The 72,089-nt window shown below is 30.2% G+C and overlaps 1 protein-coding gene across 1 annotated transcript; it reads right to left on the reverse strand.

The window, feature by feature from the left end:
* Positions 1–2,946: 2,946 nt before the first annotated feature.
* On the reverse strand, positions 2,947–41,755 carry LOC129918432 (leucine-rich repeat-containing protein 4C). The gene is made up of 3 exons (XM_055998953.1): positions 40,437–41,755; positions 17,347–17,507; positions 2,947–4,315 (listed from the first exon to the last, which is right to left on the reverse strand). Exons 1-3 carry the CDS (start codon positions 41,211–41,213, stop codon positions 3,508–3,510), a joined length of 1,746 nt encoding a protein of 581 aa, XP_055854928.1. The 5' UTR covers positions 41,214–41,755; the 3' UTR covers positions 2,947–3,507.
* Positions 41,756–72,089: the final 30,334 nt, after the last annotated feature.

Genomic DNA, 72,089 nt, shown 5'->3' on the forward strand with positions numbered 1-72,089 from the left:
TAAATTAAAAATTTTCTTATAGTATTTTTGTTTTTGTTGAATATTTTGGTTAAAAAAAAATATTTGTATGTTTATTTATATTGCTGGTATTACTCATGGTTGCTTAAGCATTTACCTCATTAAAATATGTTTTGTTTGGATTTTGTGTGTTTATAATGTGAATTTATTATAATTTTTTTTTGTTGTTTTTGTTAATATGGCACCAGCAATCGGCATTTAATTTTTATTTGTATTTTTTTCTTAAAAACATTATTTATCTACAAGAATTATTTTTGTTTTGTATTTTTTTTGTATTTGTTTTTGTTTATAAAGAGTTAAAATAATTTTTTTTTATATATATTTTTAATAGTAAATGAAAACAAAATAAAAATTATAATTATTATATATATTTCTTTTAGTAATTTTATTTTGTTTTTTTTTTTTTTTTTTGTTGAATATACTTAAAGTATTAAATTAATTCTATTTAAGTGGTCTTTATTTATTTTTCTTTTTGTTTTTTTTTTGATTTAGGAAATATATAATATATATGCAATATAAAATTATTTAAATTTACATGAGTTAAAAAATAAATTCGAAACAAGGTTTTTTTTTTTTTGTATTAATAAAAAATATTAGCCTATTTTTAGGATCTGAAAGTATTTCTACATATTTTTTTTTTGCTTATGTTTGTTTTTTTTTTAAGTATTTTCAAGAATTTCTAACTAATTTATTTACAGGATTTTATTTAGCATTTAAAATATTTACAAGTTTTTGTTCAAGTTTTTTTTATTTATTTTTATATTGTCATTTCTTTTTTTAAATTTAAATTAAATTAATACAGAAAAAAAAGGAAAGTAAAATTGAAAGTAAAAAAAAAAAATGTTTTTACCAAAAATAAATGCCATATTAAAAATTAAGCAAAAAATTTAGTTTTTTTTTTAACACTAACGCTATTTTACTTTCCATTGAAAAATATGGCTAGTGAATTAGCATTTCCAAATAGTTCAACGACCAAAACCAATTAACTGAAATATTTTTTTTTTCTCATTCTGAAGGTTTCTAGTATTGAATATATTTCACGAGTTTGTAGGTCTTATAAAAAACAAAGCGTTTTATCAAGAAAAATGTAACATTTTTGATTAAGTTAAAAAATTAAGAAAACACCACAAAAAAATCTCAATTCTAATTTAAAAGGATTCTCTGGTAGAAAAAACATGTATAGCAATTGGGTAGCAATTGATCTTGCACTGAAAAAAGCTTTTCGCACTACCTTCAATTTAATACTCTGTACTGACAAACGTGCTTTTTTTTCTAGTTTAAACAATGGGGTAGATAAACCCCATTACAGTAAATTACAATACAATAAGTACACTTCTTGCAGTATTTGCAGCAATTGGAGTCCTAAAATGTCTAAATTCTGAAGACTTTTGAGTTAAAATTAAAATTTAAGCATGTATTGAAAAACCAGTATTCAGAGCAAAATTTCACTTTTTTCTTTACTTTTACTTTTTGTATAATTCTCAGGATATTAAAAGTTTCAGTTATGAAAGGAAACGATAGTAATAATTTTAATGTGTAAATGATTATAATTTTTTGATAGTGATATACCTAGTTGTTTTTGTCATATTTTAGAGTTTTCTTTTAAAAGGTCACTATGGCGTATGCGTAACTTTTTTTTCTTGTAAACAAAAATTAAAAGAAGGCAATTCGAATTAACATATGGATTTGGTAATCTGGCTGACAGTTCTGGGTCTTGAATCTTAACGAACTATTTCAAAAGGAAAATTGGTAAAACACGTGAAAGAAATTTAATCATTTTGCAAGCTTATCAAAGTGATCAAACCAAAAAAAAAAAAATATGAGGAAATAATTTTGATCAATACTCAGTACTTATTTACTATTACTTCCAAAACAGAAACCAAAGAAATGTGTACTGATGAGTATAGTTTTGTGTTTTTCTATTTGTGTTGTTTATTTCTTTTTTTTTGGAATTGTTTAAGTAAAAAAGCATTAACTGAGTATTGAGGAAAAATTTATTTATAAGAGTAAATGAAATTTTAAAAAACTCTTCACGAAAAATTGATTAAAAAAAACAAATATATTTGTTTTAAAAATACAAAAGTTCAGCGTTTGAGAAACTTCTTTTTGATTTAAAATAAAGTTATTGAAAGCTTTTCTATAAAAAGTTTGTTGGATTGTTTTGGACTTTTTCTCGGATCGTTATTCGACTTCAATCAGTTTTTTTTCTCTTTATCGTTTGATCCTATCGTCAAAGCTCTGTCATACCTCCTTACTAAAGTAATAAATTAGTAGAAATGGTTAATGAAAAAACAAATTTAAAATTGTGTGGTACCACGAGCTTAAGTTGACTCTTTTGTTCTTTTTATTTGGTTTTCTGGTCTTCCTTATTTTTCATGACAGTATCAGCTATTCGGTGAAGCTACATTTTTTCCTAGTTGGTATTTTTGACATGTACGCATTTACGAGCTTAATTTTGGCATCCAAATGCCGATAGTATATTAGTGAGTTTTGTACATTTGCCTGTTTTCCTTCCTATTTTTAAGTCAAATATAATGAATCTTGAAATCACAAAAAGTTATCCCACCCCAGAAATTAAATATCAATGAAAAAAATTAAAGAGTTTTTTAGTGCTTTCAAGAAAAATAAAACAGAGATATTTTGACACTCAGCCTTTTCAATGGAAAAAAATAGATTTTGAAAATTTGTAATAAATTAAAAAAAAAATTAATATCTTATTAGCGTTGATAGTTCAAAGCAAGCATTTCATAAAAATTATATTAATTTTTTTTTGTTTAATTTTATTTTGATTTTTTTTTATATTTATATTTGCACTTTTTGAAAATGAGAAAAAAAATTAAATTTTAAGTTTTGAAATTTTTATCATTTAATTTTCATATTTTTGTTTTTAATTTAATTCTAACGAATATTGAATTCGTATCCCTTGTTTCAATTTACTTTGTTTAATTCTACAGGTTAATTTTTTTGTTTTTATTTTTAAGTTTTATATTTTTTTTAATTTATATATTGGCAAAAAAATAATTATATATATTATATATATGTTGTTTATTATATAATTAAGTTTACATATATGTTGTTTTGTTTTGTTTTTTTTTTTTTAAATTAAAAATATTAATCTACAGCTAGTTAACACCTGTAGTTGTTGTAGTTGTTTTTTATATATGTTTTTGTTTTAATATTATTTAGCAGTACAAAAAATTAACAATAGTACATTCACTCATACTTCTCCTCACCTTTTCCTCATTTATACACAAAACACCTTCTCTTTTTTTTTATTAAAATTATATTTATGAATGTTAAATTGGTGTTATTTTTTATTTTATATTTTCATCGCATTAGTAAAATCCTTAAAATTTTTGTGTCATTTTTTTGTTTGTGTATTTTTTGTTTTTTTAATTTTTTGCTTGATTTTTTCATTTGAACTTGTATTTATCCTAAGTGTTTATAATTTTGATTAAAGCAATAACGAGTTTTTTTATCCTTTAAAAGTCATACATAAACAACATGAGGTTTTGTCATCGTATGTGTATCTGGATATTCATAATGATCGAATTTCTCATACAAATGCTCAGGCTCATCAAGGGCCTCTTTCACGGGCAATTCCCATGGCTTTAAGGCACGATATTCATTGGCAATTGCTTGTGCAGCCAAATATCGTTCGAGCTCAAGTTTGTCCACTTGTGGATGTGATTGGAAATGATGATGAGAAGGATGTTGTTGCATTATCCTGTCATGTACATTTACCACTGCTTTGACAGCCCGTCGATCTTGAAGGAGTTTTCTTCGGCGTTTAACGAATCTCAGGTAGAAGACTACACTCGCTCCGGTCATAACGACCACCAGACACGTGAGAATTGCACAAACAATTGTGACAATGTGCGCCGGACATGTTATCTCACTTTCAGACATTGAATGTAGGAGGCGTCGCGTTCGTATATTATCCTGCCAAATGTCACAACTGATTCGATCATTGTCCAATTTGAGATAGCTTGAGGATGAGTCAGGGTGTGTGCTATTGCTAGCTGGTTTTTGTGATGTTGGTTCGTCAAAATTACCGGTTACTAATCTCCAAAGCCATAGAAGTGAACAATTGCATTGGAGAGGGTTGTCACCCAAATAGAGCCTCTGTATCCTGTCAACAGGGAATTGGGCTGCATCTAAAGTTTGTAGGTTATTGCCTTGCATCGAGATGTCCATGATGTTTGGATTTCCTTGAAAAAGTCGCATTGGTAGATCGGAAAATAATGGATTGTAGTTGAGATCAAATGACTGCAAATGAGTATTGTCCACAAATGCCCTTAAAATAAAAAAAATTAAGAAAATTTTTTAACTTTGTTGGTGTGTAACTTTTAAATAAATAAATATTTTATTTTCAAAAAAGTTCCTCAGAATTTTTTGATAAATGCTCTACACAATAAACTGAGAAACATATCCTTACAAGGACTTTAAGACTTAAAAAACAGCTTAACCAAGAGATCCTTTGTTATATTTCATACTTTTGATATTTATAAATATCTAAGAGCTGCATGTTACACACATTTCCTCTGACTTTTCACTTCTTTACACATTACTCCTTAATCCTTCCGATTTTTTTTTTCATTTTCCATATACAAAAAAATGTTTAATATAAAATTGTTCTCTTATTTTCTATTTTACAGTTTTAGAGAAAAACCACTTCGTTAGATTGTTGTGCACATCCATGCATATCCTTTTGCCTTGTTATGTGTGTGTGTGTTTGTTTCAAGAACGCAGCAATACCTGATAGCAACTAAAGAAAAAGACTTTTGATATGGTAAATCCTTTTTCTGATGTTGCGGAAGCTTATACACCCGAAATCCTTGTAACCCATCGGAGAGAGAGAATTTTATCTCTCTGGTGTGTGTGTAGTCATAGTGATTGAAGATATATATACCTTTTCTACCAAGTTGAAATCCTTGACGACTTGACTGTCGAAAAACTCAAGAATGCAAAAGAAAGAGACAGAGAGACAACATTCATGAAATACAAACGGAAAATGTGAATTAAGAAACTCTCACGTGTGTTAACGTATCTATCTCTATTTCTAACCTTTATAGAAAGTCTCCCCTTATATTCCACATCCTTCTATTCGGAAGTGGCGACTCCGAACTGAAAAAAGGATACACACAAGAACTTTAAAAGCATAGCTTTGTATATTTTATATTTGTAGGAAGAGAAGTATAACCGTGGGTAGTATAACGAATATAACATTGCATTCATATTTGCATAACCTTGTCACGTATGTATGTGGAATTAATTAATTGAAAGGGTTTTGTGTAGATTGAAGTTTTATACTGGGGAGGAGGGAAGATATAGTTTTAAAAGTCGGTTTATATGGTATCCAAGGGGATCTTTTATTATATCATTTTAAATTGAAACAATGTTTTGTTTAGTGTTAGAGTAGAAATCGGATATAATTGTGTGTACATTTCATAAAGTTTATACTGATTTTTTGGGATTATACATTTTTTTTTTATGGTGTGATTCTTTTCTTGTGAGAGATTTTTTAAAGGATTTTTTACTGATTTTTATTTTTATTTTTTTTTTTTTATATATTATTATATATTAAACTGATGTACTTTTTTTTGATAAGAGTTTATGTTACAGCAATACCTGGATTGAATTTTGATTAAAAATCAGGCAAAACTACGTCGGTTAAACTACATTATTTATTCAGAGCCGTAAAAGTGTTCTCAGAAATAAGATTATCTCACAATTATAAAAGAAATAGAGCTAGAGTTTTATAACCCAATTGGTTTTCACCAAAAAAAAGCAAAAAGATCAATCTTTTTTCTCTTCTAACAGCATTAAATCCATTTTTTTATATCACAACCTATAATTAATTATATATTTTCTGAAAGCTTATTATTTTGCCTTTTATATGACGCTTCAATCATATTTCTACGATGTCTACAAAAAAAAGTAAGAATTTTGTAAGACCAGCCATGTTGAAATTTCAAACTGAGATTATGGTAATTCCTACACTGTTGGCTGGTCAAGTTTTTTCAATTTCAGATTGTGCAACTTGTATATAGGGCATGTACCGTTATGTGAATAATGAAAAGTAATATTATCAGCATGTATTTTAAATTTAATTTTCATAGGCTCTAGATAAAAAGATATAACGTGTTTAGAAAAACAAAATTTTTTCACCGCTGTCTCATTATTTTTAATATCAAATTAATTGAAATTTTGTACAATTATAGTTTATTCTATTACCTATCTACAGCATAAATTTCATTCATCTATCTATTATAACAAAAAAGTTATAAAATCAATTGATTTTTCTTGTCGCTTTTTCGTTTCATCGTGTTTCAAATCACTACTATACTAAAAAAGTTTTCTTTTCAAAAATAAAACTTTACTCTAAATAATATACAACAAATCAAGCGTTCCCCGAATGACGGTTAGTTAATTTTTGCTACTTATAAAAATGATACTTAAACTCACTTACAATATACATTTAATAGATATATTTATCTCTAAAAATAGGTGTGCAATAGTGAATCAATGGTGTATCAAATTTAAAAACAGCTTACAGCCATATTTTTAAAAGTGTTACCAATGCTCCAAGAAAAGTTATTGCCAATTTAACACAATGATGCTTGATTTTTGACTACAACAAATAATGATAAACTGATGAAATTCAGGATGAAGGTTTAAGATGTAACAAAAAAAAAAAGGATTCATAAAGTTCTTTGAAATATTTTTGGTGAAAGGGTATTTTTTTTTTTTTTAGGAACTATAAAATTCAGAATTAGTACGATAAAAAATTATACCGAAAAGAAAATTGGTAAAGATGTTTAATTTACAACAGAAACCAAAAATCTAGGATTTAAGAAACTAATATCTTCGGTGAAGGGGTGTTTTTTTTTTTTGGGAAATTAGGAAAATTCTCTATAAATCTGATAAAATCAATGGTATAATTGGCACCCTTACGAATTGCAGACACAAAAAGACAAACAAAATAAGTCTATCCATTTTTACATGTGACAGGGTGTTTTTTTTTTGTTGACAAAATGTGGTTTTATTTGCAAAAACTAAGGAATTATGTGAGTTTATTGCAAAAACAAGAAATAATTACCTATGGTAACCTGTTAAAATTCCGAAATTGTTATGCATTTGTGATCGGAAGCAAAAATCTTAAGTGTCTATGAGAATATGGTTTAAAAGGTGTTTTTTTTTTTTACTGAAAATAAATGGATTGCACTAATGAAGTTTGATAATAAAGCTGCATTTGGGATAGAAATCAAGAATAAAGAGACTTCATCAAATAACTTTGGATGAAAGGGTGTTTTTTTTTCAAAGATAGTTCTGTATGTAAGTCCCAAAAAGCCAATGATGTCCTTAGATTAAGCATACAAAAAAAATAGATAAAAACCATGACATTTTTTTTCACTCTTCACCTTCACCCCCTCGTTTCTCCCTCAAAAAAAAAAAAAAAAAAACAGTTCTACCCAGTTTTTATTTTTTAGACTGTTTTCATCTTTAGTTCTTATATTATTCCAAATAAAATTTGTATCATGTTTCATAAATTTAAGAAAAAAATCAATTTTTGTTTTTTTTGTCAATTAATATTTTCTTTTTATAGCAAACCAATTGTTTTTCGAAAATTTTGAAAATTTGTATTTTAATAAATCTATTTTTTTATAAACTTAATCATTTTTTCAAATTCTTTCTTCACAGACTAAAATCATTTAAAAAGTTAAAATTAAAAGTTTGTTTATTAGGTATACATATTTTTTTATTATATATATTTAATTTTAATTTAATGTATTTTTTTTATAAATTTTTTAAATAAAAAGCTTAAATATTTTAAGCTGCTTTTACCCCAAGAACGTATGTGTCATGGATTTTATTTTTATTTGAGACCTTTTTTACCTGCGTTCCAATTTTTTTTAACAACAATCAACTTAGGTCTCACAAGATATTAAAATCAATGCCACAAAGTATTTCTAAATGTGATATTTTCTTCAAGACTGGTATATGACATAGTTTTTGTTTAGGTTTCTATTAATCATAAATTGACATAATTTAATTACTCCCTTTAAAAAAAAAAACTCCACGACAAATAAATAAATTGGTCCCTTTTTCCCATTTAAAATACAACGACCCCTTCATCTAATGAACAAAGTAAAAAAAAAAACATTCAAATCAAAACTACCTGGCAAAACACTTTTAGAAAAGCGTTTTCCTACTTTCACACTTAAATTTTAATTAAAGGAACTCTTTACCTAAATCCCAAAAATATATAGGACTTCCTGGATAGTTTGAAAAATTTTTAATTCCCCACCTCTACAAAATATCTTTAAGCACAAAATGAGTTCTCTTTTACTTTAATGCATACATACACACACACATCCTTACTCATCATACAACGAAGTAGAAGAACATAATGCGGAAAAATCAAAAGCCTACTTTAAAATAATTACAAAATCTAACGCGCGCATTAGGAAAACCCTCATCATCCCAAACACACAGCCAAGCCTCTCCTTCCTTCCATTAGCAACTTCGAAATGCTATATAATATGCCTTGCGAGATTGAGACAACCGGAAACTCCCTTTTTTAGCTTCCACAAGTTCCAAGAGAGAGAGGATATATAATGACAGTCGTAAAATAAATTTATGCTTTTATCCTGAAAGAGGACAATGTACCCATGCAAATGGAAGGAATATCCTCTTTTTGTTCTTCGCCAGAAAAAGTCCTTTTCTCGGTTTGGAGCAATTAGCATGGCCAGCCCTATATCTACTCTCATATAAAATACACATCGGGTTTTATAGGTTAGGTGGGTAAAATTTCAGCCTCTGGGGTTTTTGGTCTGCGTATAATTATTCAACAACCGGCATCTCGTCGGAATGATTCAATTTAATTTTTGGGAAAATTTTACCCAAAAGTGAAAAGCAAATAAGTTTTGAATTGTTTCTAGAATAACATCACACATGACCCACCACCACCAAACCCCATTATATTCAACCCATCAACTCCCCCCAATCAGTGTGGTTGAAGTGTTGAAAACTTAATGGCATATTGACTCGAGTCATCTCATCATTTCAGAGGGACTATAGAATTCTAGGACAACGCATCGGCATAATTTTGGCATTTTGGGCATTTCGGGAACGGTCGACAGAGAATGTTTGCGAAATATCATCACGTCACGTATCCAAGTAATTAAGTGTCCATCTGACACAAAACATGAGACCCCATTAATTAGACATATGAATACACTAAACGGGTACAATCTAATGTGGCCATCATAGGGAAATATTTCATAAGTTTTGTTGTGTTTTTTTGTTTTGTTTTTAGCCGAAAAACGCCTCCACTAAAACAAACATTTTAATTTGACAGACGAACATGTGAAAAGTGTATGGAGGAGGAGAAACTTTGTGTGTGAATAGGTTTTTTTCAGAGAAGGGATAGGAAAAGCTTTTAATAACCCATCCAAAAATTATTAATAACTCTGAAGTGGAGAACAAACTATTTGATTAAAAGAGGAGGCACACTGTCATAATTTTATGACATTGTTAATGGGTCCGGTCGTCAGTCGTCAGTCAGTCATGTGTGAGACTGAGGACACTGTTGGTTGGTTTGTTAAATAACAGATTGCACAAATATGCATGTTTCATTACCATTTTTTATTTAGGAATTTATGTAACACGATTTACGATTCTGTTTTACGCTTTTTTGTATTTAAAATTCCTCTCTGTTTTTTTTTTTGAAACTGCAATAAAATTAAATATTTTATTAGTTTAGTCAATTAAAATGATTTAGAAGAGATTCGAATTAGAGCAAACATAATTGATCATCTACCATGAAATTATAATGCTGGTTTATGTGAGTTGTTTTTTTTTGTTAGTTTTTTTATTTGAAATTGAAAACCATTTTTTTTTTTTTGAATTATTACATCAAAGGAAATTAAATTGTGTTTGCATACAAGCTCTTTTTTTTTTTGTTTTTGGTTTGTATTTTATTTAGAATTCAAGTAAAAAAAAGGACGAGGACGGAGGACGCTATGGACGAAGGTTTAATTAGAATTCTCTAGTGAAATATAATTTTGCTTTTTTTAGCGTTGGATTTATAAAATGTCAAAGTGTGTTTGTATGCAGTTTTTTTTTTATTAAAATAAAAATGAATGGTCCCTTTGGATAATAATTTTAAATTTATTCTATTTTGTTGGGATGGGATTTGGTAATTTTAGTAAACTTTCAAAAACAATATTTACTGTGTTTTTCTCAAAGAATAAATTTTATTAATTTATTTTCAAAATTCTCTTTAATTTGGTTTTTGATTATTTGCTTGCGGGTATCTATTTCAAGCATTTAATGAGGGTTATATAAGTTCCTGACCAGGGAGTGCACTATTTTTTTAATTATTGTAAATTTATTTATCAAACTAATTACACTGGTCGGCAAAAAACTAAAATAAGTCGGGAGCAAGAACTTTATAAGGTGATTTTGATTGACTTTAGTGTGCTGAATTCAAAACTGTTTATAGATTTTTTCTATCACGTCTAGTTTTTGAGCTATACTCATCACTATTTTCGCTATAAAGCTTCAAAAACTAATTTTTAATTGAGTTTTTTTTTATGTTTAGTCAAAAATATATATTTTCCGTAATATGTTGCTCTTTATAAGTCCAAATCAGAAGACGCAAGATGGAATTTGATTCAAAAAACCATTCATTACTTTGAAAAAAATAATCAAGATTTTGAGATATCTATCATGAATTTCTTTTTTTAATATCTTTGAGAAAAAAAATAATTTTGAAAAAATATAAATACCTTTAGGACGTGTTAATATGGCGTTTTGAGATTGAATAAGTAGTTTTACAAAAAAAAAAATTATCGGTGATGTAATTCGATGTCAAATGTACCCAAAAAACGCGTTTTTGACCTATTAATATTCAATTATTTCAGAAACGTGAAGTGCCAGTGAAATTTTGACTTCATATTCGGACTCAGCACACAAAATTCCTCTCGAAAAGTAGGGTTTGGTTCTTGCTCTATATCCGTTGCCGACCAGTGTTTTTGTCGAAAAAAATTGAAGTAACAAAAAAAATGTGTTTTCTTAGTGATTTTCGATAGGCTGTGGAAAATGATCGTATTATCATGAAAATGTGAAAGCTTCATTGTTTTGATCTTACAATTTTAGTACAAAATATTTTTTTTTTTTTCAAAGGCTATACATATAAACAAAGTAAACTTTTTTCTTACATTTCAGAATAGTTTAGAAAATCTTTATGTTTTTTTTTTTTAGAAAATTTACCGCTTTTTCAGAAATATGGACGATGAAATTTAAATAAGGCTAAACTATATAAGCATTCAGAGATGATACCAGACATTTTTTTAGATAGAAAAAGTGTCAGCTAACTAACTAAGCTTTTTATTGTTTGAAAAATCATATTTTTCTGGTAAAAAAAAATTTTTGCTATGTTTTTTTTTTTTTTCATTTGAATAGAGTTGCCATTAGTGTGATCCACTTAAAAAGGAAAAAAATAAATATTACTTTGCTAGACAAACCTATTCCAATATATGCTAAAAGTTTTATTCCTCTTAAATAATTTGAAGAGGGCGATCATCAGCTTTGAAATACATATCACATTTTCTTACACTAATGATCTAGCGCACAGTTACACTTCGGTTAAAAATTTTACGTGTTTAGTACAAAATACATATGCAACAAATTTTTAAGTTGGGAACACCGGAAATTTAAAAACAAAAAAAAATTGGACCACCCTAATCACCATATTTGTAAGTCAATATTACTTAAATTATTTTATTAATTTTTGTCACGTCTTTGTTTGGCATTTCAAACAATTACTTATCTGACCAAAATACTAAGAAATGAAAAAATTAAGTAGGATGTGACAATTTTTCCTTTAAAAATAGGGTTTCCACATTCCTAGAACGTAAGGAATTTTAAAAAAGGCAACCCTATTGTCTTTTTATAGTAAAATCAAAAATTCTTTAATACTACTCGTTCCTTGCTTTTATACTTAATCCCAAAAAATTTCTGTACTTGACGAATTTTCTTGAACTACAGCAATATCTTAGTTAAATGACAAACGATGCCATGAAAGCGATACTTAAATAACAACAAATTAAACATTTCAAAACTATGGATTAGCAATGAATCATGTATCAGCTGACAATACAAACAAAAATTTTGCTTACAAAAAAGTTACACATACGCCCCAGTGACCTGTTAAATTATTGGATAATCTGTAAATAAATACAAAACTTGTTATCGATGAAAACAAATATTGCTTTTAAGAGTGTTTTGACTGGAGTTTAGACTGGAAATACTAAAAATACATTACAAAATTTATGTTTCTGAAAAGACTCGTATTACATAGAAAGCCCAATGAGCAGTTTTTCCAACCGAATGTAGGCTAACCAAGTGCATGTCAAGGATAAGAACCACCCTAATGTACATAGTTCCTTTTTTTCTTCAGTAAAATAATGTCTCAAAAACTGTAGGTATGTTAAACAAAAAAAAAAACCTAATTTATTATTTCTTAAACTTATAACATCCCTGCTTTCGTCTAATTTCGATTATGTGATTACCAATACTTTTCGTAAATAACGAATAAAATCCAATACCTCCCATTCCTTCAACCGAATCATCAAAATTAACTTATGAAATCCATCTAATATCCAACAAAGTCTTCAAGTCAACGTCATAAGCATTTTTTTTTCGTTTTTTTCTCATTTTTTCTACTTGAACGTCAAAATTCAATTATTTGTTCAAATATTCGAAATAACTCTCTTCAACAAGCAATATGGCGACGGGTACTAGTTACCACAAAATGAACGATATTACATCAGTCTTCTTCATCGTCTTCCATAAAATAAAACATTCCTCCATCATCTGTCCCTCCTCTTTTGTAGATATAACAAAGTCTGGAATCTACTTATCGATTAGATTAGGTTGTAGGTACTTATAAAACGTATAGGGGGCGCTTTACAACAAAAAAGAGTATGGATATGAAAATTCTTCGACTATATGTGAGTTAAGAACGCGAAATAACAAAAGAATAACTTATACAATAGAAGACGTGCTAATCCAAATTCAAATTTGCCAAGCCTCTTTCTTTTCTTCATCCAACTTCATCCAAACCCTGTCGATATAGAGCAAACATGGAACCAAACTAACTTGGCTGATTGACTTGAAGAGCAAAGTGAAGGAATGACGACGCGACGTCGACAACGAGGCTCTTCCGCGACTGCAGCCTCAACTAAATTCATCGTGTTTTTCTTTCTTCGTCGACATAACTGTTCTATGTCGATGGTAGTAACCTACCATAACCAACCTCTCTGGCTTGCTATATATAGTTGTCAGAGTCCTTGTTATATTCATCGGCATCCTTTTTTGCTGAGTATTTCGTTGTTTAAGTGCTTCCGGCGTGTAAGTACACTGTTGGCTTAACATTAAGGAACATACTTTGGCGTTGCCACTGAACCGAATACACCGTTTTCACAAGTCTGGATGTTGGTTTAGCCCCAAAAGTCTCCCTCCTTTGCTATAAATCTGTCTCTTTCTTTCGTCTTTGTTAAAAGGATATATGCATGAACGAAGGAGCGCCAACATCCTGTTGGAGTATTTTCGAGGTTGACTTGAGTAAACATGAACTTCCGTATTTTGATTTTATTGGCAGTTCTAGGGTCCGTTATAGGAGGGGGAAGGGGGAGGGGTAAACTTGTCAAATATTTTATTAAGGATAGAACGAAGATGATGACGAGACTCAGACTATGGTAAAAACCAGCACTCGTCGTTGCTGTTGTCTGATCCTTGACATTTTCGAATACTTGTATTCGTATAGTCCACCAAGTCGTGTGGTTTTAAAACCGCAAAATCCTTCAGCAGCTTTGTGCTATTTAAACGTTACCCCATTCACATAGGGGTACCCCTAGATTGATTGATTTCATTGGAATTGAAAGGAAAATCAGATCTTTCACTCGAATGAGTACCCGCTATCGTCGTCATCATCATCATCAACCTCAAAAAGAGGGGGGGTAAAAACAAGACGAACCCGATTGCTATGTTCCGAAATGCACCATTTCATTATAACAAGCTGGCAATCGAGGATTGTGAAAGGATGATGATTTTTCTATGCCAATATTGGTTTGATGGTATATGCGGTGGTGATGGAGGCTCAAGTTATGGGTTTTTGAAATCAAGCAATTGCATATGTCTCTATGAAATTGGGTTTGTGGTATCGAGAGGAAACCACAAACTAAACTCACTCTTCTCACACATCATCCACAGACATTTTCAAGACAAGAAATCGAGTTGACGTTCCTTCGATGAAGTATGGGAGAGAGTATAAATCAATACGACGACGGATGTGCGGGTTTTGATTTGATAAATAGAATCATTCAGTAGGTATTATAGGGGCAAATACACTTGGAGAAAAATAAGAATAAAAATGAAGATTAAAATAAACATATCAACGAAGACGAAACAGACGAGATATGAAAGTAGGGCAATCAACGAGTTTTTGGTTAATTTGTGTTATGTACCTTTTCCTTCTCGGTACCAACTTCTTATTTGATGACATGGTTTCAATTTACTACTCGATTGATGTGGTTTAAGTTTTAATCAAACAATTTTAGTATGTCAAAGTTAGAGATGTGCAAAAGGTAACTTTGGAGAACTACTTTTTTTTGGAAAATAAAGTTTATCTAGGGAATGTAGGTTAAACTATCATGGTTGTACTAAATAACATCCAATCTTAAAGTTTGGAATTTATTTCATTCGCTAGGTCAAAAAACTTGTTTTTGAATTCAAAATAGTATCGACTTTAGTTGGTTTCTTTTTTGGAAAAACTTGTTGGTAGAAATGCAAGATTTAAGGTTTTCGAAAGATTTTTTAAGTTAAAGAAGAAGAATTCATAACTTTCGCAAAGAAAGGAAGAAATCTTAACATCAACTTTGTCAATGAAACAGAGATCACTGTATCACTGCTATACTTCACAGAATCTCTTTTTTTTCGAATTTCGAATCTTTTCGATGTATGTATAAAAAAGCTCAAATCGCATCGGAAATAATTAAGTACCTACCCATGGAAATATTAACACATGATGATTATAATCAAGCAAGTGAACCAAGTGATAGCTCATTTCTATGCAATCTGAGGGAAGAAATACAATTGGTCAGCCGAGTGTTCGGAGTGTCCGGAGCCCCCATCGGGGGGTGCCAGGGATCCTCGAGAAATTATTTATTAAAGGAACCTGCCTCGGAGGATAAGAAAACAAAAAATGTTTGGTTTGAAATATCTCAGGAACTATACCTTCAAGAATATTTAAGTTTTCAGTTATGAATAGAGTTTTAAGAGACCTTTCTTTTGATGTCTCACTCGAGAGATTTGGCTGAATTTTTTGAAAATCTATTTTTTTCGGCAAGGATTTAACCTTGATTTTTTCACGAAAATCAAAAAAATATACATATACGAATTTTTTTTACATAAATGCATAAGCCTGATTACTGTGAACTCATAACTGTAAACCAAAACTTATAGCGAATGTAAGAAAAATATGTTTGGTGCAAATAAATCAGCAACCAAACCTTGTAGAAACTTTAGGTTTTCGGTTATGAATAGAGCTTGAAGATACTTTTCTTTTGATGTCACTGTTGATTAATAAAAAAAAAAAAAGTTTTTTCCCGGCGCCCTGGAAGCTTAACTAACTTCTTTGGCCTAGTTACCCCATAGATTTAATTCAAATAAAGCATTTTGCAAGGCATCTTTCGATCTGACTTCATAACGTCACACTTTTCGTTTTTCTGTTGCACATGAACAACATGGTAACAGATATCAAAAATTGTCTAAACTACAATATCTTTTAGATACAGGTTAAAAAAACACAAGTGTAGAAATAATCTGCAATGGATTCCCTCAAGGTTCGAATTTGGGACCAATGCTCTTTAACAATAAAATACTACCAGAGATGAAGCTTTTTGGTGGTGATACAAAATATGTATGTATGTTTGTATGCAGTATCACTTTGATCGGATTTCATTGAAATTGAAGAAGAAGAAAAATTAAGGAACTTATGGCACTAAATGAGTTTTAAATATATAAGAAGCAACAAAAAAGAGTTAATTTTCTTTCAAACATCTACAACAACAACAATAATAAGCAGAAGGTTTGTATTAGGATGTTCAACAATTTATGTGCATCCTAGACGCCAAAACAGATGACCGGTTTGAGCTAAATACAACTTACCCAAAAAATTCGGGAGCAAGAACTTTGTTGTGTGATTTAAGTTGACTTTATTTTGCTGAATTGAAAAGTGTCTTCATATTTATTTTATTATACGTCTAGTTTTTGAGCTATGCTTATTGTTATTACTATTTTCAATATACGAGTAATATCTTGAAAACTAGTTTTGAATGAAATTATTTTATGTTTGATAGAAAATATATACTTTTCCGAAATACATACATTACATATGTTGTTTTTTTTAATCCAAATAAAAAGTTTCAAATTTTAAAGTGCTTCAAAAACCATAAGTTATGTTGACGACTAAAATTTTGAATTTAATTTTTATTTCTAATATTTTTGAGAAACAAAAACCAAGTAAGTATATTATTTTAGAAATAAAAATATGGCTTTCTGAGATTGCATAAGTTAAGTAGTTTTGAAAAAAAAAAAAAAAAATACTGTGAAGGAATTCAACATCAAAAGTACCACGTTTTTTGACCTGTTAATATTCAAATATTTCAGAAACGTGACGTGTTAGTGAAATTTTGACTTTAGATTCAGACTCAGCACCCAAAAATCCCTAAGAAAAGTATGGTTTGATGTAAATTCGAATATCGTTGAAGACAAGTAAAATTATATAGGTACAATACGAATAAAATCCGAGCTCTGCGGTGTAGATCCACTAAGGTACGTAAAAGTTGCTGATGTTTTTAAGTATCACAAGTAACACCTTTAATTTGTATATCCTCAAGGCTAGTAAGTGCCAGAATAATTATTCAAAGGCAATTCTTTAAGATTGTTACAAGATTTCTCCAAGTTAAATAAAAGGAGGATAGAACTTTTATATAAAAGATTATACACATAGAAAGGTCCTTTCTGCATAAACAAAATAAATAAATCCAGAAAATAATCTAAATGTAAATTTGTTTTTTTTTCTCAGTGTATCCTAATCAGCAAAGCTTTAAAACCGTCGTCACATTCAAATATTCCACAAGAAACTTTATTTTTATTTTGAGAACCAACTATAATTTTGGTAGTCTGGGATTTTACATGTATAATAAAATCAAGACTTCAGTATGCAAAAAAAAAAAACAAAAAAAAAATACTTACCTTGAATCAATCTTTACAAGTCGATCCAATCGATTTAAGTGCAATTCCCTTAGATGAAATAAATTAAGCAAGGCCACAGCTGGAATGTGTGTAAATCGATTTCCACTTAATGATAGATGTGTTAGATTTGACAATTTCGATAGTTGCTGTGTTGGCACAATCTGCAAAAAAGAAGAAAAAAAAAAAAAAACACGAAAAATTAGTGGAAAATTTAAATGGAAATGAAAGGATAACAGAGAAAAAAGGAAGTTTTTTTTTGCATTCACACAATGACGGAATAACGACGATGAAGGATAATGGTAATGAATATAATTAAACGAGACAGCATCCGTGACACAGGGAGGAAAGAATGGAAGAAGAATTTTGACGATTTATTGAGAAAGAGTTGGTTGTCGATGTGTCGGTTGCTGGTGTCAAACTCATCAAAACCACATAAGAGAGGTAGTTTCATGCAAATTGAATTTCAAAGGAAATCATGTGTGTTGTATTATGTGCGGGCTTGTTTTTAATTCCGTTGTTTTTTCCTTTCTAATTATTTCAGGAATGTGTTTTTGGGGTGATATCTACTCGAAAAGCACTGTGGAACATCTGGGAACTGCACCAGATGTTGGAGGTTTCTCTCAGACTTTGATAGAATGTGGTTAAGGTCCTTATAATGTCTCCTAGGAAAAGGATAATGGTGGTGTATAAATGAGATTTGAAGTTTTCTCAAACAATAGATCGCATGACACAAAAGACATAGATACGATATATCTATAAGAAGGTATAGAGTAGTTTAATATATAGCCAGGTGATGTTGTTTCAGTTTTTAGTCCTTTGAAAAATAGTAGACAATGAAGTTGTCGATGAATGAGATGACAGCGATAAAGGAATGGATTTCTGATGATGATGATGATTGTGTCTGATGCTATATACAGAAGAAAGGAATGCTGGTTGCATGATATTGGCATTCAAAGTTTAATTTCAAAAACCTGACATTACATAGCTATCTTCTATCAACTTCTAAAGGTATAGAGATAAATTGGTATTGGTTGTGATGATGATACCTCTTCTAAACCTAACTATTCGATCTCTCTCTCTCTGTTAATTGGTATTTCTGTTTCATTGAATTTTGTAAAAGAGGAGCCTTTGATATATGTATAGGAGGAGGAAACTAACTTTGAGATTGAAAAATTGTTTTTAATGGAAGTGAAAGTATACAATAATTGAGCTATATAGAAAATGCGCTTTGCTGTGTGTGTGCAATGAAAACTCAATGAACAATTGAAATATTTTTCTTCAATTAAAAGCTTAGTTGATGTCAAAAAAACAAAAAAAAACTTTTACTATATTGTTAAAATAGTTTGAGAGGAAAGAGAATTTTTGTCAAAGGTTTTTTGGTATTTTTCATATCACAAAATAGAGATCATGTATTTGAACTTTGTATTGTAGGTTACGGAATTTTTTTTTTTTTTCAAAGCAATATTCTAGTCTCTGTAAATAACAGACTAAACTAATATGTAACTATAATATTGGAATAATATTTCAAAATTCGTAATTTTATAAAAGAACGGATTAAAACCTCTTGGTCTTTCAAAATATATTTTAAAAATTTTATTTTTTGTCGGTTTTTAAGATGAAAATTCACATTAAATTGAAATGAAGTTCAACTTAAATTGAACAGAGTTTATGTGGAATGCACTTATTTTAAACACACTTCGTATTGTTTCGAGGTGACGAGATTTAAGGTTAACATCATCTTATTTTAAGGTGTCCTTTTTTCTCTGTGCTGAAAGTGGACTAGCAGATTCAATAAAAAGCTATACGGATTTTATAGAACATCTGGTCAGAAAGCTAAAACTACAGATGCTAAGATTGTTTGAGACACTAGAAAGTATGAACAAAGATGAATAAGACCGTCAAATTTTCAAAACCACCTATACGATGGCAAAGAAAACTATGTAACTGGGAACCAAAAGTTTCTTGGAGTTCTGGTTGCTGAGTTACTTGCATCCAAACATTTTTTCTTACATTTGGAAAAAAAATATTTGCGGACCAAGGTCACGCAACCAGTTTTAGTTCACTGATATGAGTTCACAGTGAACAGACGTATAAGTTTATGTAAAAAAAGAATATATTTTATTTTTGTATATTTTTGTGAAAAAAAATCAAGGTTAACCATTTTCCGAAAAAAAAAAATACATTTTCAAAAACATTGTTTTTTCATTCTTTTTTTAATGTATATTCCGAAGCCAAAACCTTTTGACCAAAGTCCCAAATTTGTTTGAATTATAGATATGTATGAGTACATAACCAACATTCAGATAAAAAAATTACAAGTATATCGTTTTTTCAGGTTTTCGAAAAAAAAAAAAAAAAATACTTAGTGCTAAAATAGGGCACATTTGTGAAAGTCAAATTAATTGAACGAATCTTGGAAGCACCTTAGTCTTTTAAAAAGAAAAGGTCTAAAATAGGGGCGTCTTTCTAGAACTTCCCAAATAAAATTGAAAGAAAATTCGGGAGCTTTTTTTATTCAAATAGGGACTCAAATAAAAGTGTTATAAAGGGTTTAAATAAGAGAAGTTAGTCCCCCTATTTTGGAAGTTTTAATTTTTGAAAAATTTTTCACGTTGTTCCCGATTTGCTCCGCAATGTTTTATTTTTATGTATTTTCAAAAATGGGTTTTAGAGCAAAAAACCGGTTTTTCGAAATAGCCCACCTTTTTTCGAAAATAAAAATTTTAAAAGTTGTTCCAGGTTTTTAAAGTTGTTCCTAACAATTTCCTAAATTTTTGCACCTCTAAATTCAATAATTCGAAAGTTATAGGGCTCGAAAACAAAAACAAAAAAGAACTAGAACACCTTTTTTTTTATTTTTAATTTTTTTAGGTATTGTTTTCAACTTTTAAAAAGTGTTCTACCTATTGTTCCAAAAAATTGATCTCATAAATTTTTTATTTTTAAGCTTTCCTTACTCAAAAAACTTTAAAAAAATTTTCTTATTTTGTTTTGAAAAAAGTTTCGAAAGTTTCAATATTTTGGAACGGTAAGGTAGGTAGGAAGTGGTTAGAACACTAGGAGACTACTTAGATATTTTTTTTGTTTTCCCGGAACAACTTTTAAAATCTCAATTTTCGAAAAAAAGATGTACTTGGTCAAAAACTGACCCCATTTTTGAAATAAAAAAAAAATACTTGATACATAAACTAGAAAACTAGAAAAATGTTCAAAAATTAAAAATTTGAAAATTAAAGGGGTTAACTTTAACACACTCTTAAAGTGGCTTTTATGATAGGTAAGTAGGTATTAATGAAACTGCGATATTATTTCGAATTTTCAGCTAATATAAATATATCGTCGATGAATTAGAAGATGGTTTTAGAAAAAAAGGCCTATAAAATCGGTAGTCTTCTTGAATGGACATAATAATCATTTAAAAGGTTATTTACTTAAACCGCAGTTGTTAAATGTTGAGTCAACCAATTTTGATGAAAAATTCATGTACCTTATCACTTTTTTAACGTATGTGAACTTGAACTTCTTGTTACTTTAGTTTCTCATCAGAAATACCTTTTTTCAATGCCCAAGGTTAAATTTCAAGGCCAAATATTTCAAATCAACTTTCGTTTTTCAAACCATATTCGTTTAGTGAAAAAAAAACCTCAATACTAAATGTCACTAAATCCTAAGGGATATAATTATTTCAAGGCAACCCAACTTGCATGAGTTCAAATATGTTCTTTCAACATTCTTCATTCTTATTTATTATAGATACCTTCACATATTCATGGTCTTTTTTTTTTTATAAAGACTTGATAATAACTTCTTCACACTCATCCTTTTTTTTCTTTGTGTCAAATCCCACTTCAGGGATATCAAAGAGCTCACATTGTAAAAGGTGCAACTTTCAAAATATGTGTTCATTTGATATGGAAACGGAACTAAAATCCTATAAGGATCCCATTTTTTTCTTTTGGTTGGTATGTTGAATAAGAAAAAAAAACCTCGTCTGTGTCAGAAAAAAAAGTACAGAATTTCACAGTACCTACTATATGCATGGGCCTTTAATAAACCTAACTTCTGAGTGAAACTTTTGTATAAAATCAACTCTTTGATGAGACAGCTTTTCAGTTTTTATTTGCTTCACCTTCAGCCAGAGTTCTCATTACACAAGCACAGCCTGGGGTTTGAGTTTCCTATTTTTTTTTTCATTTTTTTATTTTTACAAAAAAAAAAAAAAAAAACTTTGTGTGCAAATCCGCTGCCGCCGCCACTATACTATACTTCTTTAGCATAAACTTTTTTTGCCAGGAGTTCTTTTTGAGAACTCGCGCGGCATAGGTTCACATGATTTTCAGCTCGCAGGACTAAAAACAATATAGAAAGGGAAAATCTTCAAAGTGACCTAGTTTTTTTTTGTGCTGCTTTTCCCGACATAAAAAAAGAAAATAGTAACGTGCGGGGTTGAGAACGATGACGGTTGGATAGAAAAAAAAAAAAAAAACTTGTATGACCAACAACCCGCCAAACTGTTGGACCGAATAATATAAGAACTCGCTGCGAGTTCGCGGGTGTACCCTTTATGTGTGCTCTAAAAAAGTAAAGTTCCATGATCCTTGCGCTCTATACACAGCCATCAGTTCCAGAGCTTACAGAGGACTCGCATTCATTTGATTGCGGGCAGGGGGTAAACTACTACTCTTTGCTGGTTATAAAGGAAAACCTACTGCACTATGCACACAGCCACCTGTTTGTCGTTTCGTTTCGTCCTTCCTGCCTATTTCACATACATTCAACTATACACTACTCCTCTACATTCTACTAAATGGAGCAAAGGATACTACTTCCCGGGAGTAGTGAAATCAAAGTAAATATTTCCTTTGATAATTATGTTTGGCATATTTTAATTAGATTTTAATTCTGAGTGCACCGCAAATAGCAGGGGCTAATGTAGAGGGTATAGCCTCTGAGGTTCATGCTCGCTGTGTGTATGTTTTTTTTTATTCTTCCTGTTTTTATATGCAGTTGGCAGGACTTTGGAATATTCTGTGAGAAACTTCAATGCAAAGTATTAACTATGCGATGGTTGTAAAAAGCAGATGCAAATGCAAATATTTGTCCATCATCTCGTCGAGGAGGAGGACTTCTTTTTGTTGCAAATACTCTCTCTGGACTCATCATCATCATCAACATAAACTATTAAAACGCCGGCCAATTAGATGAAAGTGTATACGAAAAATAGCTCGAAGAAAAGGATTTCTTTTTTATTTTGTTGTTGTTTATTTTCTTAATAAATAAGAAGAAGTGTGCCATCTTTTCTGTTTATTCAGAATGGTAGCAAAATGTTGAATGCTTTTGTGGTTTTTTGTATAAGGAATTAATTTATAGGAACCTAAATGAATGGCACTTTGATGTTGTATTTTAAAAGGAGTGTGCTTAGGTTTCATTTCTGACTTCTCAGCTAGAAAATTTAAACATAAAAGAATAGAAATACTTTGTAAACTTACATAATTCAAAAGCAATGAGAAGGAATTCAAAATCTTTTAGAAATTATTTTAGGGGATTCTAGTTTTTTTTAGAAGAGGGATCGCTTTGTTTGATATTCCTGAAAACTATTAAAAAAAGCAAACAATTTGACATAGAATTTTATTTAGGTAAGATACATATCAAAATCATTACATTTTTGTATGAGAAAAAAAATAAATTGCACGACTGGGGTCGCACGTACTTGCTCTTATGCTTAAAGTAACTATAATGTTAAAGCTTTTTATTCAAGAAATTTAAAATTCGATATTGTGAAGAAATTTCATAAGTAGTATAAAAAAATTAAATCTGTTTTTATAATTAATAAAACTCCGATTTAAAATATCTTAAAAAAAAAAACAAATATGCCATTTTATTTCTCGTATAAAAAGGTATTTTTAGAAAAAAAATTTTGAAAATTGTAGGAGCCGTTTTTTAAAAAAATAATTTTTTATATATAAAATTTTTTTAACATTTTTCAAAAAAAAAGTTGGTATGCCATTTTGAAGAAATAATTAATTTACACATAAAAACTAAATTTCAAAATTTTTCATTGATCCGTTTTCAAAAAATTGATTTTTCAAAAAAAAATTTTGAAATATTTTTTAAAAAACCAAAAATGCGTTTTTTGAAAATTTTCTAAAATTTTAATATTATCTTTACTTACACACTTTTGTATAAAAATTTTCATTTAAATCGGGTTAATTTTGTACGAGATATTCAGAAACGAAAAAAACCGTTCTATGACAGGTACCGTTAATAACGGTACAAAAAATATTTTTTTTATTTAAAAAGTTGGCCCTTATGTGTAGTATTACACACAAAATTTTTAATCAAAATCGTTAGAGCCGTTTTTGAAAAAAATTAACTTTTCTATTTCCGTTATATGACAGGTACCGTTAGTTTTGGTCATAAAAAAAAAATTTCAATTTCCCCTCTAGGGAATCGCCAAAAACTGCTAACTACCAAGTTTGAAGAAATTCATTTCACTCGTTTAGGCTGCAGCTCCAGATAGAGACAGACGGACAGACAGACAGACAGACAGACAGACAGACAGACAGACAGAATTGCCGGACCCACTTTTTTGGCATTCTCCATCATCGTAATGTCATGTAAAATTGTTATCTCGAGTTCGATTTTTTTTACGAATCCTAAACTTGCCCTATAGTACCTATATCGCAAGTACCAATTTTTTTTTATGAAAACTCTTTATTCTTGCTTTCTATCCAAAAATCAATGTTTTTACCAAATTTCATTAGAGTAACAAATCTTTTTTGTTTTCACTCAAAAAAACACCCTTTTAACCATGATATTTTTATAGACAATTAAGATTCTTGTTTCTTATCTTTAAAGTAACATACCTAATTGCTAAATTTCAATAGGGTACCACTAATATTACTCTAGTATCACACACTTTTTCAAATATACCTACCTATATTTTCTTTACTACAAAAAAAACACCCTTTCACATAAAAAAAATTTATAGACTTACATTATTCGTAATTCCCATGGGAAAGAGAACATATTTAATGAATTTCGTAAGGGTAACATTTATACCATTGATTTTATCGGACTTATCGCGGATTTTTCCCTATTTCCCAAAAAAAAAAAAAAAACACCCTTTAACCTAAAATTTTTGTATAGACTGTTCGAGTTCTTGGTTTCTGTTATTATAAATGAAACATTTTTACCAATTTTCATTGGTGTAACAATTTTTTCCTAGTTTTTGTGGTACTTATTCCGAATTTAATCATTTCTTAAAAAAAAAAAACACCCTTTCACTCAATATAATTTTGTACACTTTATAGATTCTTAACTCTTATACCAACCAAAACATTTACACCAAGTTTTAAAAATTATAAAATTTGAGTCAGCTGTTATGATACCTTCCCCACACACAACTTAACCCATCAAAAAAACACCCTTTAACCAAAAATAATTTTAAGAACTTTATGAATCCTTCGTCCCTGCTTTATCTTAAACCTTTATTCCGAATTTTATCAGTGTAGCATGTTTTTCACATGTGTTTCGGTTATATTTTACTTGTTGAAGTCAAAAAACAATCACCCTTGTTTTTAATCGGCAATAACTTTTCTTAGAGCAATCGTATTGACTTTATTTTTATGTCATTAGATTCAGCATTAAAAAATATCTTGAAAACATGTGTCATATGATTATATTCGACAAACAATTTTTTTTAGTAGGTATATTTTTGACCTTCACCCCCTCCCTCTTGTCCGCGAAAAAACACCCTTCCACCCAACTTTTTTTTATAGACTTTTTATGTACTTGGTTCTTATCCCAAAAGCGAACTTTTTGCCAAGTTTCATGAGTGTAACAATTTTTTTTTTTTTTTTTTTTAATGCGTATTTTACCTGTACTAGGTATTTAGAAATGTGTCAATTTTTTATGATTAACTTAAGTTCCAGTTTTACAAACAAAATTATATACCTACATTTCTTAGTAACGCTTCTTTAAACCAACCAAATATTTATTTGCTATACAACCTGAAAATTTCCAATACCGATAAAATAATCTCATTCTTGCACCAATTATTTCATATATTTCTATAGGTACTATATATACATTTGATTTTCAGAACTAAGAAATATTGGTTTCCTTATTGATGACAAATAAATTTTCTAAAATTCACGGTAATTATCACAATTTCACTTCAGCAATTCCATACAAAGTTAAATTTCTTTTATAAAATCTTATACATTTTGTCACAAAATACAACTCAAAAATATCTCATCTGAAAACACCTGAAGATGCATAAGTAATTGACAATTTAAAGAAATAGTATACACTTGATATCCATGAGTAGGTTATTCTTCTTCCAAATCAATTCTTCTCAATTTCCGATAACAATTTTAAGGACAAAACTTGAAAATTGAAATTTGCATTGGAATTTCTCAAGAAACTCACAAGAGTTATTCATTGTTGCAACTATTTTGAAAGAGTGTCTCATACTTGCAAAGTAAATTTCAAAACAATTTCTTAATAGACTCTCAAGAAATATTTCCCAGAAACTATACGTAAGGACACAATAAATTAATATAAATGTGTGTTAAATTGATTTTCCTTTAACACTCTTCTTGCCTTTTTGAAGTAGGCAAAAGGTATGCTCGGGTTATTTTTCAAGGGAGAAAATTTTCAAATCTTGTGCAAGCTAGTTAAAATATCTTTGTGTTTTCTCACAAACTCAATTATTGTCACAGAGAAAAACCACTTGTTTCCAATGTTACCTTGCCCATATTTGTGAGCTATGGTAGATAGGTACCTAGAGAAGAGAGCATTCATGCAATAAATTTCTTAACTCCGTCGCATGCAGAAAAACCTCAGCTTTCACACACAAGGATATATCAGTTTCTCATTTGAATCAAAGAAGAAAATCAAATCCCTTAACAGCAGTGTCCTGAAGCTTCAAACCGTCAAAAATATATACAAAGAAGACGAAGTACAGAAGAAGAAGAAGAAGAAAGGTATGATACTGATGCATGCTGACGTAGGTACCATAGGTATACCTTAGAGACTGTGAAGCAAATTCCTCCAACGATGATGGATTTCTTGGCATTTATCCAAGATGTGAAGACAAAGATGCATTGAAGTAGCTGGAGAGTAGAAGGTATTTATGCTACATGCAGCATACCTTGGACATACTCACACACACACACACACACAAACACACATTTTTAGATACTTTGTATTTTCTTTTTTTTTTATACTTTTTACTTCTTCTACCGAGACAAGCAAATATTTCAAAATTTCACTCAACCAGAAGCAGTTATTTACCATAAATCTTACCAAAAAGTTTTGCAAATATGAAGAAGTTGTTACATTCCGCACTCTGACTGCTGTTTAAAACTTGCAACAAGACTAAAAAAAAAAAAAATAAATAAAGGATTTTGTATCCCAGGACTTGTACCAGCAGAGAAATTGTTATAAGAAAAGAAAATTCAACGAACAAGAAATGAAGATGAAGATAAACCAAAATGAAAAGAAAAGAACAAAAAAAAAAATCAAATTACGCTTCAGGATGAAAGGGAAAAATCCATCACTTGCGGACGTTTAAATGTAAATTTCTGTGCATAACCACAGGAGTATCTGGGTTTTATCCTGACATGGCTCCTTCATCAACATTGTTCGAGGGGTTGGGAAGGGATATAGAATTGAAATAAAATTGCAAGGACATTTCTCAACGGACGACACGATGCATGTAAACGTGTTCACTTGTTTTGAGCGAGCTCGAAACCCGGTCAGGCGGCTGTAGCGGCAGCGACTGACTTTGTCATGGTGCAGTGGCAATGGCGTGCGCTGCAGAGATTGCACTTTTCGATGTTTTTTTGAGTTTTAAAGTTTTTTTTTTTTTATTTGTTATATCCTGTGCCAATCCCTGTTGGACATTGGCGTTAATTTGAGAACATTCATTAAAAGTGGATGAACAATTTTTTTTTTCGTCCTGGTTTTTTGGTTGTATTTTGTTATATTGATTCACTTTTTTCACTGATTTTTCTTACTTTTTTTTGCCGAAAATCGACATTTTTCTGACGAGCAATGCAAGTTTCAAACTTCATTGTGATGTTATAGTGTGTTTGGTTGATGGGAATACTGACTTTTCAATATAAAATTTGATCGAATGTGGATAGAGGGACAAATGGAGGATAGACACAGACAGACAGATAGAGAACGCGAGAGAACTTAATTTGTATTCGTTGAAGATTGAACTAAATTTTTTTTTTTTTTGGACATTTTCTGACATTGCAATTAGTTTTGGGCGATTTTAATTGTCGAATGTTTGTATGCACGTTTTTTGGAAATTATATGGTGGAAAAAATTTTATTGCATGTGTGAAGGAGAGGTATTTTTTCTGATTTTGAACCAGAAAGTCAGCGAATATATTTTTTTCTCTATTTTTTGATAAATGATGTTCCTATAATAATTGCATTTATTTTTACATGCAAATGAAACTAATAATGCAAGACAAATTGATGTGTGTGAATAAAACAAAAGGTATTTTTCATGGGCATGAATCGTTATTTGATGGTCATATTGTGGATGTCCTATATGCACTTTGATGTGTCATTTTAAATCAAATGGATTTTCAATTGAGATTGAAAAGTTAAACATAAAATATGTTTTGGTTTTTGAATTATTATTATTATTTTTTTAATTTTTTTTGAAAAGAAGCAAAAATCGAAATAAATTTTAATAGCTTTATCTACCTACTATGATTTAAAGTTTTAGAGGTTATTCCTTCTAGTAAACGTTAAGCTGTGCCTGAGGCTATATTTCTTTTCAGATTGATTTGTAAATTTCGTGTTGTTTTTTAAGCTATAGCAATTACACTGGACATCATACAAATATCTTCGAGATATATATATATATCATTTATAATTAATTTTTATTATAAAACTTTAAAAAACTGTAATAAGAAAAACAAAAACATAATACATAGTATGAAATTACCTCAGAAATGTGAAAAATTAAAATACATACAGTGGACTTTCGCTAACTTGAACATACCATAACTTGAACAATCCAATAACTTGAACATCCTATTTTGCTGAACTTTTTTATTGCTGACTCTATAAGTTGAATATTTTAAATATTCGAAGCTCTTTAAGTTGAACAAATAAATTGTATTTCAACAGAAGTTTGAATTTCCTCAATATAGGATACTACTTTTGTAATCGTGTTGTGTGTCATTTACATTAATTTATAATAACAAATTGAATTCATACAAAACGAAGACTTTTTTATATGTTCCAGTAACTTGAACAATCCAATAACTTGAACAGGCCTGGTTTCGTATGTGTTCAAGTTAGCGAGATTCCACTGTACTTACATAAATAAAAAGAGCTCCTAGAAAGTAACGTATTTTTGGGCTTACTGAGTTCAAATAAATTGAGTTTAATATAATTTTTTTTTTCTGAAAATTTTTAACTAACCCTTAAAATAAGGGACACTTAAAACTTACTATATACAAAAATTGAATAGATAAAAACAAAAAACTTCTGGAAAGAAACCAATATAATTTTTGGTCAAGTGTTCCCAAATCTATAAAATTTAATATAAATCTTTTTAAAAAGTTAGCATTCTTGGTGGGTTTCTGAATTTCTTCCAAAATAGTTGAGTAATAATTCTTGCCAAAATTTGAATCCTAAAATTATTTGTTTGACAAAAGTTGTTTTTGGTACAATTTATGTTTGCACTTCAAATTTAAATTTTGCCATGTGAAGCCAAGTGTATTTTTGGTAACTCTTGTTTTAGTCAATAAAATGGCTGTGGTTTGCACAGTTTTTAAAATCAAAAAAAGTGGTTGTCTGTAAAGCCGGTTTATGGACGGTTATTTTACGTGATAATGTCGTAAGAAAACTTGTTGTGTGCGTTTGTTTAAAATGAGTTTTTTTTTTAACCCTCTACTGCATGAATTATGAACGAAATGAAATATAAATTTGTTTAACATTTTTTTAGTTTTATTAGGGGTTGAAAAAAGGTATTACATAGAAATTTTTATTTTTTTACATATATATGTATACATTTTTAGAAACATAAACCATATATGGGTTAGTATGCAGCAAGGCGATTTCCAGCAAAAAATTAATAACCCATATATGGTTTAGTATGCATTCAAGGTATGTTTTGTAAAGTATGTTTTTATTACAATGGACTTTTCATATTCATGGAATTTATTCAAACTCTTTCTTTTATCATTGTAGCAGAAGAACATATTCCATTTTCTACACATTGTGTACGCCTTCAGTCCGCAAATTTGACATATTGGCGTTTTTCTTTTGCCATTCAGGGATATGGTCGATGTTTCCAGTTCGCACTGAATTCAACGACTTTTGCCTTTGGTTGTTGTGAGTAAATTGAAGTTTCGGGATAAGATGGGGATGGACTTCCGTGACTTGTATAACTCTCTCACCTTTGTTTTGTTCCATCTCTGCTTTGATCACCTGCAAAAGTTGAAGGTCGTCCTCTTTTTCGTGACATTGTAGGCTTCAAAGATTTGCATATAGGTGCTCTGAGATGGCTTGTTTGATGTTAAAAAGAGCCAGAATCTGAAGCTAGATCATCATCACTTCGAAAGTCATCACCAGTTGTAGCATTTACACACTTATTTTTTCTATAGAAAGTCTTAGAATTCATTTTACAAAAAAAATAAATAATCATATTTATCAAAAAACAAAACCGACTTCCAGGGATCAAAACTGGGTTTTATGGTTTTTCTCAGAGTTTCCTATTTGGAAATCGGTAAAAAATAAAATGCCTTTTGTGTCTATAGTTTTTTAAAAAATAAAAATAAATTAAAAGCGATAGTTTTTCTGAGTAAGCGATATAAGCTTTATTTAAACAAAAGAGCTGAGCAAAGAACTTTATAAATCTTTTTATTTTAATTTTATTTTTAACAACTGAACAGAGAAAGTCATATATTTTTAAAAGTGAAAGTCCTAAAAAAAATTGAGAATGGAGTTCCATTTAGTAATAGCTATAAATTGGTCTCCATATTGGACTATTACACTAATTTATTAAATGTAGAAGAAAACTCATTTTTTCCAAATTTTACATAAATTTCCACATTATTAAGACAATGATAGCGCAAGCTTTTGTAAGTTATTTAGTGTAAGGGCACATTGCTTACATCATTTTAACAAAAATTCAAAATTTTTTTTAAACGAATCTTGATAGCTTACTAAAAATGTTCAATTGAATTATCGTGCCTTTATTACTTCTGCATTATGTATGAAATATTGTTGATGCATTAACAACTTTTCCATTTTTTTTAATCAATAGTAATTTTTCTCCATGCTTTCCATGATAAAAAAGAAAGAAAAACTAAATATTCGATCGATGCAATCATGCTCAATGCTCATTAGTCATAAGAAAATACACGATTCTGTATATCATTTTTAATCTTCAATTTATTGTTTTCTTATTGGAAAACAGTGAACACAGAACTGTTTTTTTATTTTGCAAGTCACGTTTAATAACTTTCATAAAGCCATTTTTTGTGTTGTCTCCAAGTTGTTTTATGTATGAAAATAAAAGAAAAAACATAAAAATTTTTTTATTAATATTAAATTTAAATGTTTTTTATTTAATAAAATATTTAATTTTTAACAACTTATTTAGTTTTTATGATTTTAATTATTGTTTATGCGACGCGTTTCGGAAACAATGTTCCATCTTCGGGCGAATAATTACTTTGAAAGCTTTAAAGAAAGTCAAATCAGCTGGCTGAGTCATTGTTGCACATTTACTAGGTGTTAATTGAGACGACTATTGTTTATTTGGTTTTGTCTATTTTCCTTTTTTAACGCGGTGTCATATAGTCCATTCGTTGTAAATATCAATTTGTCATTTAATAATTTGTGTTGTTCGGTTTTGTTAGCTTTATATATTTCATACTCTTCCAGACTTTAATAACAATTTAACCCCATTAGTCCAGTAATTTTAGGTTTTATCTGCGGAAAAATTCCTACTGGGCTGAATTTTGGTATACAGCTTAATGACGGCTTTGTTATGAAGATGTGAAAAATCGACATTGATATCGTGTCCGCGTTAAGAGTTATAGGGGTCAAAAGGTCACAAAAACTGGTTTTTCACGATTTTCAGCAAAACGGTAAGTCTTATCAAAAAATTTTCAATGCAAGAATTGTAGACCAGATTATTATATATAAAAAGTGTCATGACACTTTTTTTCCTAAGACCCACCGTTTCTTAGGCATAACGATTCAAAAAGTTGAAGTTTAGTTGTAATCGTCATAATCCTATTCCTGAAAAAAAAACTCCTAACTGAAAAGTTCCTGAAATTTCATTATTTTTTTAGCTTGAATTTCGTTCCTCAACTGTTAAGAATATGGGGAAACAAAAAAAAAATGGAAATTTTCGCCATTTTTCCGATTGGGGCCCTTCTCCCGAAACCATTTCCCTGGGAATTTTTGTTTAGAATATATCTGAAAATATACAGGGTGTGCAATAGAGAATGGACAACCCTAAAACGGCTTATAGCTACACTTATGATTGTTCTAAAAACAGATAGAAAAAAGTTCTATCGCAACCAGTTCATAAAATATGGACTTTTTTTCGTTCAGTGTATTTTAAATTTTATCTTCTTATGTTTTCGTTCACTACAACCACGAATGAATGAATTTTATTTATTTCTTTTTTTTATAATTTTCTACAATAATTGGATGAGTACATAAACACTTTAAAAATTTCATAGCTATTGCACATTTTCGTAAAAAAATTTTGAAATCTGTTTTTTGATGCAAAATGTAAAAAAAGTATTTTATGAAAAATTTTAAACACCTGTGGTATAAAATAAATCTATAGAAACCTTTCTTAAAAATATTCTCCTTATACCAGAATATTTTTAAGAAAGTTGGCCACCTAGGTTTCTATAGATTTATTTTATACCACAGGTGTTTAAAATTTTTCATAAAATACTTTTTTTACATTTTGCATCAAAAAACAGATTTCAAAATTTTTTTACGAAAATGTGCAATAGCTATGAAATTTTTAAAGTGTTTATGTACTCATCCAATTATTGTAGAAAATTATAAAAAAAAGAAATAAATAAAATTCATTCATTCGTGGTTGTAGTGAACGAAAACATAAGAAGATAAAATTTAAAATACACTGAACGAAAAAAAGTCCATATTTTATGAACTGGTTGCGATAGAACTTTTTTCTATCTGTTTTTAGAACAATCATAAGTGTAGCTATAAGCCGTTTTAGGGTTGTCCATTCTCTATTGCACACCCTGTATATTTTCAGATATATTCTAAACAAAAATTCCCAGGGAAATGGTTTCGGGAGAAGGGCCCCAATCGGAAAAATGGCGAAAATTTCCATTTTTTTTTTTGTTTCCCCATATTCTTAACAGTTGAGGAACGAAATTCAAGCTAAAAAAATAATGAAATTTCAGGAACTTTTCAGTTAGGAGTTTTTTTTTCAGGAATAGGATTATGACGATTACAACTAAACTTCAACTTTTTGAATCGTTATGCCTAAGAAACGGTGGGTCTTAGGAAAAAAAGTGTCATGACACTTTTTATATATAATAATCTGGTCTACAATTCTTGCATTGAAAATTTTTTGATAAGACTTACCGTTTTGCTGAAAATCGTGAAAAACCAGTTTTTGTGACCTTTTGACCCCTATAACTCTTAACGCGGACACGATATCAATGTCGATTTTTCACATCTTCATAACAAAGCCATCATTTAGATGTATACCAAAATTCAGCCCAGTAGGAATTTTTCCGCAGATTGGGCTTAAAAATGACTAAAATGACTGGGCTACATTGCACATATGCAAAAAAGGGAGACTACTCGATGCGTTGGAAGAGTATGAAATATATAAAGCTAACAAAACCGAACAACACAAATTATTAAATGACAAATTGATATTTACAACGAATGGACTATATGACACCGCGTTAAAAAAGGAAAATAGACAAAACCAAATAAACAATAGTCGTCTCAATTAACACCTAGTAAATGTGCAACAATGACTCAGCCAGCTGATTTGACTTTCTTTAAAGCTTTCAAAGTAATTATTCGCCCGAAGATGGAACATTGTTTCCGAAACGCGTCGCATAAACAATAATTAAAATCATAAAAACTAAATAAGTTGTTAAAAATTAAATATTTTATTAAATAAAAAACATTTAAATTTAATATTAATAAAAAAATTTTTATGTTTTTTCTTTTATTTTCTTTCATAAAGCGCAATTTGACATTTTCTAGCCATACCTTTTCCCTCTAAATCTTATTTTGTACACAGTCAATTATTTTGCAAAATTCTTCTTGACATTAAATTAAAAGCTGGTTCATTTTATTTTGTTCAAAAATTATGACAAAAAAAATTGCAAAAAATAACAAATGCGATGAGCTTTATCATTGAATATGAGTTTGCATTTATTTTCCTCTAAAAAACCTTCACACACCACCGCACCGTCTTCCTCCAATGTTTATTTTTATTTTCTCACTTCATGATGTGGGTATCTTAATGCCACAAAGATGTGAATTTCCGCCAACCCCTGTCTAACTTTAATCCACAGAGAAATGAAAATACAAGCAAAAGTCTCATTCACCTGTCTTAGTCTAATCCATTTCTCAGACACATTTTATTTTTTTTTTTGTTTCTTACCAACTAACCGTGTGTGAGTATGTGCAAACACGTTGTCCGCTAAAATATCATTTTATATATAGAAAAACACCTCGCACACACAAGATTCTTGTCTCGTTCATACATAACTTAACTCGCTAGCTTAAGCCTCCTTTCGCTGTATAAACAATATCCAAGCAGCTTCCGCCTTCTAGTTCGCCATATTTAAACTTCCCATCATGATGATGCTACCGACCCTTTTTCTCGTCGTCGTCAACGCACGAAGAAGTGAAGCTGGGAGCTGTTATATGTATGTGTACCCCTTGTCAAAGTTATGATTATTAATTTTTCGAGTCATAGCAACAGGATAAGTCGATTATCATTTTTCGCATATCCTTTTTCTTACATCGTGCTTTTTGTGTTAGTGTGTGTGTGTGTGTTGGAGATCCTTGTTCCATCGAAAGACGAATATGCTGCTTTACTTACCTAAACATGTTTCCATGTTCTTCTTCGACACAAGACATGTGCTATGTATGTTTGCTGTTTGCTGATGGGGCAGAGTATCCTTCAAAGCCTTCTTCCTTTTAATAGGGGTTAGAAGCAGAACCTGGTAGCTGTTAAACTGGAACGTGCACAGGAATGGATTTATCTATTTATGGTACGATATTAGCCTGGTCGTCCTCTCTGTACACTCTCTTTTGCAACTATCTGACTGGCAGCCAAAGCTGGCTTGGCTATATACCATATCCCCGCTATACCATACCGTCTCCAACCTACACTAATAAATTTTAATGAATAAATCTCGTTGCCGATTTTGTATCCGTTCAAAGTTTTAAAGGATTTTCAACGGACATAGCCCGTATTTGTATTAGCCTGAAAGCAGTACAGGATATAGCATGCAGTATATCTTCTATCTCTATGTATAGTTTATAAAATTCAAACCTAAAGGAGCTAACCATAGCTCTCATGATGGCTATGGCCACGTTGATGACGACCGACGAAGACGACGACGACGACGACGACGAGAACGATGACGACGACGTTTGCTCGTTATATCACAACAAGTACCTACATAGTTTTACTCCTATAAGTCTTGTATAGCACACTACAACTATGTATATTTTTAGTCTTCTAATGAATCCCTTGCACAGCTGTTATAGTGTTTAAGGTCTGTCGGATGTGTTCGGTGGACGTCATTTATTAACGAAGATTTGCAGGTTAGTTTAAGTTCTGGTGTGTGTTTGCCCTGCTTTTTCCTTCTTTGATATGGCTGTGTATAGGAGGTAGATTGGTATTTTTTTTTTTTGTATTCTTCATCTGTTTCAACGAGGCGAGAAAACTTTGCTTATTTGCTTTTTGGATAAAACACACCAGAGAGAGAGAGAGAGAGAGAGAGAGAGAGGATAAAAGACGAAGAAAAAAGTTAAAAAAAAAAACATTAAAAAACTCTTGAAGTGTTGACAAGACGTTACAAAACGGAAGTTGTTCGTTAACACAAAGTATATTGCTGCAACTGCAAGCCCGTTGCACCTTGCTAGCACATATATTTTAACTCTCTAGATGAGAATTAATAGTTTTTCTTTCTTTCTTTTTTTTTTTTTTTTTGTTTCGTCAAGGAAAGCGGATTAGCTCGTTGAGGCTATTGAAAAATTTAGGGTAGAACTTTTTCAAATTAGAAATATTTTTTGTAGTTTTTTGTGTTGAAAAAGTAGAAAGAGAGTTATATCTTTGATTTTTATTGAATTTAAAAATACTAAAGGTAATTAGATGATTAAGAAAGTTTTCTAATTGAAATGTTTGAACATATAAAATGTTTATTTCCTTAGTTTTTCAAAAATATAATGAATGAATACCTACTTTTTTTTCAAAAAGTGAAAGAATGATATTTAACTATGTTTTTTTTACGTTTTTGCAGTCTTATTTGGTGCTATAGCCTAATCCTGCGTTTTAGACCAAAATAGAGAGACATTTTCATGGCGGTGGTGGAGTAATCTGAAAAGAATAAACTTATCAGTAGAAAGGATAATTTCCTGAAAAATTAATGAATTGGAACAAGTTTTGAAAAAGAAAGTTAACCAAAATCGTCTATCGTCGTCTATCGTCGTCTATCGTTGTCTATCGTATCAATGTTTTTGAAACTGACTGTTCAAATAAGCTCCCACTTAACACCGCAGTATGAAGAATTAGAGAGTTGGATTGAAAAAAAATTCTCTTACTCGCAACGCAACGTAAGAAACGGCTTCAACTCAGCTAGACTTTAAGTCAGATTCTTTCTTGAATTAAAAAAAAAAAACAAATTAAATTTGAAATTTTAAAGTGTTGTTAAAATATTGTACTTTTCATAGTTTATGGAGCCTACATCACATTTTTTTTTTATCCAAGTTAAACCAAACGTCAATGTGACAGAGAAGGGAAAATAATTTAAATATTTTGCTTGAAAGTGATTCTTGTCAAAACGCTTATAACAAGAAAACCCACAACACACTTCCTATATACTGGAACTTGTTGACCTTAAAATCAACAAACATCCGAGTGTGTGCTATGGGTGAAATTTATTTTACTTGAGGATCCCAAGGACAGAGCACTCAAAATCCTTTCAAACTTTTAGTCCTATTCTAATTCTACTCGCATGTTCTATATACAATATACATTCATCTAGTATGTATAACACACACACACACGTGTGTATCTCTTTGCTGAAACAGGTCCTCTCGCTGTGGTTCGCTTTTCTAGAGGTCAGCCATGCGACCACATCCTAATGTGGTGGACTGAGTCAGTTTACGGTGTCATAAATTTCCATTTTCGAACGAAATGTATTTCTTGTCTCCTGTGGTTGACATTTTGTTTGTGTGTGTGTGTTTATTTTGTGGGGACCAAGATATGGACTCATAGTAGTATCATGTACCCTTTCCTCAAACCTGTAAAAGAGCATCACCACGCAGTTTTGGATATGATGATGATGTGAATGAGAGCTCAAGAGTAGAAACAACGTGCATATAGAACTTCTGTCATGTGGAAAGAAGGACGACCGACACTTTTCATGACGTATGTGTGTTTTTTTGTTTTTTGGTCCTTTGGATTTCTGATTGCACTAAAGGCATAATATTCTCTCCTGTATATACAGATACACTATAAAAGAGATTTATTCACATTTTTGTTGTTGTTGTTGTTTGTTGGTTATGTTGTTGTGTTGGTTTTTGTGGGTGCCAGTGTGTTGTCAGAATTCATGTTGTTTTTTCATTTCATACGTTCGTTCGTTCGTCATTGTCGTTGAACCGTCATAGTAGAGTGTCGAAATGGAATTTTTGAGCTACAACAAGAGTAGGTAACTTTACCTATACTCGTTGTATGCATGTACTCGTAACTCGTATAACAGAATTTTGATGTAAAACCAATTCCATTCACATTGCATCTGCGACACGCCATATAAAATCTCATGAATTTAAATCCAACATCAAAATGAAGGCAAGTGAAGTGCTAGAGATACTAGCTCATAGGTATCCCATGAATGCACAAATCCTTTTTAACAAGAACAAGTAGAGTCAGAGTTAGAGCAAGAGCAAGAGCAAGAACAGAACAGAGGAGAGAAAGAGGTCCATGTTTGTGTCCATGTTTTTGGTGTTATGTTTTATATGCAAAATCCCCCCTTTTAAAACTAAATGAGATTTCTACAGATCTCTATAACACTATAGAGAATATACGATATGAATTTTATGAGAGAAAAGGGGGAACATTTCTTTTGAGATTTTAGTACAATTTATATGGTTGGAGTGTGTTAGTGCTATTTCTTGTTAAGTGAATTAGCAATTGAGTTTAATAAGCTAATTGCAAACGTTTTAGGGATATGAAAATGAAATTTGGTTTTTGAGGAAAATCTAGTTTTTCGTTTAACGAGTTGTGAAAATAAAATTAATACATGAAATTGTTTGAATTTGTATAATTAAAGTGAATTAATTAAATTAAAGAAAAACATCGATTAAGGTTTTTAGGATTTTTTTAAAGCTTATGTTTACAGAATTTAATAAATTCTATATGTGAAGAATAAATTCATGTCCAATAAGTTGTTCTTCTATTTCAAAAGTTTTTATTTGCTCAATAATATAAAATTTAAACCAAAGACTTTGATATTTTTTTATTGAAAACGAAAGAGCTGAGCAACGAACCTAATTTTAAGAACATTGTAACTATTTCAGAGTTTGAAAGGCATAGCTTCTTAAGACCTTTCCAAAATAATATGACAGTCCAAAAACAATCTAAATCGAACGTCAACAGCTGTTGTTCTCATATTGTATCATCAACTAGCTGTTAGCAAAAATAGTTGCATATTTTTGAAGGTGTTTACTATTTTTCTGCTTTTTTTAATGGCAAAAATATGACTAAGCGGGTGTCATATTAAATATTCGAAGCTGAAATTATGGCTGCAAGTTAAGTTGCTAAAGAAGCAATGTGATTAGAACATTTTTTGCAGGAGATGTATGATTAGTTGAAAAGGTTAATTTGATTTGCAAAGCGGTCAATTTGATTTGTAACTTGATTTGACTGTTAGGTAGCACAACTACATATGTCTACTATGTCAACTATTTAAAATATCGTTAATATTTAATTCTTCTATTGCCATACATTTTGGTTATTTAAATTGAATTTAAAAAGCAATGCAATCAGAGCACATTTTGTTGGAAATTTTACTATCGACAGTTTAAAAAAAAATGTTTGTTTTTATCTTTAGAAAAGGCTTTTTGATCGATGAAGAAAATGTACAGTTCCTTTTTTTTAATTGTATTTTGTTAAACAAAATCGTCGCATATGAGAAATAGGTAATTAATAATATTTTCTTTAACTTCATATTCATTTTTACTCGGATATGTTTTTGATATAAAATTATAAAAATTTCTTCAACTATTTTTAAGCCTGCTAAAAATTACAAAAAAAAACCTCCACTCCAAATTATCAATGGTCTTATTCAATGTTTCATTTTAGTCAAATTTTTTAAAGTGATCTTTCAAAGAGATGTTTTTAAAACAACAATTTATTGCAATAAAATTCATGCAAATTTGCATTTAAAGTCTTTGGGCAAATTAGAGTAATTGCACCTGAAAACACTGTAGTTTTTCATTTTTCAAAATATTTTACATAACACGTACCTATTAGCAAAAAGAAAAATTATAACGAGTTAAAACCTCAAAGTTATTCTCTGAAAAAAATATGTTCTTGTTTGTTCTAAAACTTACTATTTCATAATCAGCAAATATTAGGGAGCATTTCAAAATTCTGACTTCAAAATTCTGCCGAGATACATATTTGGCAAAAATCCACTTATTATTTTTTTTTTTCAAAAATGAGTAGGTATTAAAAAAAATTGAAAAATAAGTATGTAATCAATACTAAGCAGATTTTGCGAGATGATGATTTTCAAAATTCTTCAAATAATTAAAAGAGAAACTTTAAAAAGCGGGCATTTTTTTAAATTTATTAGACCCTTTTTTATTTTTTTTGCAGAATTTTGTAAAACAGTAGGATTATGAAAAGTAAAACTTTAAAAAGCAGAATTTTAAAGAACTAAATTTTAAAAGGAGAGTTTTGAAAAAAGAATTTTGTCCTCGGCAAATTTTGACCTCAATCCAAAATATTAAGCTACGATTTTTCTCGCGTAATCTTCAAAATCAGGTTTTGATGATATCTACAAAGTATCTACTAAAACCAAACTTTTTCTAATTTGTTTTAAAGATAATAAATATTAACCCCTGAAGAAGCTGGAAAAGACTAGCGAAACGGTTGGTGAAATATGTATTAATTTTTTATTTAATTAATTGCATCTAAGAAATTGATCATTCAATTGAATAATCTTAAGATTATTTGAAATGCATCAAATTAAAATTCTTCATATAGTTCTTAATCGATGTGTATACATATTCAAAAAGTACTCCATAAAAACTTAATAGGTCATAAAATCGACTACAAAAATCCGTAAACAATTTTTTCACCCTAGAGAAATTCAAAGGATTGGACAGATTTTTCCCAAATTTTATTTTAATGCCTCAGTTATTGATACACTATATTTAAACTCAACTTAAATGCACATTTTTTTTTCTTTATAAAAACCCTATAACTGAATGACATTCGAAATATAAATCACAATAAAAATTAGGTTACCGAAATTGAACACTGTTCTGTCAATTCGATATCGATTTCCTTTTATTGGTTTTCATTACATGTTCATATTTTGCCAACCAGTCCATCTCATTTAATGAATAAATCGAAATGAATTGGAAATATTATAAAAAATATTTGTCAACATTAATATTTCTGATAAATTTCATATTTCAATCTGGATATAAACTCGCATCGTGTCATATCAACGTTATCAAGACCTTCACTTAAATCATCATTCATCCTTGAATACAAACAATCTATCTACCTCACACATTTGTGCAATATGTTCATGCACATATGCAATTATAACTCACCGTCAAATTATTATCTGCCATATCCATTTGTTTCAGCGCCGATAGTCCATCGAATGAACTCAAATCCAATTCCGAAATGACATTGCCTCTTAGATTCACCATCATCAAATCCCTCAGGCCTTCAAAACTGTCATTCCGCACAAACTCTATCAGATTAACCGACAAATCCAACGACTTCAACGCATGCAAATGCACCAAATTACTCGCCGGCACATCCAGCAACTGATTATTCTTGAATATGAGTATCTCCAGCGATATCATATTCCTAAAGACACCATCTTCCAAGCTCACAATCAAATTATTTGTCAGATCCAGTTCGATAAGACTGGTCAAATCATTCATTGCGGTCGGATGCACCACTTCGATTCGATTGAAACTCAGATCCAACAACAACAAATTCGTCAGACCCTTGAATGCATCCTTATTCAAACTCGAAACACTATTACCACTCAAGTTTAGTGTTCGCATTTCGCTTTGATATTCGAAATTTTTCGACCCCAAAGTTTCGATGATATTTTGTGAGAGATCCAAGACCTCCAATTTCATGTAGAACGGGAGGGTGAATTCGACATTGCGAATTTTGTTTAAGGTTAAATTTATGTACTTTGTTTCGGGATTTAGTTGAATGGGGACATCTTCGAGGGCCGCATTCACACAGTAGGCTTGGGAATTGGAGTCGCCTCCCATGCACTGACACTTTGACGGACAAAAGCTGTCGGCTTGTTTTAGGAGGATTAGCGTTAGCAGGAGCCATTGCCATGGTGGATGTTGCAGCATGATTTGATAGTTTTTGTTGTTTTTTTTTTTTTTTGGCAGGTTGAGGACACCACGGATGGAAGGACTTTGAGCGAGTGTATATGTGGGAGGAGGGACAGCAGCGCGTTATTTGTATCTCTGGGGTTGATGATCCTTGGCGAGCTCGCGCGAGTGATGGTGATTGATTGGAATTCTTTTTTTTTCTGTCTTTTTGGTATTTGTTTGTTGTTGCTCTGATGCGAGTTGTTGCTGAACGAAATGATGTTGGGCTGTTCGACGTCAATGGTGTCGGCGGCGGCGATGGTGCGTCATTTTTGTTCGGCGGATTCTGCAATGAGATAGTGAAAGAGATAAGGTTTTAGTTTTTTTTTTTTGTAGGTATTTGCTTGTTAGAGTCTACGGTGTGTATCTTTGATGAATGGTTAAATTATACGAGAGGATACAAATATTTTATCGAGAGTGACAAGCGATTGGACGAGATAGTCCGCAGTGTTGCACTTGTATGGTGGTGTGATATGACTTGGGTTCTTTGCAGATTTATAGGCACTGCAGTTGTTTAGGTTGGAAAAAAGGCAACTAGTTAGCAATGTGTGTTTGTTTTATTGAATAGAATTGGTAAACACAATTTCGTGGTTTTCATTAAATGGTCAATTGCGCTAGGCTACTTATAATTTTTTTAAATAAAAATTTAGGTTTTTAAATAATTGCATTAAAAAGTAAAAAAAAAACTTGAATTAAGGTTAAAGGAATTTTTTCTAAGCTAACGTTAACAAATCTAAAAAAATAATACATATCGTCGGTGGAAAGTGAAATAGTTCTAAATACATAAGATTTACAAGGGTAAGTCCCAATTTGGATTTCCACCGACAATGAATTTACGTTTGGTTTAATACAGTGAGATGAAAAGAAAAGTACTAACAAGCTAGAGTATGAAGGTGTGTGGGGGCAAGAAATCGTATGGGGTCTATTGGGCTTAAGCCCCATCAAGCCAAGGGCAGTTTTCATAATAAACTTGACTTAATTTAGAAATTATAAAAATCAAAGTTTACACCATACACACAATAACATGCGCTATACCTCTTTGCAAAACATAGATTTTTTTTTTAATACGTTTTTAAATAAGGCTGTCACTTAAACTTTAAAATTGAATTATTTTATTTCTAATTAATTTTTAAAATCTAAATTAAAAAAAAAAAGAAAAAAAAATTCGACCTAATTTTTTCAAATTTTTGTGTAGATAATTAAGTAAGTATTAATTTAATTTTAAAATTTCAATGCTCTTATTTGTATACAATAATATATTTTTAAAATTTTGAAAGTTTTTGGTTATTCAAAACACAAAATTCAAGCCTAGATTAGTCCTTTTAATTAAACAAAAGAGCTGAGATGCGAACCTTATTTAATGTACACTTTATGTGCTTTAAATATAAAGAAGTTTTAAGCTAAAAAAAAAAACAGATATTAAGCACTTTTTGCCAATTTATTGTAAGCTCAAAAAATACAAATTATTTACAACATTTAATTTAAATTTTTCAAATATTGATTTTATGATAAATTGTTCAAAAAAACATACAAATCAACATTGGTTCAAATAAAGATAGGAAAAAAAAAAGTAAAAACAATCGAGAATATTTCTAAGGATTAGGTCACGCAATAAACGGCTGAACGGCGATATTCCTTAGTGATGCCTTCTAAGACCCTACAATTGCTGATCTCACGCTTCAGTCCTATCGGTGTCATTTTTTTTTTATTCTTAATACAAATTTGAACATGCCATATTAGTTCAATATTTTTTTTCACACAAAACCATAATTAACACCATGAACTGAAAAAAGTCCGAGTTAGTTTAGAGTATAATGTAATACACTAAAAATGATATTAAATGAAAAATATAGGCAAAATTTATATAGTTTTTGGGATTTTGATTTCGGAAAAATAACACTGGTCAGCAAGGTTTTTGTTACAGACACCACGATATACTTTTCTATAGGTTTTTTAGGTGCTGAGCTCGAATCCGAAGTCAGAACAATTCTATCACATCACATTTTTGAGATAATTAGAAAATCGAAAATGCCGCTTTTAAACAGATATTTGTTTTCTTAGCGTTTTTTTATTTGTTGTAAATTTGTAACGGTTTCTAAAAGAACGTAATCTTGTCTTTCTAAATCCGTTTAAATCTTTTAAATATCTCTTTTCTCTCTTTTCTTTTTCGAGAAATCTTAAGTTGAAATCAACGTGTTTATTTGCTTTTTATAGCAAATCTCGAAAAGTTATTTGCTAATCGCTTTCAAATTTTTACACAACGTTCCATTTAGAATCTCGCAAGTTTTATATTTGCGAAGGTGGTGAATCGCGGTGAGATACATCAAAGCGTGACCGTGTCAGATAGTTATACTAAATAATTAACTAGTGAGAAAAATATAACTTTTTATAAGAACTTACTGGAATGTAAATCAAACGTTGTGTCAAAATTTTAAAGAGATTGGCAAAGAACTTTTTGGGATTTACTATTAAAAGCAAATAAACATGAGATATACCAAACACGTTGATTTCAACTTAAGATTTCTCAAAGAAGAAAAGAGATGTTTAAAAGATTTAATCTGATTTAGACAGACAAGATTTAGTTCTTTAAGAAACCGTTACAAATTTATTTTTAGTATGTAGCGTTACTTGTCATATACCGATTTTAGTAAAATTGAAATATCTCAAAAACGGCTTTAACGATTTTGTTTAATAAATTCAAATGTTAGTTTTAAGCTTAGGTCTATCTTTTAATGAAAATTTTTTTTTTTGAAAATCATTATTAACGGTACCTGCCATAGAACCGTTTTTTATTTCAAATCCCATTATCTCCGAAACTACTTATTCGATTTCTACGAAACTTTTTGTGAAGAAGCATTTATACAAATTAAATATAAACTTGAAATAAAATTTGAAAATTTTTTTTTGAAAAATCAAATTTTCGAAAACGGGACATTGAATTTTTTTTTAAATTTTGTTTTTAAGTATTGATTAGTGATTTCAACAAAACGGCATACCAATTTAATTTTAAAACTTGTTTCCCAAAAAATTATTTATACAAAATTAGTTTTTTTAAAAAACGGCTGTAACGATTTTGAAATTTTTTTCTAAAAATGCATCTTAATATATCAATCAAAACTGCATACTTGCTTTGGAGGGCAATTTGATTTCAGATTTTATTTTATTTTTTTTTAAAACGAATTTATTTTTTTTTTTTTTCAAATTTCTAAATAAAAAGTCTTAAAAATTTAAGCAACTTTAACCCTTAAAGCAAGTTCGTGCGACCCAGTCGTGCATTTTATTTTATTTGATTTTCGATGCTGATTTATCATTTCTTAAACTAACCATTTAAATTTCTATTTGAAAAAGTTAAAAATTTGTATTAAAAATATTTTTTAGAAGCTTCCAAAAAAATTTCAAATTTAACTATGTACCTATATCATTTTTTAACAATTTGAAAAGTCTTATCACAAAGAAAGATTGAAATTAGTTTTTAGGAGTTTTTACATTAGAAACCTTTATAATTCTAAGATATTTTTTTTTTTTTTTTTCAAAAAGCACTCAAGTAATCTGAATTTATATTTACACCCAATTCAATTATTTTAATATAAATTCAAAAACCCAATTCAAAAATTTTAAATAACTAAAATGTTTACTCAATAATCATAGCCCAAAATTTTAAACTATTAAAAAAAAAATGCTTAAGCCATTTTATCTAGTTACTAATACATTCATAACTAAAAAAATGACTTGGTTCATTGCCAGAAGCGTGGTGGGTTAGTTTTGGACTTCAAAAAGAAAAAAAAAACATGTTTTGTTTTTAGTTTTAGTATCTAGTCATTTGCCTATATTACGACCAAAACCTAAATTTAAGACCTAATCTATATATCAAGATTTTCTTTATGAAAAAGAATTTATCTTACTTATGCTCATTAAGGGTTAGAAGAAAAGCACTTAAACATCAGTATTTTGAGATGACATCGCGGAATACACTTTGTTATCCTTCCAAATTGTTAGTCAAGTTTTTTTTTTCAATTTATACACCCTTGAACAGCAATAAAAAGAGAAGAAAAACACTCGAAAATCTCCTTAAATCCATTTTCAAATTCAAAACCACAACAAATATATAACCAAAAAACAAAAAAAAAATTCTAACAATTCAACAATCTAACCCGGTAACCTGGATTTTCAATTTTTCTTCATCATCCATATTATTCTGATAAGATTTCAAAATAACAAAAAAAAAAAAAAATATATAAAACACCCAGAGGGTATAGAGAAGATATACCTCTAATATCCTATTGGCACCCGCATTGACAACAGCCAGTGACTCCGCCGTGTCTCTTATACTCTAAGCTCTCTATATTCTTTTCAGGAAAAAACTTCAGATTTTTGATTTTATTGCATAGGTACCTTACCTACTCGTGCAAGTAAAAGTGGCATTTATCTCCTAAACGTATGTATATATACAGTACCTCCAAACGCTTCGGGTGAATATAGTGATTTTTTTCTGTGTGACATGATCCATTTTCATCGTCACATAAAACATTCGAAGAGGAAATATCATTTCACGAACCTCTTGACACTTATTCCTTCGTTGTCGTAGTCGTTTTTTCGTTCTCTTCTCGTTGTCGTCTCGAAGGTATTTCGTTTGGCGGGAAAATAAAAAAAAAAACAAGCCACCTTCAAGCTTCATTTCCACACAACACCCCCATCCTCATGGTATTTTCACAATCACTAACCGCCATTCTTTATCGTGAAGAACTTCACAATCCACATCCTTAACAATCGTATTTTTCTTCTTCCTTTTTTTTTTTTTTGCTTGCTTGGATGGGATCCTACTTGACTAAAGGAGTATTTGATTATTTGAATTTTGAAATGCAAAAAAAAAAATAAAATCATTCCATAAGCTAAACACAATGGAATGAGAATGATTTTTCTTTCAAGTTTCCTCACCATCACCGCCACCGCCACCATCATCATCATCATCGTCGTCAACCAATCTACCAAACCAACCAATCATAACAACAACAACAAAAAATAAATTCCTTTTGACTCTAGAATTTTTCAATTTTTTTTTTTTTAATTTTTTTTGTTGTGTGTTTTCCATTGGATTGCGTTATATTTGTATGCAAGGATTATTATTGATTTTATCTTTGGGCAAATTTGCAAATGAAATCGTTCAGCCCCACATGCCTAGATAGCTGAGAGCTCTGGTAAGAGAGGAAACCAGGAAATCAGTTGGAGAAAAACGAGAAACGTAAAGGATCGCTGTGTGATGTAGGATATGGAGCTAAAAATTGGCACGAATACCGCCGCACCACATACTGGTTCATGGTAGATACATCCCGAAAGGATATTCGCATTGGAATGAATCGGGTTCATCAAGAGAGAGAGAGAGAGAGAGAGAGAGAGGAGAGAAGCCACCGCACTACCACCACCACCATAGTACAAACTGCAGGGCAACAAACGAACGAAAGGATTGGAGTTTGATTGAATTTAAATTGGGCATAATGGGATGTGGGTTTAAGCCCTTCGAAATTGATTGAAAATCGGATATGATTTGGTGGCGGTACGATGAAAAACGGGGCACAACAACGAGGAAGCGTTGGCAAGCAACAAACGCTACGGTACAGTGCCTTATCTGCTTGCTGAAAATGCAAAAAAAAAAAATCCTTCACTCACACACACTCACACATCCCACCAAAGAATCCACAATCGAAAAAGAGGAAAGGACGACAATGTCGGCGACGTATGCAGATTTCGTTTTTTGGCCATTGATTGAAAAATCTATCTATAAATACATTTTTGTTTCTGTTTCGTATGCTGTGTGCTGATAGATCGCTTACTGAGAGAAGCTTAAGCTTTTTATTCCCTTTTTCCGTATACATTTATCACAGTGTATTGTGTATAAGATATGCAATGTTATTCATTGTTTTTCCCAGGGAACAAGAATCCTTTGGGACAAATTGACTGTAAAAGAATGCAAACATAATACCTATCTTCTTCTGATGATACTGATTCTGATGTAAGGATTACTAACTCAAGTGATTTTACTTCTATGGAAACGTACAACTGTCAAGGGAGTTTCAAAAAATTGACATTTTACAAATCAGTTTTTATTTGTTGTAGTAGGTGTTCTTAGAAATTTGAATACGTGTGGATCATCTTTACAGGGGTGCACTTATCATTGGAGCAGCCGAGACAGTGCTTTGGGGCCCACAACGGATGCTAGGGCCCCACGAAAAATAATTTAACGTTTATATAAATAAAATAAAACTCAGTTTTAAAAGAAACTCTTAGGTTTCATTTAAAAAGAGACCTTTCATTTGATACGTCACTCGATGGATTTGGAAGGAGTATTTTAAAATGCATTTTTTTCGACAAGTGTTAACCTTGGATTTTTCAAAAACTAAACTTTGAAAAAAATTTACTTCTGGTTTTAATTTAATAATAGAGCTTGAAGAGACCTTTCTTTTGATAGTTCATTCGATGAATTTGGAGGAAATTTTTGAAAATCGATTATTTTTTGACAAGGGGTTAACCTTGGATTTTTTCGAAAATCTGAAAAAAATTTTTTTTTGAATTTTCTTAACTTAACGCATAGGCCTAATGACTATGAACTCATGTCTCTAAATCAAAGCTTGTTTCGAGAGTCCGCAGATATTTGCTTCCGAAATGTAGCCTAGCAGCTCTCGTCTTAAAGCTTTCTATGAAAAAAGCTTAGAAAATTATAGTTTCATTTAAAATTGGAATTTCACCAGTAATGTAAGAAATGCATAAAATTTATTTTTTTTTTTAAATTTATGAAACACTGTTTTAAAAGGTTTTGAAAAAGAATTTTAAAAAAATATTTAAAAAAAAATAGAGCAAAAATGTTATAACATTTTTCAAATAAAAAGTTGGCAAGCAAGAAATTATTAATTCATACTTAAAAACGAAGTTTCAAAATATTTCACAGACCCGTTTTCAAAAAATTGATTTTTTTAAAATTAAATTTTGAAATATTTTTTTAAAAATCCAAAAATGTGGTTTTTGAAAGTTTTCAAAAGGTCAAAAAAGTACGAAAAAGCAAACAAGGCTCAAAATATAAAAATCACATGTACCTATATTTACCTGACATCTATTGGAAAAAAATTAACTAAAAAAGCTTTTTTGTTTTTGTAGTTTTGAAATTTCAAATAAAAAAAAAAATTGAAAAAGTAAACAAATTACAGTCAACTCCATCTAAGTCGAATTGTCACAGGACACGAAAATTAGTTCGAGTTAGAGGGAAATTCGGCTAAGAGGAATCTATTTAATCTTTTTGCTGCAGACCAGACGGTTTCATTAAAAACTGTAAAAAGTTGTGAGTTAGAGGAAAATTTGACCTAAATCGACTGTATTTTAAATTTCAATTATTTGTCAAAAGAGCTTTTTTTCGCAAAATGACAGGAACTATGTGATCGAAGAGCTACCTTACGGAAAGGATATAAAATATTGTTTGAGTGTATTTGTTTTTAAAACTTTGTGAAAATTGAAAGCTTCATCTTGTTCAAACTTTTGGAATCGAATACTTTTTTAAAATGAAAAAGAGATATACTAACAAGCTACTAGGGGGAAGAAGAAAAAACACCCTGTTTACTTTTTTGTACTTTTTTGAATTTGTGTTTTGATGTAATTCAGGCTTTACGGTATTCTAAACTTTGTTTTATAAAAATGTTCGTTGAAATCGTGTTAGTCATGTGCGAGATATTCAGAAACGAAATAACGGTTTAAAAATTATTTTTTTTATTTAAAAAATTAAGCATTATTCAAAAACGTTTTTGAAAAAAAAAAAAATTATCTTTTGTATTTTCGTTATATGACAAGTACCGTTATTTTTAGTGCTAATTTTCTCCTCAAGGGAATCACCCAAAACTTAACTACTTAGTTTGAAGAAAATCGGTTAACTAGTTTAGGCAGTAGCTTGAGGTATACACAGACAGACAGACAGACAGAATTGCCGGACCCTGTCGAGTTCGAATTTTTTTTTTCGAATCCTAAACTCTCGCAAGTAAAAAATAGAATTCAGCTGAATCCACCGCCGCAGATGCTGCTCACGGCTTTTCTAGAGACGAACCACCGCACCGCCGCACAATAGCCACACTATGATCAAATCCCATGTGGTCTTATTTCTTGATTCCCATAAACTTTACTAGATTTCTGTCTAAGAATGTATCAGAAAATGTATCAATTCCTTGATGATTTAAACAAGAGTTCAGTTAATAATTACTACCTCCTTCCCTTTCACATTTCCCTACTTTTAATTTATTTTCAGCCAACACAAAATAAATAATATTAATTATAATCGAAATTAAACTCCACCTGTCACTTTTGACATTCGAATAAATCAAAAAATTGACGTGTAAGCTGATGATGTCTTGAAAAAAAGACACATCATTGACAAAATCGAAGTTTATTAAAAAATATTCTCAATATTCCCATAACTGTCTCTTGTCTGTGTCTGTCCGTGGGATTTTCCGCTTAATATATCAACCAACCCATAAAACACTTTTGTGCCGACAAAACGCAAAAACTGTCAAACGAAATATAAACCACTCGATAATGTTTATCTCATTTCTGCCCATCACAAATGTAGTGTTGCTGTCATCGTAAATGTCAAAGAAGAATTCAAAAACATACTTTCCGTAAATACTTCGAATAAAAATGTTGTGTGTATATTGCAATGGAATACAAAAAGAAAACCAAGAAAATAAGATGTCATCGCACTAAACGTACAGTGTTGTCCGCCCACTCTCATCTAGCACCGCCCATTTAAGATACTCATTTCGAAAAAAGAGGGCTAAACGGACACTCACTTATCTTGGATTTTTATTAATTACTTAATTGGATACTAAACATACCACCCTGGCATATCGCATCATTTTTATATAAAAATGAGAAACAGAAAAAGGGGGAACTTGGTGTAGATATAGTCTTTTAAGAAGCCAAAGGCAATTAATGTCACAATGACAGAAGCGACGCACCATCACAACAAAGTATAGCATACGGTAACCTTATGTTAAGTTATGTGCTGATGCTGGCTGGAGCTGGAGCACATTCTAAAGTCAAGTCAGCTGCGCAGAGTTGACGAAGTGATTTTTTATAATTTTTTGATTTTGTTTTTGTTTTTTCTGAAGCAAAATACTTTTGAAATATTTTTCATTTCATGGCTTTTTCAGTTCAAATGGAAGACGCTAAGAGACCAAATGGTCGCATAAATCTGTCCAAAATAAAAAGGAGGCAGACTGAATGTTTCATTAGGTTTGTTCTTTTTGTCTGTTATACTTACATACTAACTGGTTGATATGAGGAATTTATTTGATCATCATCTTTCTGACTTGTGATGTCTTCATCATTTATTTTTCTTCTTATTTTTCATTTTGATATGGAGGAGCCACAAAATGCTTCAAGCAAAGGGTATTCTGAGATTCTTTTCTTCGGGTGCAGATGTTTTGTTTTTGAACTTTTAAATTGTAGCAAAACAAATATATTAGAAGAAAATTAAAAAAATCTGAATTTTGTTTGAAACAAAAAAAAAAAAAATTTCTTTACTAAAATAGGGATGGAAGTTGGAAGTTGTTGGAAATTGGTGTACAATATTAAATTCTTTCATCGTTAAGTCAAAAAGTACCTGATACCGAGAAAAAAAGAAAAAGATTATGGTAAAGCCATGTTAAAGTTTCAATAAGAAAAGATTTAAAACCGAGAAAAAGATAAATCAAAAATCTTGCTTATGGCAGATATCCTTCTGTTCAATTATTATTAGGGCAATATGGCGAACCCCATTTGCATTGGATTTCTTTACTTTTTTTACGTATATTCGGCATTTCTGAAATATAATTAAAAATAAGTTTCATAAAATTAACGTTAAATTGAGGTTATTTTGAAATTAAAAAAAAAATGCAGAGACATTATGTAAGTTGCTTTTGAAATTAGTTTTACATTGAAACTTCATAAGGGCATTATGGCGCAGTGGTGTAAAATGTCGCGCCATAATGCCCTTATTGCATCTGCGCCATAATGCAAAACACATATTCACAAAACACCAAAAACAAAACACAAAAAGTATGAAATAAAGATTTTTATTTGCATATAAAAGGAAGTGACCAAAAAAGCCCGATTCAACATAAACATTAATTCTTACTTCATTTAAAATATTACAAGTTATATAACATAACTAAAACTGAATTCTGCATTCCACTCTTCACCAAAAATACGTGCCCTGTATACTTACAGAGATACATACAAACAAAAACAAAGCGAAATTATATTAGAACCCAGAACCGATATTTTTTTCTGTTTTATTTTTTATTTGGCACAAAAATAATAGCAGTGCCCTGGGATCGCCATAAGGCGCGTGCTCGACGAAGACTGAAGTTTCTGCATTGGTTTTAACTTAAAACGAGTGATGGAAGTATGGTAGTTGAGAGGTGCACCATAATGCCCGGTGCGCCATAATGCCCAAAGTTACCCTAGACCAGTGCCAATCCGGTTTTCAAAAGGCAAAAGTTGAACAAATTATTAGCAGCATAAGGGTGGTGGGAAAATTTAGGATAAATGGTATATAAAAGGGGAAAAATAAATTGCTCACAAAAAAATTTGGGGAAAGGGGGTGGGTGGGCGAAAAAGTGGGGTGGGTGTCAAAAATCATGGTTTTTTACGATTTCTGTCAAAATTAGACGTCCTATCGAAAAAAGTCAAATGTTGTCAAAAAAAAAGTTGTAGGTAGTATAAATGTCTACAACTTTTATTCAAACAATTTTTTTCTATAACCTTAAAAATATTGAAAAAAATGCAAAAATACGATTTTTTGATTTTTTATTTTTATCTTTTACAAAAATAGTTGGATTTTAACAAAATTTGTTTTAAAATACTTCGTTATGTTTTCTATCTATTAAAAATGTTTTTTTGAGCAAAAAGTTAATTTTTGGATTTTTGACGAATTTAATTTGAAAAAATAGCCTATTTTTCAATCAAAAAAGTTACCGAAAAAATTTTTGATTTTTGAAAAGTTTGGAATATACAATTTTTTAGCTTAAAACCGTTTTTTAAAGATTGTTTGGAAAAACTATGCTTTTGTTTTCGAAAATATTGAGAAAAATTGAAAAAAAAAAACAAAAAAACGATTTTTAAGATTGATTTTTCCGTAAATGACAGTAATATTGGCGAAAAATAATTTTCCATAGAAACCAAATTATACTTTTCTAATGGTCATTGACCTTTTTAATGTAAATCAAGCACTAGAATGGCTCTAACGTGCAATGTTTTTGAGATATTGAATTTTGAACGTCCCAAACACTATTTTTCTCATTTTTGGCATGATAATATGTCAAAAACGTGATGTGATAGAATTTTTCTGACTTCAGATTCTAGCTCAGTGCACAAAAAACCATTAGAAAAATATACTTTGATTTCTATAAAAAAAAAAAAACTTTTTGACTAGTGAAATCGAACAAGGCATTCGATTTTTTCTGCCCTGTTCGAGTTTTTGTGGGCAATTTATTTTTCCCCTTTCGTATACCATTTATCCTAAATTTTCCCACCACCCTTATGCTGCTAATAATTTTTTTATTTTCAAAAATTATTGGCACTGGTCTAACAGTGACCCGCTTGATTAAAGTGGTGCTAATAGAACGGATTTTATTTTCATTTATTTATTTCTTTTTTTTTTGCATAAGTAATGTAAATAATATAAAACCTTCTTGAATAATTAGGGGAGTTGTGCTTAAGATGACATATATGACTTTTGTGTATACGTATTTTTTTTATATTTTTTTTTATTGAAATTGTATTTAAATAAATTTCAGACATGGATACAAAATTAAGTTATAGCTGTAGAGCTGTGGTAATCCTATTTCTTTATTTTAATCAAGGGGCACGGTAGTGCCCAGCCAAGTTCTCTAGCAACTTTGGCACTACACCCTTATTTACAGGAAACAACTCAGGCCATTTTCGACCCCCCTCTAACTTCCACACCAAAGATGCTAGAAATTTCAAACTCACTACATTTGTTGAGCTCGTAAAAACCAAACTCCTCACAAAATTTCAGCCTCCTACGATGAGTAGTTTCTGAGATATAGGTCTTCAAAAATCGCAAAAACCGTAACTGACTCACTGACTCACTGACTCACTGACAGATCATCAAAATTATGGAGAACTTCCCGATATCGTAGAAACTTGAAATTTTACACGGTGATAGGACTTGTGGTGTATACAAAGGAAAAAATCGAAAATTTGAGATTTTCAATTCAGGGGGCGTAGCATCCGCCCATTTCCGCTGAATTTTCATCATATATTATAGAGCACTTCTGATTATCGTAGAATCTTGAAATTTGGTAGAATAGTAGAGCTGGTAGTTAATACAAAGGAAAAAATTTAAAACTTGAGAATTTCAGCCAGGGGGCGTGGCAACCGCCCATTTCCGCTGAATTTTCATAAATTATTATAGAGCACTTCTGAATGTCGTAGAATCTTGAAATTTGGTAAAATAGTAGAGCTAGTAGTTTATACAAAGGAAAAAATTTAAAACTTGAGAATTTCAGGCAGGGGGCGTGGCAACCGCCCATTTCCGCTGAATTTTCATAAATTATTATAGAGCACTTCTGATTGTCGTAGAATCTTGAAATTTGGTAGAATGGTAGAGCTGGTAGTTTATACAAAGGAAAAAATTTAAAATTTGAGAATTTCAGCCAGGGGGCGTGGCAACCGCCCATTTCCGCTGAATTTTCATAAATTATTATAGAGCACTTCTGATTGTCGTAGAATCTTGAAATTTGGTAGAATAGTAGAGCTGGTAGTTCATACAAAGGAAAAAATTTAAAACTTGAGAATTTCAGCCAGGGGGCGTGGCAACCGCCCATTTCCGCTGAGTTTTCATAAATTATTATAGAGCACTTCTGATTGTCGTAGAATCTTGAAATTTGGTAGAATGGTAGAGCTGGTAGTTTATACAAAGGAAAAAATTTTAAATTTGAGAATTTCAGGCAGGGGGCGTGGCAACCACCCATTTTCACTGAATTTTCATCAAATATAGAGATTTTATATTCTACAGCCATACCTTGCAAAAAGTAGTGAAATCACAACAAAAACCTTACTGTTAAAAAAAGAGCCAAGTTCTCTTATATTGAAATTATGCTGGCACAAAAAGTACTGAGATGTAAAAGTGTACCAAGTTCTAAAGTTTGGGTTCAAATTCGTATCAATAAAATTTTGATTGTTTACTTGGCAATTTTTGAAATAACTTTAAAAATCGATAATTAAGAAAAATTGTCAAGAGAACAATCAAAATTTTATTGATACGAATTTGAACCCAAACTTTAGAACTTGGTACACTTTTACATCTCAGTACTTTTTGTGCCAGAATAATTTCAATATAAGAGAACTTGGCTCTTTTTTTAACAGTAAGGTTTTTGTTGTGATACGACCTTACTGTTTGAGGAAGATGTTGAAATCTCCAGGGAGAATCTGGACCAGGCTAATCTGAAATCCAATCAAATCTTTTCCTTATAAAAAAAAAAAAACAGAAAAAAATTGACAGGAAGAGATTTATTTTTATTTTAAACTCCAAAAAAATGCAACTTACCAAATCTGAAGCCATATGAATTGGCTTTGGCGAGTAACTATTCTTAGATAAAAAATTCTGATGGAATCGGTGGACTTTCTGATGGGATCTTACTTTTCGATTTGCAAACACGTAAACCCTACATCAATTATTCAGAACTTTACAGACAAACAAACTTACTTATCTTTAGTTACCAGGCTTTTTTAAATGATGTCTGATCCTGATGAACACTGTACTCCTGTAGTACTCAAGTCGTGGACAAAAATTAATAGCACGAATTAGTGCCAGATTATTGACTGGAGAGAGTATCCATGCTCAAGTCATAGAATTATGAATACAATTTTCCCTTAGCCTTAGCTTTTTACTAATGATTACTTTAATTTGTCTTAAAAAATTCTCTGAATACGTTATAAATTGCTTTATCATATATACGTCTTTAAGTCATTTATCTATCTTTTTTTATATTATATTTAAACGACACAATGTTTCAACATTTAATACCCTTTTTCTCATATTTAATGGTGACAGTCTTTCAAACACAATTCTCTGCATGATTTACCCCACTGCCACTCTATACACAGTATTATACTTCATCGTACAAAAGGCTTTACAGCATCCGCATTTTTCCAACTGACTTCACTATAAAATAGCTAGCTCCCTTTTCTTTTTTCTATATAAAAACACATCAAATAATACTGCTTGCTACTGATGCCATTGCTATACTGCATTTTTACAACAAAATACCAAAGATTTGTCTGGGAAGACTGGTGAAAGAGGCAAAATTGCATTTAAAGCAATTTTTTCTTTTCAGTGACTTTTCTCTATACACACGAAGAAGACGAAACATTATATTAAGTTGTCTTAAGAATAGAGCTAGTGGAAAAATATTCCCAACATCTCATCGTTTCTTTGCGTCTCTTTATAGAACATATCTCAACGAGGACTTGCGAATGCGACTATATGCCGATTGCCGACTGCAACTTTGGTCCTCCTTTCGTTCACCGCCGCCGTATATTGTAGAGTCATCGTCAGCCAGCCAAGTTGGCTCCTTTTCATCTTCGCCAAAATGAAATCCAAGATATAAAATGAAATCTCAATGTGATACACACAACCAACCATTTGCCATAAACTATATCCACAGGAACAAAAAAAAAAAAGGATTCAGCTTAATGTTTTGCTACGAACTGCCAAAAGATTTTCCAGTTGTTTCCTTTTTTTCTGTACCAAAAAAAAAAACCCCTCTACAACACTCCTCGATCTAGATCCAGTAGACTGCGACTCCGAGCCCAAAATTTAACATTATTCTTTTGACAAAGACAAAGTAGGATAAAAGGGTAAATCTTTCTTCTTCCAAGTTTTATCTAGCAGCTCCTTAAACTATTATACATTTTTTTTTTTTTTTAATGTTACACACTATTGTACAGAGCGCGACTATAACACCATCATTTTTACCAGCTATATATGAGTCTGAGTCCTGTTTGTGTTATATTCCTTTGATATTGTACTTGTACTTGTTAGCTCTTTTGCCAGGCCATTGTCTAGTTGTCAAAAATAACAAGCTATTCTCTTATAGTCGTTGTCGTTGTTGGTTGGGGTGCCAGAGGGCTGGGGTGTTGGTCCGCAAATAGTTGTGACAATTGGATGAATTCCTTTTCATTTCTCATTCTCGCAGATCATGATGACGCGCGTTTCGACGGCTGCATGAAGTCTGAACGACACGACGACGACGCGACTTATTGCAATGAGGATTGTGAGGAGACATATGAATTCAAGAGTTCAGTCCTGTGCGACGATGCCTCTGCCTTTTCTGCACCCTAGAATGTGTGTCTGCGAAGTATTTTTGTACCGCTGCTGCCGCGCCGCACACTGTCACTGACACTCCTTATAGCTATACAAAGATAGATCTCAAATGGAGCATTGACGTGTGGAACAACAGTTGCAGCAGCAAGTGTGCAGCCAATGTATATGAGAATGGTGGCTGTCTCTCGGTGCAAGGTGATGGAAGTGCATGTTTTATGGTGGTTTTTTTTTTTTTTTAGACTTTTCTATTTTTTTTTTTTTTTCAACATTTTATTGCATGTCTAGCTGTCTAGCTAGCTTTGTCTGGGCCGAACGCATGCCGAGCCGCAATCATTTTTTAATGGCTTCACTAAGTGTGGATATATATGGAACGGTTAGGGAGACTAATTTCTATATAAGTGTGCAACTTTGTTTAGTTGTTGTTTTTGTTTTTTTTTTTTTGCATTGGCATTGACAGACGTTTTATATAAACAGACAACAAATTCTAAAACAGCTTTTGATGGCCCATAGATGGTATTTAGACGATTTCTATGATGAAACAAAGTTAAAGAGGGTATGGGTTTTTTTTTTTTGTGTTTTTTTTTTTTTCATTTGAATATAGGAACTATTTAGGATGCATAAATTTGACGATATAGTTTTCAAGATGTGAAAGAATTTTTTTAAGGGTAATTCGAAATAAATTCTAAGTTCTATTATGAAGATTATTAAACAAATATAGGCTTCGAATAAAAGAGGTCAATAAGAGGTGTAAAAAAAGGTGTATAAACTATAGATCAATAAATTCTCTGGTCACCAAAAAATTGAAATCTTTGGTTAAAAACTACAATATAAAAGGGTTTTTTTTTTTAATTTTTTTAAGTAGCTTTAAGTTAGAACTACAAATTAAAAGAATGTTAAAAATCACACAAAAACAAAACCATTGAAATAGTTCTGCAATCTATAGAATAAGTTAACATGTTTTTAGTTAAAATATATGCTTTTCCAATTTTAGCACTACCTAATTTAATAAGTCCAAAGTTGTAAAACGCATTGGTTTTTAATGGCATTTTTAATCTATTTTTTTAAATGAAAAATGCATTTAAATTTTTGTACTATTAGCTCAAGAGTTTACTAATAAAATATATTTAGTAAAATGTTTTTTTTTTTTCTTTTTTTGGCATTTTTTTTAAGTATTGAATACTAAAACATAAGGTTGAAAACTTGAAACATTTAAGACCCACTATAGCTTTTTTTTTACTTCAATTAGCAACAAACATTATTATAAGTTATTTATCATGTTTAAAATGCATTGAAATAAAATTTAAAAATATATACAAAAAAAAAAGTACGTATACACCATAGTGATCATTTTTGTTAGTTTTATTTATAAAAAGCTTTTAAAAAGCTTTTCAAAGATCAAACCTATTAATATCCCTTCTATATGAAAATGCCGATATGCCGTTGATGGGTTTGAAAATTCGATAACTTTCAATACCGAAGAAACTATGTCATTTCGTGATTTTTTTTTTAATAACTTGTTTCAAAAAATGAGCTTCTAAATGAGATAATTTCCCAGTTTAGCTGTACCCATCTTCTTTCCTTAGATTGCAAATTTGTATCTTATGTAAATTCCTTACCAAATTCCAGCCTACTTCTAAAAAACTAATCTCCATTTGCAAAAGCATTTCTATTCAATTTTCTTGTCACTTAATCATTTTCATTTTTTTTTTTTTTTTTGTAATTGTTGTTGTTTTTATTTCCATGTTGTGAAATCTTTTCTTTCTCTGATTTACTGTATTACAAATTTTTGTAGATATAGAGGATTTAAGTAAATCCAACCAACTGACACAACACAAGATGAACATTTTAGAAATTATGGACAATCTGTATATAATCTTCACTGGACAGGAAAATCTGTTCCATTTCTTTCTTTCAAAAGATGTTTACTGAGATGAAAGGAATTAAGTTATGTATGCTAAATGTCTTCTTCTTTTTTTTTTTGTTTGTCTTCCTTCAGCCTTGACGACATAATCAAGGGACAAATAAACAAAAGAAAAGAAAAAAAAAAAAACTGAAAAAAAATCTAATTTAACTTAACACCCAGCTTCTTTTTAGGCATTCATGCCTGTACTCCCCCTCCATCTACAAAACTTAGATAATTGCCTCTTTTTTTTCTGCCACACCACCACCCTCGCCTGTTGAAGAAACTTTTCTGTTTTTAGACCTCCAGATGTTGGAAGCAACTCAATAAATTATATCCGCTTAACGCCCACACGGACCATTTTACAAAAAAAAAAAATACATAAATCGTTTTAGAATTCACATAAGAAAAAAAAAAATAATATATATATCCAGCATTTTGCCATGATAGCTGCACATTTATAAAAGAAGAAGCAACAAGCATCATCCGGAAAGAGAAAGAGATCTCCCACTATAAACTTTTTCATTCTACATGGGCAACTGGCCAAATTGCGCGGGTGAAATAGGTACTTAAGAGTTATAAGGATAATCGAATTGAATCCACTAAAACACTCGATTTCCTAATTAGGACGATGGACTGACTGACTGAGTGTGGACTAAAAGCAAGCAACAGAAAAAAAAAATTCTCCACCTGTTGCACACTAAAACCGACCACGTCCTTAAACTTTTAATATAGGTTCATTTTTTTGTCTCCCTTTTCGTCCTTTTTTTTCTGTTTAAAAATTTCCTATTCATGGTTCATTGGAAAAGCACACCTGTGCCTATCTCTTCTTGTGCGCTATATAATTAATATCAGGAAGGAAACGAGTCCTGCAAAAAAAAAAAAAAAAAGAAGAAAAATCTGAACACTGCCAACAGAATAAAATCGATTTAGCGGCTTGTGGAGCTCTACAAAGTGATGCAGAGGATTCTATGTATGGGTACAATAACCTGAAGAAAGGAAAGTAGATTTTTTTTTAGTCCTTTTTTTTAATATTCTCTTAGTTTTTTTTTGTTGATTTTTTTTGTTGTATTTTTCTTTATAACAAAATACAAAGGATTCTATAGCGCATTGGTGTGAAACCGCGCACAGTAGGGATTTATTTTTGAAACTCTGCCAAAAATATCCCAGAAATAGAAAAAGTTTACTCTAGTCAGATGACTTTTTGGAGTTAATGTATAGGAGAGGAGGGTATACTCTGTACATTGAGGCAGGTCTTTTGAGTTTCCATTTTTTTTTGGCATTATGAAGAAGACTGACGACGACAACGAACAACGACTATAGGCGACACAACGACCAAAAAACTATGATGACAATTCAACACAACGCACATTAATGAAACAATATAATTATTTTTAAGGATCGTGCCAATTTGTCAGTCTGCCGTAAATAACTTGAAATTAAACCGAAAATGACAGTGCAAATGAATGCTGCCAGAAGTAGTATACTTGTCTTTGTGTACAGTCAAAGCCGCTTATTTACACCAATCAAATAATTATAAAACTAAAAAAGGCACTTATTTGAAGTCCTGAAAAAGGAGACTGCAATATTTTTTGAACGTAAGTTGATGCTTTAAAAAATAAACTTTAACGAATTTGCTAAAAGTAAAATTTTAAACATTTGCTATAGTTTTTAAAATAATATAAATAATATCCCATTCGTATAGTGCGGCAATGGAATTTAAAATTTGTATTTTTGTAAGGAAGAACTAAAATTGCAATTTCAATCAAGCGGCTTCGACTGTGCCTAGTAATCTGAAAAAATTGTTTGCCAACAATATAATTGCAATCATAATTTATTTTCATTTGAATATCATTTAAAACTTATTTTGCTTTGACTTTTTTTGTATACCTACATTATACGAGTATTTGGAATCAAAATTCAATTTAAAGTTTTCAGAAAAATGGATTAAAAAAAATATATATTTTTCGTTAAGGATAATACTCGTAGTCTGTTTTTATTGTTTTATGTGATAAGCTGTGGTAAGTTAAATTATGTTCATGGGTTAAAAATGTACTGGCTTTTTGAAGTGGTTTATTTGATTTATTAAATGACTTCTAGAGGAGTTTATTAAAACAGATAATTTTTGTTTAATAGATGTCAATTGGAATTGAAATTATTTCCGAGAATCATGTGTTATTTGTTTATGAAATTTTAGCTTATTGAAATTGAGAAAGATTTTGGAATTAGTTTAAAATATTTTTAATTAGTTAATTAAACGTTGTTTTGTATGCTATTAAAAGTTATCAAGGGAACTTTGTCATAAAACACATCATTTTTTATCTTTCTTTCTTTCAGATGCATTATTGTTTTTCTGTGAATGTCAAACTGTTGATGTTTTGTCATTTTTTATTTTTGTTATTGAAACTTAAATAAACTTGTTTCTCAAAAACAAGCAATGTTTAGATTGCAAAAAAAAATTGTAAATGATTTAAATTTAAATTCTAAATAATTATCGTCTATTAATTTTTCTCACTTTAACTGATTTAATGAGATTTTAATGTGAAAAAATTGAACTAACTTATCAGAAAACTTATGAAGAAAAAAACAATAATGTTAAATAAAAGAATGATCTAAATATCAATGTGCAAGATTTAAAAATCAACACAGTAGTTGAAAAAATAAGATAAATGAAACTATAGTAAGGCCAATTCAACCAATTAAAAGAAAGTCGAATAATAGATTTTTTATGTCAGAAAAGTTTAACAACAGTTGGAAAAAATTAAACATAAAAAATGTTCACTATGGTGTATACGTATTTTTTTTTATTGAAATTGTATTGAAATACGTTTTTATGGAACGTGGACGTTTCGCGGCCAAAAATGATTTTGCCATTTTTTGATTTAATTCAGTCCTACATACTTATATGTACGGATAAAATGCATTTTTGCATCTCAAACTTAACAAAGATTTTTCTCAATTTTTTTAATTTAAAGATCATTTTAAATGCATTTTTCTGTCACTTTTCCTGATTCTAAAAGAATTAGACCCAGTTTTTTTTACACTCCATTAAATTTAAAGTCGCCATTTAAAAAAGGAAAATTATAAATTTTTTTTGAGATTTGACAGTTGGGATCGGGTCAAAATTCTGCTTTCAAAATTTTGCTTTTTTTTACGAAAATTCTGTTTTTCAAAATTCTGCTTTTTTCCATTCTGCTTTTCAAAATTCTGCCAGCATTATACTTGAACAAAAAAATTCTGCTAATTCTGTTTTTTTTTTCATAGCATATGCGCTGACTAAAGAAAAGTACACCTCATTAATGTAATTCAACGTTGGTACTTTCCTAAATTTTTTCGTCGCAAATATTTTTTAAAATGCAAAGACTAACTTTCTTTCAAATAAAATCTATAACTTTTTGGAACCGATGTTGTTTGATACAAAATATTCCTTTTCTTATTCAAATTTTCTTTCATCTTTATTTGATAAATTAACAAAATTTGAATTATTTTCGGAAATGTTTAGTATTAAAAACCTTTTCTTAATATTTTCAAAGTAAGTAAGTAATCAAATAAGCAGAAAATTTTTCAAGAAGATGATTTTACAGAATTTTGCAAAAAATTAAAAAAATGGTTTGGAAAATGATAAAAAGCGCGCGCCTAAATCTTAAAAATGGTATCTAAAGAAATCAAAATATAACCTTTTAAAAAAACAATTTCGAGGATTTTAAGAGAGTTTTTGGGCCTCAAAAAATTTGAAAAAAAAAAAACTTGATCTATGTGAGACCATCTACCTATATGTCCCATAATTCAGAATTTTCTAGTATTTTTGAAAAATTCTTCTAAAATTCTTTTTTAACACTGTATACTCAAAGAACTAAAGCTAAGACCCCCACATTTTACCATTTAATAATTTCTATGTTTGCTATTCATTTTCCTCGTGAACTTCTTGTAAATTAAAAACTTTTTGATTGTATTCCATTAATTGTTTAGTTACCCCATTTACGCCCCACTGAACTTCAAAGTTTTGGTTTATTTTTTTGTTTAAGCTTCAAGACTTTTCACAATGCCACATACATATGCCTCCTTATCGTCATTGAAATTCAATAAACAAACCCCTCTTGTTTCAAAGATCCGTTATAAGATTATTCAGGTAGTTTATTAAATGATTATTCAAGCTTGAAGTAAAAAAAAAAAAAAAAACAAAACAAAAATAAATATCATTCCCCAGCACCTAGAGAGAGTAATTAAAATGAAATTAATTTCCAGACAGGTATTAGAATACCAATTAAATTGAACCCCATCCAGACTAACATGGGTAGGTATAACATTCCCTTTATTGACAGGTTGCAAATTAAAACCTCGTTAAAGATGTATATTCTGAGCTTTGAAAAAGAGAGAGAGAGTGTGTTAGGTATATTTTAGAATATTTGATGGTCTGGTGGCAACCCCTCTTATCCATATTAATCTATTGGAATGACTCTCTTTCTCTATATCTACTCTATACAAGTGATTGAAGCTCAATACTTATAAAAGGGGATAAATCTACCTTGGTTATGTTAGTCCTATATATCCTGGTATCTAGATAGACATTGCATTTGCCTATCTCCTGTTTTTCTATATTTGAATAGGAAAACGTTTATTAAAGGAAATAAAAGCTTGTTGTTAGTTAGTCAAATAGAGAGAAAGTATAGAAACAAATCGATAAGGTAGACATATATATTGTGCAGGCTTCATATAGAAAGAGATTTTATGTTAACCGAGGTTAAAGGTAAAATGCGGTAAATCAGGTTAGGACGTCGACGTTGTCGTCTATGCCATGGACCAAGGTAAACACTTTAATTGAAGGTTAGTTTTAACTTCATGGAGGGATAAATTTATAACTCTCCTTGGGGTTCAATGCAGGTATGTATAAGTAGTACTTGAAGTGAACTCTTTGAGTTTTTAAAGCTTTATGTCCCCTATGTTTGAATATTTCTCCATTAAATTATTTTGTTTCTAGTAGATTTTGTTTGAGTAAGTTTTGCTTCCGATGCAGTATTACATAAAAAAAACTATGTTTTTCATAAAAATAAGCATTTTAGTTCGAATAAATTAGAAATAACTCAACAAATGGAAATGGTTATTTTGAGGTTATTTTGGAACTTTGGTAAAAATTAATTCCTGACTTAAAAAAATCATCATATTAATAGGTATTAACTCAGTTAAGATGGACTAGAAACGGTTCATAGATTAATTTGAACAAAAAGCTAAAAAGAAACCATCATAAATTCGTTTCCACGGCGTTATTTTGAGGATATTTTGTTACTTTGGAAAAATAAATTCGTGACTTTTTAGTCACTTCAGTAGGTTTCACTCAGTGCTTTAAACGGTTACTATATTTATTATAAGAAAACGTTAACAAAAAAAATGCAGACGAATTGAAAACCTGCTAATTTTTTTAAGTCGGTAAAAAGAAACCATCATAAATTGGTTACCAGGGAGTTAACTTGAGGTGATTTTGTTACTTTGGAAAAATAAATTCGTGACTTTAAAATATCGTAATTTTATATTGATTTAAACTCAGTTTGAGTAGAATTACAACAGTTCATTAATTCATTTGAAGAAAAAGTTTAAAAGAAACCATCATAAATTGGTTTTCAATATTTTGAGGTTATTTAGTTAGTTACCTTTGGTAAAAATAAACTCCTGACTTTTAAAAATCGTCACTTGAGTGGATTTTAACTAAGTGCAAGTAGTCTTAAACGGTTCATAGATTTATTTGAAGAATATGTTTAAAAAGAAACCATCATAAATTGGTTTCCACGGGGTTAATTTGAGGTTATTTTGTTACTTTGGTTTAAAATAAATCCTTGACCTTAAGAAATCGTTATTTTAAAAGGAATTTAACTGAGTTTAAATAGGTTTGAAACGGTTCATAGATTCATTTGAAGAAAATTTGTTTCCACTGCGTTACTTTGAGGTTATTTTGGGACTTTGGTAAAATTAAATTCCTTACTTTAAAAAATCGTCATTTCAATAGATTTTTACTTAGTGTAAGTAGACTTAAAACGCAAAATAGGTTTGTTTGAAGAAAAGGTTTAAAAAAAAACAATAATAAATTGATTTTCAAGGCGTTATTTTGAGGTTATTTTGGAACTATAGTAAAAATAAATTCCAGACTCTAAAGACCCGTCTTCAAAAGACTTGAACTCGGTGTAATTAGACTTAAGACTGCTCATAGACTTATTTGAAAAGTTAAAAAAAATCCATCATTAATTGGTTTCCATGGGGTTATTTTGAGGTTATTTTGTTACTTTGGTAAAAAAAAATTCCTGACTTGAAAAAATCTGAATTTCAATAGATTTTTACATTGTATAAATAAAATTTAAACGTTTAAAAGACTAATTTATAAAAAAAAACATTAAAAAAGCATCATAAATTGTTTTTTTTTTTATGGCGTTAATTTGAGGTTATTTCGATTTAATTCATTATAAACTTAATAATTCTTAGCAACTTAAATATCGATTCTAATTCTGCCATTTTGACATTACTGTACTTTTACCACTGTCACTTAAATTTACACATAAACAATCATTTTCTCATACTTCCTTCACAATTTAATATTTAGTAACCACTTTTAACAACGTAAACTCGTTAAGTACCCACCATCGACATTTTCATTGAAACCACCAAAAAGCAATAAGAATATTTAATTTCCACCATACTCTTCCAACCCTCAAAGTGTCATAATTCTAGATAAATGAACCACAAATTAAAGGTAGATTCCATATCTCCTGCAACAAAACTCTCTGCCACCAAAGCACACATTTACCTAGGTAAATTTCGTGAGCTCGAATTATTTGGTAATGAAATTTCATCTTTCGGCAATAACTCAAGTCATCTACACCTCTTCGACAAAAACGACGATGAGGTTTATATCTAATGATTCAAATCGTTTTTATCGGGGGGGTAAAATAATGTTTTATGATTATGATGTTTCCCTATCGTTTTTTTTTTTTATTTCTACCCCTCCCAAAACTCCGATCATCATCATCATCAGCAAGAGTAAAACCAATTTCCAACCAAACACACAGACAACATCCCTTGCGTACCGTTATCTTCTTCTTCTCCTTCTTCTTCATTTATTTATTTTATTTTTTATTTTTATTTACGAGTAGCAAATATGTTATATGTATTTACCAAAAATATTTACATATGTGTGTTTGGATGTGTGTCGTTGCCGGGGAATTAATGTAGTTTCCCAAATCAGCAAAAAAGATACAAAAAATGATACGTATACGCCCTGCGGTCCCCGAATGTTTTTCATTCTCAATTTTTTTTTTTTTTTTCTTTTTTTTTTTTGCTGTTTTGCTTGTGAATATATATACTCAACATGATAATCTACGTATTATTTGATGATTTTTGGTGAGCATACAACATATCTCTAGACCGCATTTATGTATAGAATCCTCACTCTGAAGCTATATCCTCTGTGCCTGATGGTGTATCGTCTATATGTGGGTAGGTATGTGAATTTATATTTTTGCAAAAAGGGAATATCAACAGCTGTGACGAGTTGTTATGAAAGCCATGCCGAGAGGGGCCTGGCTAAAATGAAATTAAAATACTGTGAACATAATGTGTCGTCCTTCTTCTGTTTTTCTGTGCGCCACATTGGGTTGGTGTGTGAATTAAGTCTCTATACAACACAAAGTGTTGAGGAATTTTCATAAAATAATCGTAATTCCATCCTCAGCCTCTTCCTCTCTTCACTTCGGAGTCTACTTCAGAGTCTACTCCAGAGTATTTTTTATTTTTTTTTTAGAGAGAAGAACTTTTGTTTTGAATGTTATGTTAGTTGCTTTGAGCCTCCTTGAGCAGTAAAATAAGCATAAAATATAATTCAAAGACTTTGTGTTGAACACAGAAGAGGCCAAGAGGGGCTAAATGGAATTTTATTGATTTCATTTTTGGATTTTGAAAATAGAATTCTACTTGAACCTTCTATTCGAAAGGACCATGAAAATGTTTAAGTATTATAGTGAAAAGCACTTGAATAGCTTAAGCAATGTGAAAAGAAAAATATATAGCCTTTTAATTATATAGCTCCAATTAGAAAGATCATTTATTTTCGATGGAGTGGAAATTATTAAATGTGCTTAATCCTAATAACGTTTTTACTTTCTAATGAAGTGTTGAAAAAATTTAGGGTTCTTTATGAAATTACAAAAAAAAAAAGCTTAAGAATTTGTTTATTGATTAAGTGAGAATAAGTTTTGTGACAAATGAATTAAGAATTTAGGGAGCAACTGGTGACGTTTTCTTGGAAATTACAATTTAAGTTATGATAAATTAAAACAATAAGTTGTTGTTGTAAGCTTGTTGTTCATCGGAATTATTAATACACAAGTGAAAAGAAACTGTTTTTGAGTTACAAGTTCGAAATTAATTTAAGATTAATTGAAATACAAAAAATGTTTATTCGGGCTAATAAGGCTGATTTTGACAAATTTTTTTTTTACCAAGAATTTAAAAGAACATTATAAAAAATGCTTAACTTACAAAAGTCAAGTACATTCATTTCATACCAAATTAGTTCTGCTGTCCAGTTACCATACCTTTTCTTTTTTAATTTTTAAGAAGTTGTCAAATTTATGAAGCTAGGTTTTACAATTTCCTTGGAAACGGCTGTAACGAGTTTTTCTTAAAAATTTAAAATATGTTTTTTTTTTTTTTTTTTTTTTTTTATAATGAGCGCGCACTAAAGGGGTTTTGGGTACCCTTAATATGTATATATATACAGTACGAGCTTTAGGAAAAGAGGAAGGGATGTAAAAGGAGATACCGATGCACATTGGTTTTAAAGTTCTGAACATTAAAATGGGAGGGAAAAACAGAGGCGGGTAATGCATTCCACATTCTAGTAGTACGACTAAAGAAAGAATCTCTGTATTTGACGGTACGTCCGAAGTTGGGCTCAAGTGTAAACTGATGGGCATTCCTTGAAGTACGAGTATTACGGTTGAATTGTTTAAGGGGAGGAATGCAGCTAGCTATTTCATTAGAACATTTTTTAAAAAAGTACCTATAAAATAAGGACAGGCATGATACATTCCGGCGGTGCTCAAGAGGTGGGATTGTATCAGTAATGGACCTATCACCTATCATTTTAAAAGCTCTGTTTTGAATTCTATCCAAATAACTCAAGTGGGTCTTAGGAGCACCTGCCCAGATATGGGAATTATACTCGAGCTTTGGACGAATATATGCTTTATAGATTATAGCCAGATCAGAAGGGGTGAAATGTTAAATAGGGGTGAATAAGTTAAATATGTCGTTTGTTAAATTAATTTATGTTTTTGTTTGTCACGTATCTTTCATTATTAGCTAAACTGAATTTGTTCATAACTTGTGGTCTTATAAATTATTCTCATATAAGAGGATTTTGTCCTTTTTGGTTATTTAAATTTGAATATAAAAAATCAAAAATAACTTTTGAAATGAATTTAATTTTTTGATTTTGTAGATTAGGGTGGTCCTTTATACAAAATTAATGTAGACGTCCGCTCAATGGACTCCAAATAAATAAAAGAAAACCCTCTATTTTTTTTTAAACCAAATGTTTCTAGGAACATTTTTTTGAAACATTTCGGAGTCTCGAAACAAGTTTTAGTTTTCAGATATGAGTTCACAATGAACTCAAAATAAAATTACAAATTTTTTTTTTTTTTTCAGAATTTCGAAAAAATCCAAGGTCCTTGCCGAAAAATAAGGCATTTTTAAAAATTTCCTCCGAATTCATCAAGTGAACCATCAAAAGAAAGGTATTTTTAAGTTGTATTCGTACCTGAAAACCAAAAGTTTTTTGGAGATTTGGTTGCTGATTTATTTGCATCAAAAACATTTTTTTTTTTTTACATTCGGAGCAAAGCCTCGAAACAAGTTTTTGTGAAGTTTTTAGTGACTAATGTGTACTAATGTCGAAAAAATGCATTTTAAAAAATTTACCCCAAACTCATCGAATCAGACATTATATTTTATTTATATAGACAACATAGGTAATTTCTCTTGGGGATCTGGCATCTACGGTGACCATCCGTCCCGTTTTACCCGTGGCTATAACGTATTTCTACAGCTTGTCCCGGGTTTTTATTTAACAAACCCGGGAAGTGTAAGTGTCCCGTATATTGTAATTTGTCCCGTGATTGTCCCGTATTTGCAAATTCTCTGATTTTTCATTCAAAATTTTAAAAATTTTGTACGAAAAACAAATTAAAAGTTTTTCTAATTTTTTCGTATAAAAGCGTCAAACAAATTTTTCTGAGTCTCCCAAAGTAAAAAAAAGCTCTTTTGGAGCAAGAAAAATTACCTGCACCATTAAGTATGAGTGACAATCGATTGAAAACTCTACAATTATTCTGGCACAGGTAAGAATTTCGTTGGTTAAGCTACGTAATGTGCAAAGAAAAGTAAAATTTTCTTTAACGATTTCGTTGAGCTGGTATTATAATTTTCAATTCGCCTCTAGACTAGGCTTTAGTTTTTTAAAATTTGTTGTCAATTATTTAACTCCAGTTTATATTTGCCAGGTTGAAAATCTCCATCAGGGAAAGTTTTTTTTTTCGAATAAAGAACAGAAGAGTTAAGAACCCAGCTAAATTCCAAAAATTTCAAGGACATGTTAGAAATTTATTCAAAGATTATACAATTTTAAAATCATTTTAAATAAAATTAAAATGTTAAAAAATAACTCTCACGATTTTGATTAAAAAAATATTTTTTTAGAAGTGATTAACAGTACTTATTAAGGGCCAATTTATTGAGCCTCCATTAAATTTTGAAATTTATCGCTTTAGTTAACGGCCTTGTTAAACTATTGTCGCCTTTAAGTATACATCATTAAAAATTCATTTAATTCACTCTTCTTTAGTTAAAGTCCTTACTTTTAATGGAAACTTTAAATTTAAAACTCTGTTAAAAATATCCTAGGGATTTTTTATTTTTTTTTTGAAAAATAATCTGTCAAAAGCTACAATTTTGTCAAATCAAATAGATTTGAATTTGAAGAAAACTATGGCCCTTAAGTATTTTGCAGCTGAAAACGCCAGGCGAAAATGCACGACATTGACGATATACCAGTGGTAACCAAAGAATGCTACAACCTACAATTGAAGCCATGAGAAGAAGAAGGAGTTTAGTGAAATTTTTAATTTTTTCCAGCGATGTCAAATAACAACTTAAATTTAAGTGTTATCGGCATTCATCTCGTGTCATTAGTTTAGAAGTAAGCTTTAGATCTCTTCTTCTCATGGGTTCAATTGCAATGTTTTGAGATGCTAATATTATGCAGCATCTCAAACCTGATTAGTTTAGAAGTGGAGAATATAATGTAGAAGATCTAGTACTATATGTGTGGAGTAGACAAAAAATGCATTCATTTCTTTGAATTTTGTACTTATTTATGGTAGAAATGCATATGTGTATACCTTCAAAAAATTCTAGTTTGGACTTTTATTCATAATTGTGATGTATTTTTAATAATTCTTTAGATCATTTGACATTTTTCAATTAAAATAATAATCAAACAATAAATGAAATGACATTTGACACTAATGGAGAGTGAATAAATAGAAATTCTGTTTAATACCTCCATTTGCTCTAAAAATCCCTTAAAAGGTCGAATTTGGTGTTTTAACTAAAACGACTTTTAAATTTAATGCTCAATTAGTTAATGATGCGAAACTTCAAAAAAATCCTTAAAAGAGACTGAATTAAACGAAATTGGTTTTTAATTTTAAAATTCCCTTTTTTAATGGCGATTTAAGTCTAATTGAGAGTCAATAAATTGGACCTAAGTATAAAAACGCTTTTGTATACGACTTAAATGATTTCAACGAAAATGCTATCATAAAATTGTTTAAGAAATATTTATATCAAAATGAAGCACAAATTATGAAAACGCATTTTAAAAAATTTCAATTTTTATTTATTTTTATGTTTTTGAAGAATCAATATTTTCAAAACTATCCGAAAAATTTTGAATGTGTCCCAGGTTTTGCTTCTGGAAATTGGGTCAAAAAAGAGCTTTTATGTAATCATTGATTTTTGCTTTCAATTCTCTCTTTCATTTCACCTATCGATATTACTGATAATTAAAAAAAAAAAAAAACTTACGGTATGTTCAGCAACAGGTCACCAGCTAATCCACTGAAATGAAAAGAAAAAAAAAACAGTATTATAGCCTTTTAATCGCAAACTTATTTTGTTTCAAAAAAATTATTCAAAAAGTTCACCCAAAAACTTTACATTAATTCAAAACAAAAAGTCAATAAAAAATAAAATTTAAATACCTAAACGAAATAACCATGTACCATTGCCACTATAGGTACTTTATCATCAGCATCATCAACTTTACCACTCATCATAAGTTACACCATCAAATTTTACAAAAGACACCAGAGAAAAAGAGCCTTTTTTATTGCTCCCAATAATACACAACACAAAAGAATTATTATTATTCAAGGAATCTCGAATAAAATTTCCATTTTCAAGTATCGACTCTTCAAAAACATAAAAAAATATATCTTCACTTCAACATTCAACAACTTCAAAAACCAACAAAAACACAAAAAAAAATCAAAAGTGAATCGGCAATAATAATATATACAGGAACTGAGTAATGTGCAAAAATAAAAATGAAAGCAAATCAACAAAAGAAAAACGAAAATAAAAAAAAAAAAAAAAAAAAAACTCGAGAAAACAATCGAAAAGGCCCAAAAGTGGTAGATGTATAGTGTTTTGGCAATTGAGCCCTTCTTCACACTGACAGGAGGGAATCATAGTAAAAAAAAACTCACCCAAACCCACCCACACACAACACCATCAAAAAAAGGAACAATGCATAAAAGGACCAATAACTTTTCTCTCTCTCTTTAGGTTCGAAAAAAATGGCAAAACCAATTGAAAATTTCAAGTATTTTTAAACCAGCTTTTGAGAGCCATACAGAAATAATATTTTTTGGGTAAAAGAATGGATTTTTGGTTAGTAAATAGAGGCTATATACGTCTATATTATAAGAACCTAGGACCTAACCTTCTTGTTCTATGGCACAGGCAAGCCTTCAAAAGCAAAACCACTAAGGCTGACAGGATTCTTTTAGTTGTTTGTTTTTTATTCCATTATAGAAACCAAAATGTATTCTTTTCTTAAGTGGGAGTGAGAGTGAGTGGGAAGGACCAACTTAACGGTAAAAAATTCAGTTCAACTTTTTTTTTTCTGTTCCTTACTGTTGATCAGGTTGCGGTTATAGGACAACAAAAAAGACTACGACGATGGTCTACGACAACGACGATAAAGACATCCGTGACTATAGGTTTATAGGAGCATAAGGATGGTGTAGGGATAAAGAGGTTCTTCTTCTTGTGTCATGTTCATCCTTGTGCTTGTGCTATGGTGAAAAAGTAGGTCAGTCTTGAGGTAGTAGCTAAAGTTTATTTTTTATGAATTCTCTAAGTGGATTAGTATATCACTTAAAGTGGAACAACAGAATTGAAAACAGATAATGGTGGCATTTTATGATGAACACTAAAAAAAAAAAAACACCTGTTTTTGTGTCGTCGTCGTAGTCTCTCG

Source organism: Episyrphus balteatus, chromosome 4 (genome assembly GCF_945859705.1).
Source record: "Episyrphus balteatus chromosome 4, idEpiBalt1.1, whole genome shotgun sequence".
Classification (NCBI taxonomy): Eukaryota; Metazoa; Arthropoda; class Insecta; order Diptera; family Syrphidae; genus Episyrphus; species Episyrphus balteatus.

What these genes read in the sequence shown, in the direction of transcription:
- LOC129918432 (XM_055998953.1), bottom strand. Translation starts at nt 41,213, where the DNA reads ATGCTGCAACATCCACCATGGCAATGGCTCCTGCTAACGCTAATCCTC. An exon ending in TGGCAGATAATAATTTGACG is followed by an intron (nt 17,508 to 40,436) that starts GTGAGTTATAAT and finishes TCTTTTTTGCAG; the next exon opens with ATTGTGCCAACACAGCAACT. An exon ending in CTTGTAAAGATTGATTCAAG is followed by an intron (nt 4,316 to 17,346) that starts GTAAGTATTTTT and finishes TTTTATTTTAAG; the next exon opens with GGCATTTGTGGACAATACTC.